The sequence below is a fragment of the Temnothorax nylanderi genome, unplaced genomic scaffold (assembly GCF_030848795.1).
Source record: "Temnothorax nylanderi isolate EJ_2023f unplaced genomic scaffold, tnyl_v1.0 TNYL_tig0445_pilon, whole genome shotgun sequence".
NCBI classification, from domain to species: Eukaryota; Metazoa; Arthropoda; class Insecta; order Hymenoptera; family Formicidae; genus Temnothorax; species Temnothorax nylanderi.
Window position 1 is genome coordinate 40,909 of NW_027249507.1, and position 72,089 is coordinate 112,997.

Below are 72,089 nucleotides of genomic sequence, written 5' to 3' on the forward strand. Positions count from 1 at the left end.
AATAAGTTGTGAATGACGTAAATATTATAAATAATTTATTTAAAAAATGGAAGTATTAATTACGAAAAACCATCGATACGTGTTGCGAAATTAATATATTTCAAAAGTGTACTCTGACGAAACGTGAAGCTTTTATAATATATATGTATATAAATGAGTTCATGATCGCCATTGGTGGACCTTATCATTATTAAAGCTACAACTCATCTATCGTAACGCTTTGATCGTGGTCGTAAGCAATGAAGCCGTCGTATATAAACCGTATATCTATGTATAATATATCTATAAACACATTTTTTTTCACACGTCGAGAAAGCTGACAAGTTACGTAAAGAGTTCAAGCTGAATCAACTCATACGATGAGCTTACGATAGCGATTACGATGAGCGTTACGATCGCTTACGGTGAACATTACGATAGATGTAGTTGTAGCTTAAGACTTAATTGTTACACATTACTTTTCCAGTACAGTGGAACAACTAATACAACAATGATCATATCTAGTACAATATTTTATATATACAATATAATAAAAAAAATGGTACAAATTAGAAATTAGCATATTGCTTAATCAACATTTAAAGACACACACAAAGTTCCTCTTATTGTATTTTATTTAATGCAATTACTATTTATTATTTTAGATTCCTCATAGAGGAAGCTTATGTGTGTGCGTCTTTAAATGTTGATTAAGCAATGTGCTAATTTCTAATTTCCTCTCTTTGAAATGATGAGGAAGCAACATGCAAATTTCTAATTTGCACCATTTTTTTTAATTAAAAATTTATCTGTCGGAAAATAGAAAAGAACGTTCTTTGAACATTTACTAATGAAAGATTATCGTATAGTATCAATACACTGTAATTTTCTAATTATATTTAATTTAGTCTTTTCTACCCCTATTTCAAATATAATTCATTAAGAGAGATTTGGTTTATTACTTCATGAGATACAGATTTTTAAATATCAGGGAATGCGTACAAACATAAAAAATTTACAAAATTAGATCTAATCAACCAAATCTTAATGAGTTATATATAAAATAGGGGTAGAAAAGACTGAAAATTTTAATGGAATTTGAAACAGACCAATATCTCAAAATTTGCGGAAGTTACAGCGAAAATAAACATTTCTCAAAAAATTCAAAAAAAATTTTTAAATACATGATATTCTATTATTAAAAAAAAAAATTTTTCTCGATATTTTAAAATTTGCGGAAGTTACAGCAACCATCGTTTAAACCTATCGTTTAAAAAAAATTCATCATATATTATTATGCTGATGAGGACCTAATTTACTTATATAATTAAAGACGTAAAAACCCATACTTCATACATTTATTGATTTTTATATATAAAATCTGCTAAAAACGAATCATTCAAAAGCAATTATTAAAAATAAAATTTACCCAAATTTCTTTTACTAATTGTACAGTTTAAATAATAGTGAATATATTATTGATAATATTAGATCATTTTACATGTTTGTAACGCCCTAAAACTATTTAATTAAATAAAACTATTTAATTAAATTTTTCTTTTTTTTTATTTTTCCCATAATGCAGTTTGATATTTAAATATAAAATTGAGACGCAACGTAAACTGGCATTCTTATTGATAAAACAGATTATAAGGTAGTAAAAATCAAATCGAATAGAATAAAAAACACAGCATAAGAAGATCTTGCTGCGAAATTATGAGATAAATTTACTGGCATGCTGTCGGCATACTGCCAACATTTTGCTATGTGGGGTAAAGCAATTGTCAAGACACACACAGTAACAGACTACGAAGGTAGAAAATGAAAGGTTTCGAGTTTAAATCCTGATCGGCTCTGTTAATTTTTCCGTTTACCCCTCTCGCTATCCAAAATTTCCTTCCGTATCTTTCCTCCACCCTCACTACACTCCTTGTTTTCTCGTATATTTCCATGATCCTCTTTCCCAACCTCTCACTCACCCATGGTTTTTTCAGACATCTTCCCAAAACCCTCCTGTCCACTGAATCAAATGCTGCCCTTAGATCGACAAAAGCAGCCACTACCTTCTTTTTCCTCTTTAATCGCTTCCCTATCGCATAATTCAGTGTGTAAAGGTTGTCCACCACTCCTCTCCTCTTCCTAAACCCTGCTTGGCTTTCTGGAATCATCCCCTTCTCCACCATCTCTTCCCTCAACCTATTTGCTAATATCGACGCGTACACTTTGTACGCCGTCGGGGTCAGCGTAATCCCTTTATGCTCACTCACCTCTTTTGCCCCTCTTTTTCGCTATCGGAACGACTACTCCGTCCTTCCACGCCTCTGGAAAACCCTCTCCTTTCCATACTCTCCTGCATACTTCCCATAACGCCTTTCTTAAACCACTTCCCCCATAACTCCACACTTCATTTCCTATCTCGTCCTCTCCCGCCGCTTTACCTTTTTTCAGCCCTTTCAGCACTCTCTCTACTTCCTCCCATCCTATCTCCTTCTCTTTCTCCACTTCCCCCTCCGCCCCTTACTCTCCCTCCTCTCCTTCTCCAAGCCTTCGCTTATATTCCGTTCCTTCTAACATCACCCTAAAGTATTTATCCCACTCCTCTATTGCTATCTCCTTATTAATTTCTACCCTTCTTCTCCTTTCCTTGTTTATTACTTCCCACACCTGCTTCTCTGTTCTCGCCTCTCTTGCCTCTTTCAGCAGATTTCCCTTTTTTCTTCCTTTTTCCTCACACATTTCCTTATACTCCTTCTTTCTTCTCTTATGATCTTCTTTGTGTTTTCTTCCTCTTTTCCAGTCTCTTAATAACTTTTCTACCTCCTCCCTCTTCTTCCTACAGTCCCCATCCCACCATACTCCCTTTCCTTCTGCCCCTCTTTTTACTCTTCTCACCCTTACTTCCATCTTAATTCTTTTTGTCAACTTTTCGACCTCTTTATCTATTGCCCCCCTACCTATTTCTACCTCCTCCGTCCTTCTTCTAAACTCTTCTCTTGCCTCTTTCGACCAGTCCGTCTTTTAAACCCACCTCTCTCCCTCCGCTATTGTCCCTCTCCTCTCACCAACCCCCCCCCTTTGTCCACCCGTACTGCTACTGATTGGTGATCCGAATCTACCTCACACCCAATCTCCAATCTTGTCACTCTTTCCCAAGCTTTTCTAACTCCTATTGCGTAATTGATCACTGTTTCCTCCCCTTCCTCCTGTAAAAGTCACCTCCCCCTCCTCATCTCCCTCCTTTGCTCCGTTCATAATTTCCCATCCTTCCTCTTCCATCCATCTAATCAGCCCTTCCCCCTACCTATTTATCATTTTATCTTTTGATTTTCTTTCAACAACTCCCTCTTCTCCATCCTCTAGCGCTCCTTTCTCCCCTGTTCTCGCATTGAAATCGCCCCCCAATATCCATCTCTCCTCTCTCCCTTCCCCCTCTTTTACCGATTTTATCTTACCCATCATCTTATCCAAGTTGCCGCTTACGTAAACTGTTGCCAATCTCCATTTCTCCTTCTTCCATCTTACTTCTCTAATCATTGAACTCTCCTTCTCCACCCATTCTTCTTCCTCTTCTAACCCTTTTCTGACTCCCATCATTATTCCACCTATTGCTCTTCCTTTTCTTCCAACTCTTTCTTTCCTTGCACCCTGTATACTCCAGTTGAACTCCTTTGGCACCCTATTCTTCATTTTCTCCCATTCCTCCTGTTCCAGCCACGTCTCCACCAACCTCACGATATTCCCACTCTTTTATCCTTTCCCAAAACCCTTCTTGTTTTTCCTTCACTCCCGCTACATTCCAAAAGCCTATCTTTAGGCTTCCTTCCTGTTCTTTCCCCTCCTCCTCCATTCTCCTGCATTCCTTTCTTCCCCCTTTCCCCATTCTCCCCTACTTTACCTCTTTTTCACTTCTTTTTCCTCATCCCAACTCCACCACTTCCCCTCTATCCAAATCTTTCCGTACTTTACCCAAGCTCTTCTCCTATTCCTTCTCTCCTTCTCAGCTATCCTCTACAGGCTCCATTACATTTTTCTTTCCTTCAAGGTCATGTCATCCTCTATTCTTTCCATCCTTCCTTTCAAACACATTCTTCCTCTGCATTACCTCTCTTTTTCTTTCTCTATCTTTAACCTAATTAAAACCATTTTCTTCTCTTTCTTCGTCTTACTTCCTATCTCTTTTACCTCCTCTATTTCTCCCTCCACCCCCATATCTAGCCATATCTTCTCTACCGCTTCTTTTAGCATTCCCTCTTCCACCTCCACCCCTTTTACTACTATATTGTTTCTCCTTCTGTCTCTCTCTTCTAACTCTCCCCACCTTTCTAGCTCTCTTACTTTCACTTCCATTGCTTTATCTCTTTTTCCTATCTCTTACTTTCCTTCCTCTTTCACTTCTCCCTGCCCTTCCTTCCTTCCATCTTTTTCCTTCTCTATACTCTCCAGTCTTTCTTTCAACTCTTCTATCTCCTTCTTCAATTCCTCCCTTTCCTTCTGCCATTTCACCTTTCTTTCTTCCACATCCGCCCTCATCTTCTTAATCTCATTTTTTATCATTTCTTTCTCTTTCTTGCTTTCTACCTTCTACCCTCTCTTTCTGTTCTTTCTTTAATTTCCGTATTTCCTCCATCATTTTACTCATTATCCTTATCATCTGTTCTTTACCCTCTGGCGATCTCACCATTTTCCTACTCCTTTTAAACGCCTTTTCCTTTTCTCCTCTTCCCCCTTCCTCTCCTTTTCTTTTAAAATAATTATCCATATCCGCTTATCCTTTCCCTCAATTTCCTTTTTCATCCCCTCTACTCTCCTTTTTATCCCCTGCCTTCCTCTCACCTTCTTTATTCTATCGTCTCCTTTTCTCGCTATCTCGCTTCAAATCTACCGCCGCCCTACTCCTTCCCTTCTCTCTCCGAGATGTCACTACCTGTTCTCTCAGCCTTTCTTACTCTTCACCCGCGATGTCACCACCTCTCAACCGCCTGCCAAACTTCACTTTTTCTCTAAGGTGTCCCTAACCTCTTTCTGACCACACACCGTTACTAACTAACATCTCCTCTTCTACCCTTCCTTGCTTCTCGCCACCACTTCCACCGCCTTCGCCACCTCTCCCTTCCCTCCACCACTACTCTCCTCTCTGCTACTACTCCTAATCTCACTCTATGCTTTATTTTTCGCTCTCTATCGCGCTTGCTAACCACCCGCTTCCACCGCCTCCTACACCAAAAGTCCCTCTCCCTCTCTTATTAATTAATCACATATTATTTTATTTTTCAGACTCCCTTGTACTTTTTCAATCTTTTTCATTCTTACTCATTCTCTCTCATTTTATCTCATTTTGTTTTATTTAATTTGTTTGATTCACTCTCAATTACGTTCTTTTCCATCACTATCTTTATGTAGTCTCCTTCCACTGTCTTTGTATAGTTTCCTTCTTTCTCATCTATTCTGCATCATTTTTCTAATTTTATTGCATTTTACTGCTTTACCTTCTCTCATTCTTTTTTATTCTTATTTGTTCTCACTCATAATGCTTTATTTTCGCTCATTGTCTTCTCTTTATTTCTCCCATTCTTTTTTATCTTCTCTGATTCTCTCTGATTTTTGTTCATGTCCTATTATTCAATTTATTCTCATCTATTCTCTTAAATTCATATCCTGTCGTCCTAATTCTGTCTCTTTCGCATTTTTGCAGCCATTTTTTCTTATTCTCACTAATTCTCTCTCTCTCTCTCTCGCTCTCCCTCTCTCCCTTCTCTCTCCCTCTCCCCCTCTACCCTTCCTCCCTTTCTTCCTCCCTCTCTTTCTTGCTATCCCCCCCTCTCTCTCTCTCTTTCCCCCTCTCCTCTTCCTCTCTCTCCTTTTTTCTGCCTCTTGGCTCTCCTCTTTCCTTTTTTTTATTTTTTCTTCCTTCTATTTTTTTTAACTTTATGATATCTTAATCATAAAGAATAAAAGAATCATATATTACATAAAACACGCTGTAGCTATCTTCATCGTTGATGTGATCATGATTTATAGCATCAGTTATATCAATTATTGTTTAAAAATTTAAAGAAAAAAAATTTGCTTTTTCTTGTCACGCAATGACTCAACGTAAATTTTTTTTTTAAATAGGACGGACTTTAAAAAAAGCTCTAAAAAGAATAAAAAATGAAAAAAATTAACAAATAAAGAAGCTTTCAAAAGTATGAAATAATACTTTTAAGAATTTCTTTCAATTTTTTGAAGTCGGCGCCAAATTAATGATAATTTTAATAGCGTTTTTCATTGGCAGAATTAGTGCGCACTTACAAGTACGCTCCAGTTCTGCCAAAGAAAAACGCTATAAGTATTCTTTTCAATTTTTTGAAGTCGACGTCAAATTGATTTAGTAATTATTAATTTGGCGCCGACTTCAAAAAATTGAAAAAAAAAAAACTTAAGAATATTATTAATTTGGCGCCGACTTTAAAACATTGAAAGAAATTCTTAAAAGTATTATTTCATACCTTTTAAATCTTCTTTATTTTTAATTTTTTTATTCTTTTTAGAGTTTTTTTGAAAAATCGGTTTTATTAAAAAAATTTTTTATTTTAAATTTATACTTCTTTAGTGCGTTATTCAATTGATACGAATCAAAAATAATAATTTATTATTTGCTTGTAATTATTAAGTAGCATATTTCCTTACTGCTCCGTACCCTGATGTTCTAACGCGATATTTTATGTACTAAAACTTTCCGGAGCAAGGATTGCTCTATAGTGAAAACCGCATCCGTCCAGTAGTTTCAGAAAAAATCGTGGACATATCTACATACATCATACTCGCCGAATTGAGAACCTCCTTTTTGAAGTCGGTTAAAAATAAATTATATTTAATTTTTATCATGAAATTAAATTTTACACGTGACTGTTATGTCACATAGAAATTGATATATAAATCTATTTTAAAAAATAGAAGAAACAATTAAAATTTTTAAAATTGCTCAAAAATTTAAAAAAGATAGAACCGACTTCAAAAAACTGTAAAAAATAAGAAAAAATTTTAAAAAATAAAAAAGCTTTACATTTTTTCTTACTTTTTAGAGCTTTTTTGAAGTCGGTTTTATTAAAAAAAATTTTTTATTTTATACTTTTTAGTGCTTTATTCATTTAACATGATTAAAAAATAATATGTAATCTCTTTCAAATATTATATATCTTTCTACTTCTTTCTGCACTTTTTCAATCAGTATCTCCAATATTTTTGCAATATTTTAACCATACAGGATAACTCCATCTGTTTTGTTACATATAAAATTTTATTGCATTGTCTCGTATACTCTCCTTTGGTTTTAGTCTGTGTAATTCCTTACTTGTTGTAATTGGATATCATTTAAGGATAACATTTTCTTGTAATTTTTATTTGAGAAAAGTCGCTATTTTATAATTTAAATAAATCTTCGGGTAATTATGAAGAAAAGTGGCTTCCTCACCGATTTGTCTAAAACTTAATAAATATTGTGTAGGTCCACCTAGCTTACTGGCTGAAAAAGTGCAAAAAAGGGAGTCTTAAAAAATCTTTATTAAAACTTCCTATACACATAAAATCCCGAAAAGACGTAAAATGTAAGTGTAAGAAAATCGACCAATCCTAATCAAGTATTGTGCTGTCCGTAATCCCAGTAAAAGAAAATATTAGATTAAAATTAATCGATTTTCTTATGCTTATTACCTTTTATGTCTTTATGGGATTTTATGTGTGAAGCGGGGAGCACACACTTCTGCACAACGCATAATGCGTAAGCATAAGAAAATTGATTGGTCTATTTCCTTATGCACATGTGTATGGACCAATCAATTTTCTTATGCTTACGCATTATGCGTTGTGCAGAAGTGTGTGCTTCCCACTTGAAGGTCTTTAAGCCCCGGACACACACTTTTTCGTAACAGTAACAGTAAAGTTTCGACCAATCGCTTTGTTCGATTCGGGAACATACGGTCGTACATACGTTCCCGATTCAAGCAACGCGATTGGTCGAAACTTTCTGTTACTGTTACGAAAAACTGTGTGTCCGGGCCCTTAAAGGCTGTTGCACATAACAAAGTTTAAGGTCAATCCAGACAAACTTGCATAGCGCATAAACATAAGCATAAGAGAATTGATTGGTCCGTATGCATGTGCATAAGGAAATAGACCAATCCGTTTCTTTATGCATATGGTTATGCACCTATGCAAGTTTGTCTGGATAGACTTTTATGGCTTCTGCCCACAGAACACGGAAACGCTTGCCGCGCGGCAAGAAGCGACACGGTAGCTAATAAACTTTTGGTTCTTACAGAAAAGTGACACGTTGCTTGGTTACCGCGTCGCTCCTTGCTGCGCAGCAAGCGTTTCCGCGTCCTGTGGGCAGAAGCCATTAGTCATAATTGTAAGGCCATAAGAAAATAGACCAATCACACTCGATTATTCTTCAAACGCAAGGAGAATAATCGATTATGATTGGTTTATTTTTTTACGACCTTACGATTATGGCTGAATCTTTGTTACGTGCAATGGCCTTAAGTTTGATCAAAATAAGCTCATAATCGTATTCATATATCGCATCGTTTATATTAAAGGAAATTCAAGGTTTATTGTACTAATTGCCAGTTTACGTACAGAAATGATTTATTTTTAAATTTTGATCAAATTACAATCAATACAAATATATCGGAAACAAGCAAGTTAGAGAATATCTCAGTTTTTTGGCTACCATAAGAATATTCAGATAAAATGACAGCTATTTTGTTAGGTGTCGATATATTGCATCAACCGCCATGTGTTTTTGCAAAATTCATGAGATACGTCCTATTAGTTATTATCATATCCGGAAGAAGAAACAACTGTTTTAAATTGATAACTGATTTTTAATAAATGTTGATAATCAATTTAAAACAATTGATCATATCTATTTATAGCTTAGTATAGTAAAGCTAGTTTATTTGTTCAGACATCCACATTTCCACTAAGTATTATTATAGTAATAAAGGTATGCGCTAAGTCTGTACTTTAGCTAGATATCATAAAACATGTATCATTCTTTCTCTCTGGTACATCATACATTAGTATTACTAAGTATACGTTTACTTTCTTTTTAAATCATACGAAACAATGCAGAAAAAAACTCGATATCGAATTCTAAAGTTTGATATAGTGTATGCTTAGACTGTAGTAAAAGTAAAAAAATATATATATAATAATTAAAAGAAAAGGAAAAAAAGAGAAAAAAAAGAAAGAAAAGACGCTTAATTACGTGAAAAGTGTATTCAGAAATAAAAATCGATTCCTTGTGCACATCTGACCGTGTTAAATTCAAACAAGTCATTTTCGTCATCATCATAATGTTATTAATCAACACAGCTTTGAAACGTAAAAATCTAGTGTTGTTAAATAACTCTACTAATAATCGTAAATCAAAAACTCAATTTTCTCAAGTAAATAGAAAGGAACATCATTGGGAACACCTTTGAACCAGAATTTCTTGAAGCTGCCGCCTACCATTGTTACGATTAAATAATAACAGAAATCCATTTTCCTTGTACCGCATCGAGTTACATCTTAGTTATGTCACATTCATTTTTCGGTTTTCATAATCACCTCCGATAGCGCGTATCAAAGTAATCGACGAGATTATTGGGTCGAGTAATAAAGTGATAAAGTATCAAAGCAACAATACATATTTACCTCAATACGGAACATTCGTGAAAAGTATGTTGAATAATTTGCCCATCGGATTAAGACACTATCAAGCTAAATTAAATAAACTCGATACCAGAACATCACACTACGAATACCAAATTGTATATATTGTGTAAGTACTGAGCGACATATCTAGATGAAAAATCTATCCAGAGCGATATTGACGTACAAACCGCGCGTTATCCAACCTAATATTGGATCGTTAAACGTTAACAAGTGACCAAGGTGTACCATACGATACATCCACATAAGTTAGGAGAGCTTAGTATAAAAATGAGGCACAGTTTCACAACAGGAAATCCTTCTTACCAAATGCTACTCCTCTATCTCCCAATAAATATATCCGTATATCAAACATGACAGTGTAATTACCATCATTAAACTAAACCATGCATGGATATTAATATTATGTGTCCTTAAATGTGTTTAAGGAGAATGACGATTTCTTAAATAACTGTCGTATTCTTATGTCGGTAACAAACAGTCTTAACAACGAGTGTAGACTAATCATGACGCGTTCTATAATCGTGTAATCCTTGCGTCGGTATGCGTCATGTTACGTGCTGGGAGTTAATAATTCTCATCAGGTGTAACGTAGCAACGTTAGTAGCGATTGGCAATTGGTGACGACGCAACGTAATTGCTTAATCACTGGTACCATTAATCAGAGTTTCTTTAGGCTTATTGCTCTGCTGCATATGAGGAGGACGAGACCGATGTTCTCTTTGGCCTTTAGGTCCCTGAGAACTGTTGTTAGATATGGATACGTCGTTCGCGGGTGTTCCTTCCTTGCTATTCATGGTCGATTGGTCGCACGGGCCGGCATTACTGCCTAAACAAATGTATATAGATTAACTCTAAATGTATTCATATACATATACAAATATGCGCGTCAGCCTACCGATCAAGCACGTCTTTCACACGCGTACACACGCACACGTGTACACGCGCACGTGTACACGCGCACGCACGCACACACACACGCGCGTGATCAATAAGTATTATTATTATTACCTTTATCAATGCTTGAAACATCTTGGCTGTCTAAAACAGTGTCTTCGTCATCGGTAGTACGACGATATTCATCTCTGCGATCTCTACGCTAGGTTGGAAGATGACTTTGTCTGCCACTCATATATCCTAAATTACTTCTCTGATAACCACCTCTTGACAGTAAAGCCCCGAACGCAATCTTCACTGCTGTCCAAAATATCTCTACGTAATCTTAATAAACTTTTATAAAACAATTTCGAAATAATACAAGCGATAATAATTTTTATTATTACCTCTCTATATATCTAAATATGCATGAATTTTCTTCCAACTATATTTGTAATGTCATCAACTTTTCACGCTTGTTGAATATTTGCACCATGAGCACTAATAGCTAATCCCATCAGATCTTCTCGAACATTAAATTCATCGGTATATCTAAAATAAGGCAAATTTTACATAATGCAAAAACAGTAATTATTACATCTGCTTATATATATAAAATATATGATTACAAAGATAAATATAATTTACTGTCTGTATCAAAAATCTATAATTACTGTAACGTATACCTTAGATTAGATTTGTACGAACAAGCAATAAATATTGAAACATTATAGATGACGTTAAAAGATAATAGTTACTTTCCATTTACATCAAAACTCAGATAATTCTCACTTGTGATGTCATTCTGTCTTTATTATTCATTAATTGCCAAAAAGGCTAGAACGACGTCACAAGTGAGAACTTATCTGAGTTTTGATGTAAAAATGTAAAGCACCTATTAATATGTAAAATATAATTTATATATATTTATTTATTTACTAATAATATCATGTATATTTATATAAAATTCTAACCTCGCGAGACACCACGCGAGCACACGTCATTGCGTTTAAAAGATATTAATGTATAATATAATTTATATATATTTATTTACCAATATTTTATCAATAAATATTTATATATAATAGTGAATTATATTTATTATATAATAAAAAATCCTACTAACCTCGCAAAACACCACGCGAACACACGCCACACACGTCACATCGCACGATTTACACACGCGAAACTCGCCAAACTCGCCGCAATCTCGATCGCGCCGTCAATCTCGACCGCGCGCCAGCCAATCACGCACGCGGAAAAGCGGCAACACTACGTGCGAGATATTCGACTCCAAACAACAACTTCTCGCGTCTCCATGACTTTTTTTATTATAGACTAGCACGCAGCGCGCGCTACGCGCGCGCTTTCACGTCCAAACTTTTTCCGTTCCATTCACCTTAAAACACTCGTCCCACATCACCATTTCTCTCCGTTAAAATGTATTCCCTTTCTCATCCACTGTGCCAATGTCCATTCGCCACCACTTGTTTCTTTTTTTCTCTCCGCTCACTTCACACATCTGTCTCTCCCATATTTTGTTTTCTTCTTTCTTTTTACTTCTCGCATAAGACTTATCACACTTCGCTTCCTCGGCTCTTATTTTTCTTTTTTTTTTCTTACACTTCACATTTGTTATCCCCTGTGCTTTTACTTCTCCCATTCTTCCTTTTTTTTCACTAATTATCTCTTCTTCCATTTTTTCAATATTTCCACCACTACCTCTAATTTTCTTTATTTTTTTATTTTATTTATTGAAAGATAATCTATCACATACTCGTTCTTTGTTATTAATTTTCTTATTTTTTTTCTTTATTTATCGAAAGATAATCTATTACATATTCGTCTTTCTTTCCCATATTTCTTTTTTCCACCTTACTCTTCACATTCTTTATCCCACTATACCTCCTTTGCTTTTCCTTCTCCCGCTCTCCCTTTTTCTTCACTATCTCTTCTTCCATTCTTTATTTAATCTTTTCTACCGCCATCCTTTTTTTTATTTTTACTATCTCTAATATTTTGTTTTTATTTATATTTATCTATTTATTTATTTATTTACTTATTCTTCTTTATTTCTTTGTTTTTCTTTATTTCTTTATTTATCGAACTCGCCGACATCTTAATGAACCAACCACTCTCGCGCGGGAAAAGTGATAGTATAATAATACATATCGACAGCGCGATACATATCGACTCAAGACACATCTACTTCTCGATCAAAATTAATTTTTTTAAGTTTTATTTCTTTTCTTCTTCTTTTCTTTATTTTATAAAACCTTGATTGTAAAAAAAATGTAACAATTGTACACAACAAATAAATTTCTTTATAATTTTATTATAGTTATAATTATATTATTATTGAAATAATTATAAATTATAGCATTAATTATACATATTATTACTTAAAAATTAAATTTCATGATCCCTTTTAGCACATTAAATTAAGAAAACTTAGAAAAAATACAGTTAATATCAATTTTTTTAAAGTTACATTAATTCTTTCTACATTTTTCATTTATATTATAAATAAAGTTGTGAATGACGTAAATATTATAAATAATTTATTTAAAAAATGGAAGTATTAATTACGAAAAACCATCGATACGTGTTGCGAAATTAATATATTTCAAAAGTGTACTCTGACGAAACGTGAAGCTTTTATAATATATATGTATATAAATGAGTTCATGATCGCCATTGGTGGACCTTATCATTATTAAAGCTACAACTCATCTATCGTAACGCTTTGATCGTGGTCGTAAGCAATGAAGCCGTCGTATATAAACCGTATATCTATGTATAATATATCTATAAACACATTTTTTTTCACACGTCGAGAAAGCTGACAAGTTACGTAAAGAGTTCAAGCTGAATCAACTCATACGATGAGCTTACGATAGCGATTACGATGAGCGTTACGATCGCTTACGGTGAACATTACGATAGATGTAGTTGTAGCTTAAGACTTAATTGTTACACATTACTTTTCCAGTACAGTGGAACAACTAATACAACAATGATCATATCTAGTACAATATTTTATATATACAATATAATAAAAAAAAATGGTACAAATTAGAAATTAGCATATTGCTTAATCAACATTTAAAGACACACACAAAGTTCCTCTTATTGTATTTTATTTAATGCAATTACTATTATTATTTTAGATTCCTCATAGAGGAAGCTTATGTGTGTGCGTCTTTAAATGTTGATTAAGCAATGTGCTAATTTCTAATTTCCTCTCTTTGAAATGATGAGGAAGCAACGTGCAAATTTCTAATTTGCACCATTTTTTTTAATTAAAAATTTATCTGTCGGAAAATAGAAAAGAACGTTCTTTGAACATTTACTAATGAAAGATTATCGTATAGTATCAATACACTGTAATTTTCTAATTATATTTAATTTAGTCTTTTCTACCCCTATTTCAAATATAATTCATTAAGAGAGATTTGGTTTATTACTTCATGAGATACAGATGTTTAAATATCAGAGAATGCGTACAAACATAAAAACTTTACAAAATTAGATCTAATCAACCAAATCTTAATGAGTTATATATGAAATAGGGGTAGAAAAGACTGAAAATTTTAATGGAATTTGAAACAGACCAATATCTCAAAATTTGCGGAAGTTACAGCGAAAATAAACATTTCTCAAAAAATTCAAAAAAAATTTTTAAATACATGATATTCTATTATTAAAAAAAAAATTTATCTCGATATTTTAAAATTTGCGGAAGTTACAGCAACCATCGTTTAAACCTATCGTTAAAAAAAATTCATCATATCATATTATTATGCTGATGAGGACCTAATTTACTTATATAATTAAAGACGTAAAAACCCATACTTCATAAATTTATTGATTTTTATATATAAAATCTGCTAAAAACGAATCATTCAAAAGCAATTATTAAAAATAAAATTTACCCTTTCTTTTACTAATTGTACAGTTTAAATAATAGTGAATATATTATTGATAATATTAGATCATTTTACATGTTTGTAACGTCCTAAAACTATTTAATTAAATTTTTCTTTGTTTTTATTTTTCTCATAATGCAGTTTTATATTTAAATATAAAATTGAGATGCAACGTAAACTGGCATTCTTATTGATAAAACAGATTATAAGGTAGTAAAAATCAAATCGAATAGAATAAAAAACACAGCATAAGATCTTGCTGCGAAATTATGAGATAAATACTGGCATGCTGTCGGCATACTGCCAACATTTTGCTATGTGGGGTAAAGCAATTGTCAAGACACACACAGTAACAGACTACGAAGGTAGAAAATGAAAGGTTTCGAGTTTAAATCCTGATCGGCTCTGTTAATTTTTCCGTTTACCCCTCTCGCTATCCAAAATTTCCTTCCGTATCTTTCCTCCACCCTCACTACACTCTTGTTTTCTCGTATATTTCCATGATCCTCTTTCCCAACCTTTCACTCACCCATGGTTTTTTCAGACATCTTCCCAAAACCCTCCTGTCCACTGAATCAAATGCTGCCCTTAGATCGACAAAAGCAGCCACTACCTTCTTTTTCCTCTTTAATCGCTTCCCTATCGCATAATTCAGTGTGTAAAGGTTGTCCACCACTCCTCTCCTCTTCCTAAACCCTGCTTGGCTTTCTGGAATCATCCCCTTCTCCACCATCTCTTCCCTCAACCTATTTGCTAATATCGACGCGTACACTTTGTACGCCGTCGGCATCAGCGTAATCCCTCTATGCTCACTCACCTCTTTTGCCCCTCTTTTTCGCTATCGGAACGACTACTCCGTCCTTCCACGCCTCTGGAAAACCCTCTCCTTTCCATACTCTCCTGCATACTTCCCATAACGCCTTTCTTAAACCACTTCCCCCATAACTCCACACTTCATTTCCTATCTCGTCCTCTCCCGCCGCTTTACCTTTTTTCAGCCCTTTCAGCACTCTCTCTACTTCCTCCCATCCTATCTCCTTCTCTTTCTCCACTTCCCCCTCCGCCCCTTACTCTCCCTCCTCTCCTTCTCCAAGCCTTCGCTTGTATTCCGTTCCTTCTAACATCACCCTAAAGTATTTATCCCACTCCTCTATTGTTATCTCCTTATTAATTTCTACCCTTCTTCTCCTTTCCTTGTTTATTACTTCCCACACCTGCTTCTCTGTTCTCGCCTCTCTTGCCTCTTTCAGCAGATTTCCCTTTTTTCTTCCTTTTTCCTCACACATTTCCTTATACTCCTTCTTTCTTCTCTTATGATCTTCTTTGTGTTTTCTCCCTCTTTTCCAGTCTCTTAATAACTTTTCTACCTCCTCCCTCTTCTTCCTACAGTCCCCATCCCACCATACTCCCTTTCCTTCTGCCCCTCTTTTTACTCTTCTCACCCTTACTTCCATCTTAATTCTTTTTGTCAACTTTTCGACCTCTTTATCTATTGCCCCCCTACTTATTTCTACCTCCTCCGTCCTTCTTCTAAACTCCTCTCTTGCCTCTTTCGACCAGTCCGTCTTTTAAACCCACCTCTCTCCCTCCGCTATTGTCCCTCTCCTCTCACCAACCCCCCCCCCTTTGTCCACCCGTACTGCTACTGATTGGTGATCCGAATCTACCTCACACCCCATCTCCAATCTTGTCACTCTTTCCCAAGCTTTTCTAACTCCTATTGCGTAATTGATCACTGTTTCCCCCCCTTCCTCCTGTAAAAGTCACCTCCCCCTCCTCATCTCCCTCCTTTGCTCCGTTCATAATTTCCCATCCTTCCTCTTCCATCCATCTAATCAGCCCTTCCCCCTACCTATTTATCATTTTATCTTTGATTTTCTTTCAACAACTCCCTCTTCTCCATCCTCTAGCGCTCCTTTCTCCCCTGTTCTCGCATTGAAATCGCCCCCCAATATCCATCTCTCCTCTCTCCCTTCCCCCTCTTTTACCGATTTTATCTTACCCATCATCTTATCCAAGTTGCCGCTTACGTAAACTGTTGCCAATCTCCATTTCTCCTTCTTCCATCTTACTTCTCTAATCATTGAACTCTCCTTCTCCACCCATTCTTCTTCCTCTTCTAACCCTTTTCTGACTTCCCATCATTATTCCACCTATTGCTCTTCCTTTTCTTCCAACTCTTTCTTTCCTTGCACCCTGTATACTCCAGTTGAACTCCTTTGGCACCCTATTCTTCATTTTCTCCCATTCCTCCTGTTCCAGCCACGTCTCCACCAACCTCACGATATTCCACTCTTTTATCCTTTCCCAAAACCCTTCTTGTTTTTCCTTCACTCCCGCTACATTCCAAAAGCCTATCTTTAGGCTTCCTTCCTGTTCTTTCCCCTCCTCCTCCTTTCTCCTGCATTCCTTTCTTCCCCCTTTCCCCATTCTCCCCTACTTTACCTCTTTTTCACTTCTTTTTCCTCATCCCAACTCCACCACTTCCCCTCTATCCAAATCTTTCCGTACTTTACCCAAGCTCTTCTCCTATTCCTTCTCTCCTTCTCAGCTATCCTCTACAGGCTCCATTACATTTTTCTTTCCTTCAAGGTCATGTCATCCTCTATTCTTTCCATCCTTCCTTTCAACACATTCTTCCTCTGCATTACCTCTCTTTTTCTTTCTCTATCTTTTAACCTAATTAAAACCATTTTCTTCTCTTTCTTCGTCTTACTTCCTATCTCTTTTACCTCCTCTATTTCTCCCTCCACCCCCATATCTAGCCATATCTTCTCTACCGCTTCTTTTAGCATTCCCTCTTCCACCTCCACCCCTTTTACTACTATATTGTTTCTCCTTCTGTCTCTCTCTTCTAACTCTCCCCACCTTTCTAGCTCTCTTACTTTCACTTCCATTGCTTTATCTCTTTTTCCTATCTCTTACTTTCCTTCCTCTTTCACTTCTCCCTGCCCTTCCTTCCTTCCATCTTTTTCCTTCTCTATACTCTCCAGTCTTTCTTTCAACTCTTCTATCTCCTTCTTCAATTCCTCCCTTTCCTTCTGCCATTTCACCTTTCTTTCTTCCACATCCGCCCTCATCTTCTTAATCTCATTTTTTATCATTTCTTTCTCTTTCTTGCTTTCTACCTTCTACCCTCTCTTTCTGTTCTTTCTTTAATTTCCGTATTTCCTCCATCATTTTACTCATTATCCTTATCATCTGTTCTTTACCCTCTGGCGATCTCACCATTTTCCTACTCCTTTTAAACGCCTTTTCCTTTTCTCCTCTTCCCCCTTCCTCTCCTTTTCTTTTAAAATAATCATCCATATCCGCTTTATCCTTTCCCTCAATTTCCTTTCTCATCCCCTCTACTCTCCTTTTTATCCCCTGCCTTCCTCTCACCTTCTTTATTCTATCGTCTCCTTTTCTCGCTATCTCGCTTCAAATCTACCGCCGCCCTACTCCTTCCCTTCTCTCTCCGAGATGTCACTACCTGTTCTCTCAGCCTTTCTTACTCTTCACCCGCGATGTCACCACCTCTCAACCGCCTGCCAAACTTCACTTTTTCTCTAAGGTGTCCCTAACCTCTTTCTGACCACACACCGTTACTAACTAACATCTCCTCTTCTACCCTTCCTTGCTTCTCGCCACCACTTCCACCGCCTTCGCCACCTCTCCCTTCCCTCCACCACTACTCTCCTCTCTGCTACTACTCCTAATCTCACTCTATGCTTTATTTTTCGCTCTCTATCGCGCTTGCTAACCACCCGCTTCCACCGCCTCCTACACCAAAAGTCCCTCTCCCTCTCTTATTAATTAATCACATATTATTTTATTTTTCAGACTCCCTTGTACTTTTTCAATCTTTTTCATTCTTACTCATTCTCTCTCATTTTATCTCATTTTGTTTTATTTAATTTGTTTGATTCACTCTCAATTACGTTCTTTCCATCACTATCTTTATGTAGTCTCCTTCCACTGTCTTTGTATAGTTTCCTTCTTTCTCATCTATTCTGCATCATTTTTCTAATTTTATTGCATTTTACTGCTTTACCTTCTCTCATTCTTTTTTATTCTTATTTGTTCTCACTCATAATGCTTTATTTTCGCTCATTGTCTTCTCTTTATTTCTCCCATTCTTTTTATCTTCTCTGATTCTCTCTGATTTTTGTTCATGTCCTATTATTCAATTTTATTCTCATCTATTCTCTTAAATTCATATCCTGTCGTCCTAATTCTGTCTCTTTTCGCATTTTGCAGCCATTTTTTCTTATTCTCACTAATTCTCTCTCTCTCTCTCTCTCGCTCTCCCTCTCTCCCTTCTCTCTCCCTCTCCCCCTCTACCCTCCCTCCCTTTCTTCCTCCCTCTCTTTCTTGCTATCCCCCCCTCTCTCTCTCTCTTTCCCCCTCTTCCTCTTCCTCTCTCTCCTTTTTTCTGCCTCTTGGCTCTCCTCTTTCCTTTTTTTTATTTTTTCTTCCTTCTATTTTTTTTAACTTTATGATATCTTAATCATAAAGAATAAAAGAATCATATATTACATAAAACACGCTGTAGCTATCTTCATCGTTGATGTGATCATGATTTATAGCATCAGTTATATCAATTATTGTTTAAAAATTTAAAGAAAAAAAATTTGCTTTTTCTTGTCACGCAATGACTCAACGTAAATTTTTTTTTAAATAGGACGGACTTTAAAAAAAGCTCTAAAAAGAATAAAAAATGAAAAAAATTAACAAATAAAGAAGCTTTCAAAAGTATGAAATAATACTTTTAAGAATTTCTTTCAATTTTTTGAAGTCGACGCCAAATTAATGATAATTTTAATAGCGTTTTTCATTGGCAGAATTAGTGCGCACTTACAAGTACGCTCCAGTTCTGCCAAAGAAAAACGCTATAAGTATTCTTTTCAATTTTTTGAAGTCGACGTCAAATTGATTTAGTAATTATTAATTTGGCGCCGACTTCAAAAAATTGAAAAAAAAAAAAACTTAAGAATATTATTAATTTGGCGCCGACTTTAAAACATTGAAAGAAATTCTTAAAAGTATTATTTCATACCTTTTAAATCTTCTTTATTTTTTAATTTTTTTATTCTTTTTAGAGTTTTTTTGAAAAATCGGTTTTATTAAAAAAATTTTTTATTTTAAATTTATACTTCTTTAGTGCGTTATTCAATTGATACGAATCAAAAATAATAATTTATTATTTGCTTGTAATTATTAAGTAGCATATTTCCTTACTGCTCCGTACCCTGATGTTCTAACGCGATATTTTATGTACTAAAACTTTCCGGAGCAAGGATTGCTCTATAGTGAAAACCGCATCCGTCCAGTAGTTTCAGAAAAAATCGTGGACATATCTACATACATCATACTCGCCGAATTGAGAACCTCCTTTTTGAAGTCGGTTAAAAATAAATTATATTTAATTTTTTATCATGAAATTAAATTTTACACGTGACTGTTATGTCACATAGAAATTGATATATAAATCTATTTTAAAAAATAGAAGAAACAATTAAAATTTTTAAAATTGCTCAAAAATTTAAAAAAAGATAGAACCGACTTCAAAAAACTGTAAAAAATAAGAAAAAATTTTAAAAAATAAAAAAGCTTTACATTTTTTCTTACTTTTTAGAGCTTTTTTGAAGTCGGTTTTATTAAAAAAATTTTTTATTTTATACTTTTTTAGTGCTTTATTCATTTAACATGATTAAAAAATAATATGTAATCTCTTTCAAATATTATATATCTTTCTACTTCTTTCTGCACTTTTTCAATCAGTATCTCCAATATTTTTGCAATATTTTAACCATACAGGATAACTCCATCTGTTTTTGTTACATATAAAATTTTATTGCATTGTCTCGTATACTCTCCTTTGGTTTTAGTCTGTGTAATTCCTTACTTGTTGTAATTGGATATCATTTAAGGATAACATTTTCTTGTAATTTTTATTTGAGAAAAGTCGCTATTTTATAATTTAAATAAATCTTCGGGTAATTATGAAGAAAAGTGGCTTCCTCACCGATTTGTCTAAAACTTAATAAATATTGTGTAGGTCCACCTAGCTTACTGGCTGAAAAAGTGCAAAAAAGGGAGTCTTAAAAAATCTTTATTAAAACTTCCTATACACATAAAATCCCGAAAAGACGTAAAATGTAAGTGTAAGAAAATCGACCAATCCTAATCAAGTATTGTGCTGTCCGTAATCCCAGTAAAAGAAAATATTAGATTAAAATTAATCGATTTTCTTATGCTTATTACCTTTTATGTCTTTATGGGATTTTATGTGTGAAGCGGGGAGCACACACTTCTGCACAACGCATAATGCGTAAGCATAAGAAAATTGATTGGTCTATTTCCTTATGCACATGTGTATGGACCAATCAATTTTCTTATGCTTACGCATTATGCGTTGTGCAGAAGTGTGTGCTTCCCACTTGAAGGTCTTTAAGCCCCGGACACACACTTTTTCGTAACAGTAACAGTAAAGTTTCGACCAATCGCTTTGTTCGATTCGGGAACATACGGTCGTACATACGTTCCCGATTCAAGCAACGCGATTGGTCGAAACTTTCTGTTACTGTTACGAAAAACTGTGTGTCCGGGCCCTTAAAGGCTGTTGCACATAACAAAGTTTAAAGGTCAATCCAGACAAACTTGCATAGCGCATAAACATAAGCATAAGAGAATTGATTGGTCCGTATGCATGTGCATAAGGAAATAGACCAATCCGTTTCTTTATGCATATGGTTATGCACCTATGCAAGTTTGTCTGGATAGACTTTTATGGCTTCTGCCCACAGAACACGGAAACGCTTGCCGCGCGGCAAGAAGCGACACGGTAGCTAATAAACTTTTGGTTCTTACAGAAAAGTGACACGTTGCTTGGTTACCGCGTCGCTCCTTGCTGCGCAGCAAGCGTTTCCGCGTCCTGTGGGCAGAAGCCATTAGTCATAATTGTAAGGCCATAAGAAAATAGACCAATCACACTCGATTATTCTTCAAACGCAAGGAGAATAATCGATTATGATTGGTTTATTTTTTTACGACCTTACGATTATGGCTGAATCTTTGTTACGTGCAATGGCCTTAAGTTTGATCAAAATAAGCTCATAATCGTATTCATATATCGCATCGTTTATATTAAAGGAAATTCAAGGTTTATTGTACTAATTGCCAGTTTACGTACAGAAATGATTTATTTTTAAATTTTGATCAAATTACAATCAATACAAATATATCGGAAACAAGCAAGTTAGAGAATATCTCAGTTTTTTGGCTACCATAAGAATATTCAGATAAAATGACAGCTATTTTGTTAGGTGTCGATATATTGCATCAACCGCCATGTGTTTTTGCAAAATTCATGAGATACGTCCTATTAGTTATTATCATATCCGGAAGAAGAAACAACTGTTTTAAATTGATAACTGATTTTTAATAAATGTTGATAATCAATTTAAAACAATTGATCATATCTATTTTATAGCTTAGTATAGTAAAGCTAGTTTATTTGTTCAGACATCCACATTTCCACTAAGTATTATTATAGTAATAAAGGTATGCGCTAAGTCTGTACTTTAGCTAGATATCATAAAACATGTATCATTCTTTCTCTCTGGTACATCATACATTAGTATTACTAAGTATACGTTTACTTTCTTTTTAAATCATACGAAACAATGCAGAAAAAAACTCGATATCGAATTCTAAAGTTTGATATAGTGTATGCTTAGACTGTAGTAAAAGTAAAAAAATATATATATAATAATTAAAAGAAAAGGAAAAAAAGAGAAAAAAAAGAAAGAAAAGACGCTTAATTACGTGAAAAGTGTATTCAGAAATAAAAATCGATTCCTTGTGCACATCTGACCGTGTTAAATTCAAACAAGTCATTTTCGTCATCATCATAATGTTATTAATCAACACAGCTTTGAAACGTAAAAATCTAGTGTTGTTAAATAACTCTACTAATAATCGTAAATCAAAAACTCAATTTTCTCAAGTAAATAGAAAGGAACATCATTGGGAACACCTTTGAACCAGAATTTCTTGAAGCTGCCGCCTACCATTGTTACGATTAAATAATAACAGAAATCCATTTTCCTTGTACCGCATCGAGTTACATCTTAGTTATGTCACATTCATTTTTCGGTTTTCATAATCACCTCCGATAGCGCGTATCAAAGTAATCGACGAGATTATTGGGTCGAGTAATAAAGTGATAAAGTATCAAAGCAACAATACATATTTTACCTCAATACGGAACATTCGTGAAAAGTATGTTGAATAATTTGCCCATCGGATTAAGACACTATCAAGCTAAATTAAATAAACTCGATACCAGAACATCACACTACGAATACCAAATTGTATATATTGTGTAAGTACTGAGCGACATATCTAGATGAAAAATCTATCCAGAGCGATAATTGACGTACAAACCGCGCGTTATCCAACCTAATATTGGATCGTTAAACGTTAACAAGTGACCAAGGTGTACCATACGATACATCCACATAAGTTAGGAGAGCTTAGTATAAAAATGAGGCACAGTTTCACAAACAGGAAATCCTTCTTACCAAATGCTACTCCTCTATCTCCCAATAAATATATCCGTATATCAAACATGACAGTGTAATTACCATCATTAAACTAAACCATGCATGGATATTAATATTATGTGTCCTTAAATGTGTTTAAGGAGAATGACGATTTCTTAAATAACTGTCGTATTCTTATGTCGGTAACAAACAGTCTTAACAACGAGTGTAGACTAATCATGACGCGTTCTATAATCGTGTAATCCTTGCGTCGGTATGCGTCATGTTACGTGCTGGGAGTTAATAATTCTCATCAGGTGTAACGTAGCAACGTTAGTAGCGATTGGCAATTGGTGACGACGCAACGTAATTGCTTAATCACTGGTACCATTAATCAGAGTTTCTTTAGGCTTATTGCTCTGCTGCATATGAGGAGGACGAGACCGATGTTCTCTTTGGCCTTTAGGTCCCTGAGAACTGTTGTTAGATATGGATACGTCGTTCGCGGGTGTTCCTTCCTTGCTATTCATGGTCGATTGGTCGCACGGGCCGGCATTACTGCCTAAACAAATGTATATAGATTAACTCTAAATGTATTCATATACATATACAAATATGCGCGTCAGCCTACCGATCAAGCACGTCTTTCACACGCGTACACACGCACACGTGTACACGCGCACGTGTACACGCGCACGCACGCACACACACACGCGCGTGATCAATAAGTATTATTATTATTACCTTTATCAATGCTTGAAACATCTTGGCTGTCTAAAACAGTGTCTTCGTCATCGGTAGTACGACGATATTCATCTCTGCGATCTCTACGCTAGGTTGGAAGATGACTTTGTCTGCCACTCATATATCCTAAATTACTTCTCTGATAACCACCTCTTGACAGTAAAGCCCCGAACGCAATCTTCACTGCTGTCCAAAATATCTCTACGTAATCTTAATAAACTTTTATAAAACAATTTCGAAATAATACAAGCGATAATAATTTTTATTATTACCTCTCTATATATCTTAAATATGCATGAATTTTCTTCCAACTATATTTGTAATGTCATCAACTTTTCACGCTTGTTGAATATTTGCACCATGAGCACTAATAGCTAATCCCATCAGATCTTCTCGAACATTAAATTCATCGGTATATCTAAAATAAGGCAAATTTTACATAATGCAAAAACAGTAATTATTACATCTGCTTATATATATAAAATATATGATTACAAAGATAAATATAATTTACTGTCTGTATCAAAAATCTATAATTACTGTAACGTATACCTTAGATTAGATTTGTACGAACAAGCAATAAATATTGAAACATTATAGATGACGTTAAAAGATAATAGTTACTTTCCATTTACATCAAAACTCAGATAATTCTCACTTGTGATGTCATTCTGTCTTTATTATTCATTAATTGCCAAAAAGGCTAGAACGACGTCACAAGTGAGAACTTATCTGAGTTTTGATGTAAAAATGTAAAGCACCTATTAATATGTAAAATATAATTTATATATATTTATTTATTTACTAATAATATCATGTATATTTATATAAAATTCTAACCTCGCGAGACACCACGCGAGCACACGTCATTGCGTTAAAAGATATTAATGTATAATATAATTTATATATATTTATTTACCAATATTTTATCAATAAATATTTATATATAATAGTGAATTATATTTATTATATAATAAAAAATCCTACTAACCTCGCAAAACACCACGCGAACACACGCCACACACGTCACATCGCACGATTTACACACGCGAAACTCGCCAAACTCGCCGCAATCTCGATCGCGCCGTCAATCTCGACCGCGCGCCAGCCAATCACGCACGCGGAAAAGCGGCAACACTACGTGCGAGATATTCGACTCCAAACAACAACTTCTCGCGTCTCCATGACTTTTTTTATATAGGACTAGCACGCAGCGCGCGCTAACGCGCGCGCTTTCACGTCCAAACTTTTTCCGTTCCATTCACCTTAAAACACTCGTCCCACATCACCATTTCTCTCCGTTAAAATGTATTCCCATTCTCATCCACTGTGCCAATGTCCATTCGCCACCACTTGTTTCTTTTTTTCTCTCCGCTCACTTCACACATCTGTCTCTCCCATATTTTGTTTTCTTCTTTCTTTTTACTTCTCGCATAAGACTTATCACACTTCGCTTCCTCGGCTCTTATTTTTCTTTTTTTTTTCTTACACTTCACATTTGTTATCCCCTCTGCTTTTACTTCTCCCATTCTTCCTTTTTCTTCACTAATTATCTCTTCTTCCATTTTTTCAATATTTCCACCACTACCTCTAATTTTCTTTATTTTTTAATTTTATTTATTGAAAGATAATCTATCAGATACTCGTTCTTTGTTATTAATTTTCTTTTTTTTTTCTTTATTTATCGAAAGATAATCTATTACATATTCGTCTTTCTTTCCCATATTTCTTTTTTCCACCTTACTCTTCACATTCTTTATCCCACTATACCTCCTTTGCTTTTCCTTCTCCCGCTCTCCCTTTTTCTTCACTATCTCTTCTTCCATTCTTTATTTAATCTTTTCTACCGCCATCCTTTTTTTTATTTTTACTATCTCTAATATTTTGTTTTTATTTATATTTATCTATTTATTTATTTATTTACTTATTCTTCTTTATTTCTTTGTTTTTCTTTATTATTTCTTTATTTATCGAACTCGCCGACATCTTAATGAACCAACCACTCTCGCGCGAAAAAGTGATAGTAATATATATCGACAGCGCGATACATATCGACTTAAGACACATCAACTTCTCGATCAAAATTAATTTTTTTAAGTTTTATTTCTTTTCTTCTTCTCTTCTCTTTATTTTATAAAAACCTTGATTATAAAAAAATGTAAGAATTGTACACAGCACATAAATTTCTTTATAATTTTATTATAATTATAATTATTATTGAAATAATTATAAATTATAGCATTAATTATATATGTTATTACTTAAAAAATAAATTCCATGATCCCTTTTAGCATATTATAAAGTAGGAAAACTTAGAAAAAATACAGTTAATATCAATTTTTTTTAAGTTACATTAATTCTTTCTACATTTTTCATTTATATCATAAATATCGTTGTGAATGACGTAAATATTACAAATAGTTTGCAAAAAAATGGAGGTATTAATTACGAAAAACCATCGATACGTGTTGCAAAATTAATATATTTCAAAAGTGTACTCTGATGAAACGTGAAATTTTTATAATATATGTATATAAATGAGTTCATGATCGCCATTGGCGGACCTTATCATTATTAAAGCTACAACTCATCTATCGTAACGCTTTGATCGTGGTTGTAAGCAATGAAGCCGTCGTAAACCGTATATCTATGTATATATAATATATTTATAAACACATTTTTTTTCATATGTCGAGAAAACTGACAAGTTAAGTTATGTTGTAACGCCAGACAAGCGTCGTAATCGTAAAGAATTCAAGCTGAATCAACTCATACGATGAGTTTACGATAGCGATTACGACAAGCGCGTTACTGTCGTTTACGATGAACATTACAATAGATGTAGTTGTAGCTTAAGACATAATTGTTACACATTACTTTTCCAGTACAGTGGAACAACTATACAACAATGATCATATCTAATACAATATTTTATATATACAATATAATAAAAAAAAATGGTACAAATTAGAAATTGCACATTGCTTTCTCATCATTTCAAAGAGAGGAAATTAGCATATTGCTTAATCAACATTTAAAGACGCACATAAAGCTCCTCTTATGAGGAAGCTTGTATTTTATTTGATGCAATTACTATTTATTATTTTGGCTGCCTTATAGAGGAAGTTTATTTGTGTGCGTCTTTAAATGTTGATTAAGCAATGTACTAATTTCTAATTTCCTCTCTTTGAAATGATGAGGAAGCAACGTGCAAATTTCTAATTTGCGCCATTTTTTTTTTAATAAAAATTTATCTATCGGAAAATAGAAAAGAACGTTCTTTGAACATTTACTAATGAAAGATTATCGTATAGTATCAATACACTGTAATTAATTATATTTAATTTAGTCTCTTCTACCCCTATTTCATATATAATTCATTAAGAGAGATTTGGTTCATTATACTTCATAAGATACAAATTTTTAAATATCAGAGAATGCGTACAAACATAAAAACTTTACAAAATTAGATCTAATCAACCAAATCTTAATGAGTTATATATGGAATTTGAAACAGACCAATATCTCAAAATTTGCGGAAGTTACAGCGAAAATAAACATTTCTCAAAAAATTCAAAATAATTTTTTAAATAACCCCTTTACCGATCTTCACTAAATTCAACCCTAATCTCCTTTACATGATACTCTATTATTTAAAAAAAATTCATCTCAATATCTCAAAATTTTCGGAAGTTACAACGAAAATAGACATTTCTCCAAAAATTTAAAAATTAAAAAAAAAAGAAACCCTTTACCAATTATCATCAAATACAATCTCATCCTTCCTTAAATGATGCTCTATCGTTGAAAAAAACTGCATCATTTTACATTTTATTACAGAAGTTAGAGCAACCACGGACATCAAATCTGTACATACACGCACATACACACACACACACACACACACACACACACAGACACTTTTTAAAAATGCAATTTTTTGACGTTTTAAAACATTTTGAACACATTAGCAGCGGCAACTCCAAAAATTTTTTTTCATGAAAACAGTTTCTTCTATAAGAAAACAAAAAAAAACATTATCGAGAACTACTCGAGCTGGATCTTGTGTAACGACGGTGTACGTCAATATCGAGGATTTCCTGATAAGTTCTCTCTCTCTCCGCGACCGAGTTTTTATTCTGCGCTGTGGTGATCGAGAGCTTCTACGACGATTCATGAACGACAAACATCTACATCTGCGATAACGTGGCGGGGTGTTCTTATCACTAACCACCCCATCGTAGTGGCGCGCGTTTCCCATATCCGGTGACATGCGTCGCATTGGCAATAGTCGGGGCTTTGGTAATAATACTGGAGCAACCGTTATTTCCTGTGGCCATCTATATATATATATATATATATATATATATTTGTCCTGTGAATAGACGAGATGCGTTAACATGATCATAAAATAGTCTATTAAGTACAAAATCGATATGAATCGCATTTTACCTCCGTCCATATGTTTCATAGTATTTTCGGCTTCATCCGGAGTTTCAAATTCGATATAACTGATTGGGATGAAACTTATCTAAAACAAAGTCAACTATCTTAATTTGATTATATGCCGGAAATATTTGTACGACATGGTCTTTGGTGACGTTCCGTATTAGATGACCGATGTGTATTTTTGTTAGTCTAGGAATCGGTGAACGCTCTCTGCGCTTTCTATGTAGGGAAGGAGATCTGTAAAATTAAAAAACAACTATTAACTCGATAATTAAATATAAACCAAAAAAATTAAAAAAGAGTCAATTTTATAACAGATACGATACCTGGATCGTTGATTTTTGTTTAGCTTTTTCGGAAATAGCATTGTTTTCTTTCTTTCTTTCTTTATTACGATTTTTATCCTTGTTCCTATCCCTTTTTCTCTCTCTTTCTTTGTCCCTTTCCTTCTCCTTATTATCATATCTCCGTGAGGCACGGCACTTTTGCTACGACTTCTCTTCCTCCCGAAATTTCTGGAACTGGCTGAAGAGCTGACAGAACTACTGTATGAACTACTGGAAGAGGAGCTTGATCTAGAACTACAGCCACTGCTGGAGCTTGAAGATCCTGAGCTGTTGTCTGATGAATTATCGAATACATTTTCATATAAATGCATGAATAAAATACAATTCAAAATATTGTATAGCTTAACGATAAAACAATCGGTCATCGAACAACTATTAACTTAATAATTAAATATAAACAAAATATAAACAAAAAAAATTAAGAGTTAATTTTATAACAGATACAATACCTGGATCGTCCTTTTTGTTTAATTTTTTCGGAAATAGCATTGTTTCCTTTCCTCCTTTCTTTTTCAACGATCTCTGTCCTTTCCCTCTCTCTTTCTTTATCCCTATTCTTCTCTTTATTGTCATGTCTCGATGAGACATCAGCATTTTTGCTATAACTTCTCTTTCTCTCTCGATCTCTGGAACTGGCTGAAGAGCTGACAGAACTATAGAATAAACTTCTTGAAAAGGAGTTTAATCTGGAACTATAGCCACTACTGGAGCTTGAAGATCCTGAGTTGTTATCTGATAAATTATCGAATACATTTTCATATAAATGCATCAATAAAATATAATTTAAAACAAAATTCTATATGGTTTTATAGATTTACACATGCTTTTATTGAAAAAATTTCTGAAGGAAAAAAATGATTTATACATATATAATCATGTTTAATTGAACATAATTTGATATAATAATAAATAAGCTTTTGTCCCTTTAAAAATTCTTTGTACGTAAGTATAAATCTATAAAATTATATAAAATGAACAATGTTTTTACCATAAGTATATGTATGTAGACTATATGTATATGGAGGGGTTAAAGCCATAGTGGTGTAAGTCACTTTTTTTAACCTATCGAGTTTAGTTCATAGATGCAGTCTACACATGCAGATATGTTGAAAAAAGAAGAAAAAAAAAGTGGTCAAAAAAATTGACTTACACCACTATGGCTTTAACCCCTCCATATATACATATACATATACATATAGATATACATATACATATATGTATTTACATATACATATTTACATATACATATACGTATATCTATATGTATATGTAAATATGTATAAAAAAATAGTTTAAACTTACCTCGTCGGAACTCATTTGGCTGGTATTTATTTACTTTTCTGCTTTAATTTTTAATCATCCCAAAAGAAATGTGCATAAATAATGACAGTTCTGTTAAATTTTTTTGAAGATGTATCAGTAAACAGTAATGTCCTGCAACAAATAAATCAAGAAGGTACAACATAGTATCAATTTTTATTAATTAATAGGTAAAGTTAAATTTGTAAAAAAAAAACTAATTCTCTTCTCTCCAAATAATTTGTTAAAAGGAAATTTATAAGAAATGATTATTATATATATAAATTTAATGTCATTAAAAGATTTTACCTCTTTTTGATGTCTTTTTTTTCTTTTCTTCTTGCTCTCTCTCTCTCCCTCTCTCTTCCTCTTTGCTTTCTTTTTTTTGACTCTCTTCTTTATTTGATTTTGCCCATTTCTCTCTTTTTTTCCCCCCTCCCCCCTCCCTCCTTTCTTCTTTCCCTGTTTTTCTCTACTTCACCTTGCTCTCTTTTTCTTTCTGTCTTTTTCTGTTTTTTTCTCTCCCTCCTTCCTCTCTTCCTCTCTCTCTCTCTCTCTCTCTCTCTCTCTCTCTCTCTCTCTCTCTCTCTCTCTCTCTCTCCTTTATCCCTCTTTCTCTTCTCTGTTCCTTTTCTCCCTTTCTTTCTTCCTCTCTTTTTTTTCTTAATACTTTGTTACAAATATATAAAATGAGATTTTTAATTTAACTTTTTTTATAATTATTGTTCGTTGTTTAAATTTTTCCCTTTTTCTCTTTCAATTTTTTAAAATTAATTTTTACTTCTATTTTTCCATAACATATAGTTTATTATTATATTATTAATTATATATATAATTTCCTTTTAAATTTTTCTTGTATAATATTATTCAAATTTTTTTATTTCATCTTATTTGGATTATTTGGATTATTCTTAACTAATTTTTTCTTTTTTTTTCTGACTTTAAATTTTTATAAATTTTTTTTTTAAATTTATTTTCGTCTAACTTATCTTTAGCTTTTGTATTCATTTAAATTAAATTTTTATCCAATAATCCTAATGAAAGTTAACTTCTACCCAAGTTAAAGTTAATTTCAATCCAAATTAAACAAAGAATAATTCAAGTCAAAGCCGATTTCAGTTCAGGTTAAGATTAGCTTTAATCCAAGTCAAAATTAATTTTAATTCGAATAAAAGCCAATTTTAATCAAAGTCAAAATCAATTTTAGTCAAAATTAATTTTAATTTAAGTCAAAATAAAATCCAAGTAAATTTCAATTTAAATTAGAACCAATTTCAATCAAAGTCAAAACTAATTTCAATCAAAAAATCGAAGTTAATTTCAATTCCAGTCAGAATTACCCTAAGAGCAAAAAGTCGTCTTTAAGTCGACTTGAAGTCGACTTGCACCAAAACTGACTTAGCAGAGAAGTCAACTTTTTTAAAGACAAAAGCCAACTTTGTCATGACGAAAAGTCGACTTTTAGTCGACTTATGAAAGTCAACTTTCTGTTGACTTTTTGTTAATTATGCTCTTAGGACCACTTCGACTAAGCTCTGATTAACTTAATCGTTGATTAATCCATTGGAAATAACTAATCGCATTTGCCTAAAAGTTGAAGAGTTATATTTCATAAGATATCAAGAGTTATTATTCATTCCATAATTATTATTTGGATTTTTATTTACTCTGCCATTTTTTTGCATTAATTTGTCATATATTATTACTTATTTGTTATTCATTACGTTTTATTAATCAAGTATTTCTTTATAAACATAATTTTTTACTTCGTTAGATAAATTATCATTATTTAAATAAACTTTTAACGAATCCCAAGAACGAACTCGCGAAAATGCAACATACAATTGTCCATGATTAAAAACATCTTTTCGAAGATCTATTGCAATTTTGTCAAAGGTCTGACCTTGCGATTTATTTATAGTCATAGCAAATGCTAATTTCACCGGAAATTGTCTTCTTTTGAAAGTGAATGGATATACATTTTCGCAATACAAAGTGATACGATTAAGAAAGATAATTTCTCCAGTCTTGTTACCTGTCAAAATTTCGCAACGCAATAAGTTATTATCTAAATCTAGAACTAATAATCTGGTACCATTGCATAAACCTTCATTGATACTAAGATTTCTAATAAGTATGACAACAGTGTATTTTCTCAAACGTAATTCATGCGGTGGGAGACACGTTGGGTTTAAAGAGTTAAGATATTCTGTCAAAATTATTTCATGTATATCTTCATTATCTCCAGTCGTTTCAGGAGTATCTACACTTGTATAAACTCTCTCTGTTGTTTCATCCAACAAACTTACTACTTTTTCGTTTATTTCATCAACATCGACATTTCTTGCAGATAATATAACATGATTAGCCATAGTTTTATATCGCTTATGTGTTATAATGTCTCCATACATATCTTTTATCATATCAGAGTTAACGTTTGCTACACATTTTTCTGGAATATGAATATTATCTGAGTGATCATTTAAAGATCCGTTACCTAAATTTAATAAAAATTGTGCAAATTCTTTTTCTTGAGGTAAAATTCTCATATTTTGTGTTAATGAAAATATTTTAAATTGTTTCCATAGAGTACTAAATTTTATTGATAAATTTATAATTTCACAACGCGTAGCTCTTTCTTTTATAGGTAATAATTGTCTAAAATCTCCACCAAGAAGAACGATTTTACCACCAAAATACAAATCATTTTGCATTATATCGCGTAAGGTTCGATCCATTATTTCTAATACATAACGCGGTGCCATAGGAGCTTCATCTATAACAAAAACATCCACAAGTTTTAAATTTTCAGCTTCTTTAGACTGAACTTTAATGTTCGATGTAGAATCGGCGAAAAGAGGTACAGGTAATCCGAAAACTTTGTGTATTGTTTTTCCATTTGGAAGTAATGTCGCAGCAATACCAGTAAATGCCATGGTACTTACTACTTTTCCTCTACTTTTAAGTAAATAATACAATGTCGTATAAATAAAAGTTTTACCAGTACCACCTGGACCATCAATATAAAAACAAGTATTATTGTAAGTATTATTGTTATTTATTGTTGCTTCTAAAATAACATCAACAATTTGTTTTTGTTCTACACTTAATTGTTCATATTGTCGTACACCTATCAATGTATCCTCCTCAATCTGTTCTTCATTGTCTGTTACTTGTTCCTCTGTTGCTTGTTCCATTTCAGGAAAATTAGTAATATTAGATCCTTCTATTTGAAGCAAATTGACAATATAATTGTAAGCTTTCTTTATTCCCATTATAGGTCCAAATCGTCTTATATAATCTTCTGACATATCTTTTTTAAACTCGTCCCATAATTTTTTCGGATAAACTGGTTGACAATGAATCGAAATTCGTACAAACAAATTACGAAGACGTCTTGGCATCATCCAAACTTTGGCTTCGTTCATTGCACGATACCATTCTTCATCATCTTCTATGAGTCCTAATGCTAAACATGCAGCGGTGAAAGTTTCATGTATTTCGTTATTAACTGTTCTTAATTTTTGAAAACTCGTAGCTCCTCTAACATGTAATAAAAGTATACGTAAATGAAACAATTCTATCTGAGACGGACTAATGGAATACATACGACCAATACAATTAAAGTATCTTTGACGTTTCTCCCAACGATTAATAGTTCTGCCATTAATTGTAACTTTTTTAAATACATAATGAGATGGAATATCACTATATAAATATTGTTTTGCTTCCTCATCTCGAGAATTTAACTCAAAATAATCTAACAACATTGTTACTCGTTCTACAGCAGATCTTATCGCATCATTATTAATGTTATCATCGATTATTACACTATGTTCGTTTGGTAAATGAACCGGTAAACGAAATATAGCGTGACTTTTTTCTTGCAAAGATTTGCTTAAAATGCGCCAACATGCTTCCACGGGCCCGACATAACGAGCTTCGATAAAATCTTGAATTTCGTCATGAATTATTGTTTTATCTATATTCTCTCCAATGATTACGGATGCAGCGTCATGACCTTTATAAATATATTTATACAAATATTTTACAGATCGTATACTTGTAACTATTTCAACATTAATATGGCTATTAAATAAAAGTAAGAGCATTGGATTAAATGGAACAACGTATCGATTATCAACAACGTACCGCCCAGGTCTTTCATATAGCAATCCATTATTTCTTCGACGATATTGCGGATAACCATCTTCGTCCATAGTCGTCTCAGGTTGAAATGGTTTTGGAAAGTGTTTCGAACATTTATCATTTATCAGACACCAATCTCCACATGGCCCATGAATCATATGTTTCATAACAACATTGTGTAAACTTTCATTTTCATTAGGATCAGGAATTTCCGCAGAGATAAATCTATCAACTGTTTCAGGATTTAATATTTTACAGTTTTGTTTTAATGTAATTAACAAATGTATGTGTGGTAATCCACGTTTTTGAAATTCTATTACGTAAACATATGCCAGAACTTCACCAAAAAATTTTTGTCTAACGATAACGTCAATCAAATAATCCTTCTTTATATTAAATACACGAGCACATATATCTGGCCTATCTGCAGGTTGTTGACCCGGAAGTAAATTTTCTCTAATTTCGCGCCAATTTGGATTACATGTCATAGTTATAAAGATATCTGGTTTTCCATACTTTCGAACAATAGCCATCGCATCTTGATAATGTTGCAACATATTACGAGGTGAACCTACAAATGTTGATGGAAGTATAATCATTTTTCCAATGTGAGCGTCGCTATTATTGGCAGCGTTTGCTAAATAATCAATTAATCCTTGATATGTCTCAGCTCGTAATTGTTTTTGATTCTGTTTACAATAATTAATTCGGTCCTTCTCAATTTTAACATAACTATCTACAAGCCACTGCTGAAATAATCGTCTTCCCATGACAAAAATATTAAAATTATCACGTATAGCTATTCGATATTTTACGTATGCAGCTCTACTTATTCGTTTATTACTATCTCTGCGTTGTAAATTACCATGCCAACCTTGATTACCGTACGGATAGTATAATGGGTAAATCCATGGTTCTACATTTGGATTTATTGTACTGACTTGTTGTAATGTCTTGTTACATTTATTATAAATTGTCACGTAAGTTTCCGGAATTTCACCATCTGCCGTAGTAGAAAAGACAGCTGCAACTTCATTTACCTTTTGAACGTTGTATCGACCACGATCAATGCCTCTTTTTGTTAAAAATCCTAATTGTAAATCAGGTATACTGTTATTTTCAGTCGTTTGCACTTGAATTTCTTCGTGCATCATTCGATAAGATTTTGCAAAAATGTTATTCGTACGCATTACATTATCTATTGAACGTAAAATTTCTTCATCGAGATTCGAATTTCGATGTAATCGACACTCTGTCGCTTCATTGTTATCAATGATGAAAAGTTGACCATAACTTGGTATTTCATTTGGTGCGGGATATAACGCGGTATTGATTTGATAATAAATTTGTCCTTGAATTTTAAAACAATACGGTCCACGTCTTTGTGCGCTCAAGTCTGACAAATTTGCATTAAAAGATGCGAATGAAAAAATGTTATTATATCCTCGAATACGATTGTAAAAATGTTTTGATTTTGGATGATTTCCAATAAACAATTCATACAATTCATGTGGAGGTTGGGGCAAAGGATTTAACTCAACAGATCCATGACTACAGCAATCATTAAACGAATTACCTTTATTAGCTACTTTTTCAGAATTAAAATGTTTTGCACCGCAATGTTGACAACATAAATTCATTTCTCCTATGTAATGTTCTATAATATTTTTTAATTGATTAACGTGAGAAATATTAATGTCTATGTATCCTTTTTTTAAAGCTCGAGTTTTTTCATGCCATTTTACATTCCTATTTCTATCAATTACATTAGAAAGAATTGATTTTGATTTTACTGCTTTATCATCTGTTACAATACTTTGTGATGGTACTTTATTTAAAATAATTAAATCGTCAAATCTGTTATCATTCAAATTTATCAATCTATTTGACGTGCTAGGTATGGAAGAAATAATATTGCTATTTAAAGTTTCCAAAGTTGAGTTATGAACGTTTTGAATTATTTCAATATCGTTGTTAACATTAACTAATTTTATACCATTATTTATTTCATTAACTTTATTACTATTTTTTACCATAGAAACATTTGATGTATCAAACGCTTGCGATGTAGTGGTAACTGTTTCAGTTGTTGGATGTACTACTTTCATAGATGAAATGGTTGAAGTATGATAATCTACTACTATATTTTCCGAAAAGCTTGTAGAAGGTTGTGTTATATTTGAATAAATCTCATTAGTATTTGATAAAGATTGACAGTTTTTATTAGTCATCATTCGCTTCGCTTCTCGTCTTTCAGCCTGGGATTTTGCTTTTCTTTCTCGTTTATTACGTTGAAATTCTTCTTCTTCTTCAACTGTTCGAACTACTTTTCTGCGAGGCATAGTTAATTATTATTTAAGTAATTTTAATTTAGTTATGTAAAAACAGTTTTAAAATATATTTAAATGTTCAAAAATAATTTTAATTTTGTTATAAAATAAATTTAATTTAGACTCAAAATTAATTTTTCAAGTGTAAATATCAATTTCAATTTAGCCTTCTAATATTTTCTGTATGAATATAGAATAAATTATAATAATTTTTTTAAAATTATATATTAATATATTTTTATTTTAGTTTCACATTAATTTAAAAAATTGAAAGTAATTTTAATTTAATAATTTAAATAAAAATCAATTTTAATCAAATAAATAAAATTAAAACAAATTTAAATACAAGTCAAAACCAACTTCAATCCAATAATTCCAATAAAATTAAATTTGAATCCAACAATTCAAATTAAAGTAAATTTTAATCCAATAATCCAAGTTAGAGACGATTTTAAATTAGTAATTCAAATTAAAGCTAATTTTAATCTAATAATTTAAATAAAAATCAATTTTAATCCATCAATTTAAATTTAGGTAAAAAAATTTTTATTTAACAGTTTAAATCAAAATCAATTTCAATCTAATAAATCCAAATCAAAGACAATTTTAATCAAATAATCCAAAACAAAGTCAATTTCAATCTAACAATTTAAATAAAATTCAATTTTAATTCAATAAGTTAAATAAAGTTAATTGTTATTGGATAGTCTAAATCAAAATCAATTTCAATTCAATAATTCAAGTCAAAATCAATTTAAATCTAATAAATTTAATTTAATTTTAATTAAACAATCCACGTCAAAACTAATTTCCATGCAATAATCTAAGTAAAAAAATCAATTTTTAACCTAATAATTTAAATGGAAGATAATTTTAATCCAATAATTTTAATTAAAGTAAATTCTAATCTAAATTAAGAACAATTTTAATTCGATAATCTAAGTTATAAAGTTAATTTTAATATAATTTAAATTTAAGCCAATTTTAATTTAACAATCTTAGTTAAAATCAATTTTACTTCAATTATTTAAGTCAATTTCAATCTAACAAATTAAAAACAATTTTAATTTGATAATTCAAGTCAAAGTCAATTTTAATTTTAATATAAAAATTTAAGTAAAACTCAATTTCTATCTAATAATTTAAATTTAAGTTAATTTCAATTCAACAATATAAATCAAAGTCAATTCAAAAATATTCCAAGTCAAAACCAATTTCAATTAAATGGTCCAAGTTAAAGCTAATTTTTTAATTAAAAAGTCCAAGTCAAAATCAATTTCTATCTAAGTTAAAATCAATTTTAATCCAAGTCAAAGTCAATTTTAATCCAAGTCAAAGCCAATTTCAATCCAAGTCAAAGTCAATTTCAATCCAAATCAAAGTCAATTTTAATTCAAGTCAAAGCCAATTTTAATCCAAATCAAAGTCAATTTGAAATAAAGTCAAATCCAATGTTATTTCTATTTCAATCAAAATGAAAGTTAATTTCAATTAAGTCAAAGTTAATTTCAATCCAAGTCAAAATCAATTTCAATCCAAATCAAAATTAATTTCAATTAAAGTCAAAGCCAATTTTAATCAAAGTCAAAGCCAATTTCAATTAAAGTTAAAGTTAATTTCAATTCAAATTAAAGCCAATTTCAATCCAAGTCAAAGTCAATTTTAATCCAAATCAAAGCCAATTTTAATTCAAGTCAAAGCCAATTTTAATCCAAGTCACAGCCAATTTCAATTCAAGTCAATGCCAATTTCAATCCAAATCAAAGCCAATTTTACTCCAAGTCAAAGCCAATTTCAATCCAAGTCAAAGCCAATTTCAATCCAAGTCAAAGCCAATTTCAATCCAAGTCAAAGCCAATTGCAATCCAAGTCAATGCCAATTTCAATCCAAGTCAAAGCCAATTTCAATTCAAGTCAAAGCTAATTTTAATCCAAGTCAAAACCAATTTCAATCCAAGTCAAAGCCAATTTCAATAAAAGTCTAAGTCAATTTCAATCCAAATCAAAGCCAATTTTAATTCAAATCAAAGCCAATTTTAATCCAAGTCAAAGCCAATTTTAAATCAAGTCAAAACCAATGTTATTTTTATTTTATTTTTATTTTTATTATACAAATTAAGGTAATACAATATATATAAATAATTTGAGAATATATCCCCCTTCAAATTGGGAGATATTTTTTAAGAGGAGAACAGTTGCACCTTCACCAAAAATACCAGCGGATGGAACTGAAAAATAAAAAAAAGAACAAATATATTAACAAACTTTCTATAAAACAGACAAAACTTTCTATAAAATATATTGCATTTTTACTTTAACCCTTTTATTAAAAAGATAAAATTAAGATTATAAAAATCTGCGACTTATAAAGAGATATCACTATTAACTCTGTATTGATTTTAATCTCTTTTTGCTTCTTTATTGAAGAAGCTTTGTTTTCGTAAACCTCATATATGAACCTTTGATCACATATAAAGCTGAGTCTAATTTACCAATTCTTAAAGAATTATATATAAAATAAGGGTAGAAAAGACCAAAAAAAAAGTTTTTTTAGTTTTCGATGTCAATGTGTTCAGAATATTCTAAAACGTCAAAAAATCGCATTTTTTATGTGTGATGTACGTGTATGTGTGTGTGTGTGTGTGTGTATGTGTATATGTATGTGTGTGTGTGTAGATTCCCTTTAATCGTATATATTATAAAGCTGAGTTTAATTAATCAAATTTTAAAGAATTATATATGAAATAGAAGTAGAAAAAACTGAAAAATATAATAGAATTATAAATAGCTCGATATCTCAAAAGCGGAAATTAGAGCTACTACAGATATTTCCAAAAAAATTCAAAATATTATTTAAAAAATGAATCCCTTTACCGATTCTCGCTCAATTAAATACCAACTTTCCTTTAATGATAGGAGAGACCGGGGTAAACTCAACACAATTTTTTCAGAGGCAATTTTCAACAATTAATTAAAATTTTCATACAAATTCAATGGTACACATTTAAAGAGTGTTCCTTCAGGTACAAAATTGCTTAAAGAAGTTTTGCTGTATGTCGCTTAGTTTTGCTCCCAGGAAAGAAAAAGTGATACAAAGACAAATTTTCAAATTGAAAATTTTTGGGACAAACACAACACTTTGACTGATCGACACAATTTGATCTAAAACTTATTTTTTTTGTCTGAAACTAAAAATATATTGTTTATCGTGTATTTGGAAAGTACAAAAATTCTGAATTAAGTAAAACAATTATTGGAAATAATGAAAACAAAATTTGTTGAACTTTCAATTATTTTCATCTGAACTCATGTTTAAAAAACTAATTTATGCAAGTAAATTCGCGATCGGACATGCACATACATTTATCATGAGTCATATAGCTGTATAACAAGTATCGTTTGTTATTAGGAGCTAATGAAATGGCGTGGTGTCAATTTTGCCTCAAACCTCATTTTTCACTTTTTTTTCACTACAAAAACATAAAAATTTTGAAAATATACAAAAACTATTATCGGATTCGTATAGAGCATCAAATTTCCCGTCAAACTCACTTACATATAGGTTTGCAAGAGTAAAACTCAATGAAAGAAATTTTCGAGAAATTAAAAAAATTACTTTTCACCATTAAAAACGCTTATGTCGTACTAAAAATTACATCATAACTCATAATGTCACCAAATTCCATTGATAATACTGCACATAAAAACGCATTTACAGTAGAAAAGGCAAGTTTCTACAATAGATTTAAATTGGCAAAAAACCTAGTGTCAAGTTTGCTCCAATGTCAAGTTTGCCCCGATCTCTCTTACTCTACATTTTAAAAAAAATTAAGCCCGATATCTCAAAAATTACGAAAGTTAGTGCTATCACAACATTTCTAACATTATACACGCACGCACGTAATGCGCACACGTGCACACGCACATACTTTTAAAACATTGAAACCTCTATTTTTCATTGCATATTTTTACAGCTTACTTCGAGAGCTTTTCAAAGCACTATAAAAAAGTATTTTTTAATAAAGTACTTTTAAAATTATGAGTGTATATATACATACATATATACATACACACATACCTACATACATACATACATACATATGCACACAGATATTTTGTTAAAATATGTTTTTTTTTTAGATGTTTTAGAATATTCTGAACACGTTGCTCGTGAAAACTCGGAACTAAATTTTTGATCCTACAACAAAGCTTCTTCTATGAAGAACCAAATAAATATTTTTTAATATTCAAATGACTCCGCGAATTTAAAATTCAGTATGAAGAATCCTGGCTGAGGTAATATTTTTCGTAATAATTTCTTTACAGTTTTTAGATACTTAGCATCATAAAATAAATCGTAACAATTTAATTGGGGAAAGGGGGATTTTACTACTTCAACCAGAATTGTGTTCAAGTCTGACAATTTGTCGGCGCGCAGTTTACTATGGTTGAAATAATATTTTTCTATTAAAAATAATAAAACACAAAGATCCTATGGCTTTCCTTACTCTATTCTTTATACTGAATTATAAATATTTTTTATTTGGAACATTTTTAAAATTAAATGTAAATTTTTCAAGATAATAGGTATTAAGACAAAACTGATTATATATATATATATATATATATATATATATATATATATATATGTATATATATTGTTATTTTCATAAATTGTTATTTGTACATATATATATATATATATATTTATTTGTATATATATATATATATATCAATTATAACTTAAAAATGATATTGGAGATACTTTAGTAGATATAATTATCTATTTTGTAATATATTTTTTGTTGTAACATACTATAAATATATTTGTATTGTGAGGGAATAAAATTTTTGTCAATGGCTTGCATTTTAGCAGATACAAATGAATGTGTTACTTGAAGCTGACTATATCTGTAAAATTGACCATTTTTCACATGTATGTGATAAATTTTCAACTAATACAACAGCCATGCAACGTACGTAAATACATACACTTAGAAATAAGTTGAAATATTTTAAAAATAATTTCTCATGTTACAATCAAAACAGTTTAATTAATTAAAATATTATATATAATGTTAATTTATACATTACATGCAATCATTAATTTAAGTATGCGGTACTTGTAGTAGTATCACAAGTTTTGTGTGTATGTACACATACATACATACACACGCATTCTCCCCCACATATCCATATCTACAATCACATGTATATGTATACACCCCCATCCACACCCACACACCCATCCATTTACACGCGTATTCTAACGTTTATTTTATAAGAAGATAAAATAACAAAAAATTCTGGAATTACATTTTATTTATAATACAATAATAATCACGTCATCATATCATAACACAGTAAAAAGAAAAAATAATTAGCAAGATTTATCTTCTTTCTTTATTTAGATACTAACTTTATGAATTCTGTTACATTGAAACTTAAAGTCATCATATCATAACACAGTAAAAAGAAAAAATAATTATCAAGATTTATCTTCTTAAAAATGAGAGAAAGAAGGGGAAGAGCGAAAAAAGAAAGAGGAAGCTACTGCATAATATTAGCGATCGGATAATACACGCGCACGCACGCACGCGCACACACACACACACACACACACACACACACACACACACACACACACACACACACACACACACACACACACACACACACACACACACACACACACACACCCGCACGTATGCACGCACGCGCACGACCAATAAGTATTATTATTATTACCTCTATCAATACTTGAAACGTCTTGGCTGTTTAAAACAGTGTCTTTGTCATCGGTAGTACAACAACGTTCGTCTCTACGATCTCTATGCTAGGTTGGAGGACGACCTTGTCTGCCACTTATATACCCTGAATTACCGACTCTCCCTGATGACCACCTCTTGGCGGTAAATCCCAAACGCGATCTTCACTGCCGTCCAAAGTATCTCTAAATTCTAAAGGACGTATGGTCAATCATTAGATTCTTGATACATGTAGGCAGTTATAATATTTTTACTTGCATCTTGTATTACTCATTGACTCATTTATCAGATATGCCTAAAAACAAGTTGATCAGAATCGAGACAAACGGTGTATCAATTCATTCAAAACGTAAATATTATATTACATGATAAATGATGCCTCGAATTGCGACAGCACGCGGCTCATGCAAATGTTTACACGCGGCAACCACGCGCCAGAAACGCCTCGTGTGAACAGCTCCTTGATCTCTGTCGTCAATATATATTTCACTATCTATCACGCAGCGATGATTACGATCGTCACTATTTCTAGGTTATAACTGACTTTACAGCTTACAGCTGCTTACAGCCTGAGCGCAGTACACTACACACACGTACATACATATATCGATATATCGACTCGAATTGATTTACTCGCTGGGTTGATAATGGCCGCGTTCAGCAGACCAAGCCGCTCAATAGCAGTCGAACGTGATTGGTTCTTACTTTTAGAACCAACCAATCAAAGCAGTGTGTTGATAAGACGAACTCAACAGTTGTGTCTGCTGAACGTGCCTAATGAGCCCTATTCTTGAATCGTTTTCATGAAACTCGCATGCAAAATTCAATGCTTTTCAAATAGAAAGTCGCATACGAAAATTATTAAGACAGGGCCCCTATTCTTGAAAAATATCGCATACGATATGTCATGAATATCACACTCTGCAACCAATAGCACACTTGCAAAGTGTGATTTTTCTAGTGACATTCTTATAAAATATCGTATGCGATATTTTTCGAGAATAGGGCACCAAGCTCGAGAATATAATCCCTGATTTACCTGATATATATACCTGATATATACGGGCGAAGTTCGCATAATATAGGTATCAACATTGCCCAGGTTATGTACAATATACATATATAGGGCCGATATCACAGTCTCTGATTAACGTGATCCTCCGATTAAACTCACTCTGCATTTCTTTCTAACTGTTCCCCTTAGAAAGAGACGAAGAGTGAGTTTAATCATGAGGCTCACATTAATCGGAGACTCTGATATCGGTCCATATTCTCAACTCTTTTTTATCGATAAAAGCGCGCATTTATTTCTGAAATGTTATAGTTCATGTTACATATATTATAGCATCTTAGAAATAAAAGCGCACTTTTTTATCGCTAAAAGAAAATTGAGAATATGAGCCAGTATATATAAATACGTGATTTAATGCTAATATTGTCCGAACTATATTAATATTGCATACCATGCAAACTTCGCCCATAACATATATACATCATTATTAAGAGTACATTAATAAATGCTTTCCATTTACATCAAAACTCAGATAATTCTCACTTGTGACGTCATTCTGTCTTTACTATTCATTAATTGTCAAAAAGGATAGGACAACGTCACAAGTGACAATTATTTAAGTTTTGATATAAGCACCTAATATTACACACAATATAATATACGTACATTACTTTTATTTGTAACGCTATTTATTTTTTCTTCTTTATCTTCTTCTCTCTTTCTTCTTTAATTTTAACTTCAACTTGCAAAAATGAAATTGTTAAAATTTTTACTGACAATTTGACTGTGACACACACGAAGCAAGTTGTGCATAGAATCCTAGATAATCAGAAAGGTGACATTAACGGTAAATATATCGATTTATCGCGATTATTCGCCATTTTGCTTTTATTATGATCGCGGTCTGATTCAGGCTGGATCCTTATATTCCTTATAAAAAAAGAAAAAGTGGAACGGAATAATAACGGAATCATTTTGATTGGTTAGCCTTGTAATACTTGTTTTAGTTCTACAGGGCTAAATCAAAATAATTCTACTATTATTTCATTCTGCTATTTCTTTCCTTGAAAATCCAGCCTCATGTTCACAGAGCTATTTGGCCGGGTTTACAATGGATGTCGTAAGTCGTAATATATATATATATATATATATACCTATATATACCTACATATATATATATATATATATATATATATATATATATATATATATATATTAGAGTAGTCCTTATTTACTGGACAAAATATATATATATACATGCAAAAATAATCGCGTTCAATGTTTTTCCTGAATAAAGAAAGATCATTACAATTTGTGTCGTACAAATGTTTTCTTTAATTAATATAACACTCTTTTACTAACATGCAAGTTTTATTTATTAAATTAATTAGATTTAATCAAATAGAATGTAAAATTAAACAAGTTTAATTGAAAAAATTCAATCTAACTACTTGAGTATACCCCCGCGTGTATAATTATTAAGTGAGCAAGGGAGGCAGAGGGAAGAGATACTATTTCTACAATTTTACAAAAAAATAAAATGTGTCACATTATTTATATTAAGAGAAAGGTTTATCGTACCAATTGCGTTTATGTACAGAAATGTTTTATTCTTAAATTATGCACAAATTACAATCAATACAAATGTATCTGAAACAAGCAGGTTGAGGGATATCTCAATTTTTTGGCTGCTATACGAATATTCAGATAAAATGACAGCTGTTTTGTTAGGTGTCGATATATTGCATCAACCGCCATGTGTTTTTGCAAAATTCATAAAACACGTCTGATTATAGTTGTTGTCATATCCGAAGAAACAACTGTTTTAAATTGATAACTGATTTTTAATAAATGTTGATAATCAATTTAAAACAATTGGTCATATCTATTTTATAACTTAGTATAGTAAAGCTAGTTTATTTGTTCAGATATCCACATTTCGACTGAGTAGTATTATAGTAATAAAGGTATGCGCTAAGTCTGCACTTTAGCTAGATATCATAAAACATGTATCATTCTTTCTCTCTAGCACATCATACATTGGTATTACTAAGTATACGTTTACTTTCTTTTTAAATCACGCGAAACAATGCAGAAAAAAACTCGATATCGAATCCTAAAGTTTAGAAGAATGTTAGAATTGAACAAGTCATTTTCGCCATCATCATGATGCTATTAATTAACACAGCTTTGAAACGTAAAAATCTAGTGTTGTTAAATAACTCTAATAATCATAAATCAAAAACTCAATTTTCTCATGTAAATAGAAAGGAACATTATTGAGAATACCTTTGAACCAGAATTTCTTGGAGATTGCAGCTACCATTGTTACGATTAAATAACAACGAAAATCCATTTTCCTTGTACCGCATCGAGTTGCATCTTAGTTATATCGCATTCGTTTTTCGATTTTTATAATCATCTCCGATAGCGCATATCAAAGTAATCCACGAGATTATCGGATCGAGTAATAAAGTGATAAAGTATCAAAGCAACAATATACATATTTTACCTCAATACGGAACATTCGTGAAAAGTATGTTGAATAATTTGCCTATCGGATTAAAACTCTATTAAGCTAAATTAAATAAACTCGATATCAGAACGATATCAGAACATCACACTGCAAATACCAAATTATATATATTGTGTAAGTACTGAGCGACATATCTAGATAAAAAACCTATCCAGAGCGATAATTGTATGAGCCGCGCGTTATCTAGCCTAATATTAGATCGTTAAACGTTAATGAGTAACCAAGGTATACCATACGGTACATCCAAGCACTGCCACGTAAGTTAGGAGCTTGGTACAAAAATGAGGCACAGTTTCACAATCGGGGAATTCTCTACCAAATGCTACTCCTCTATCTCCCAATGAATGTATCCGTATATCAAACATGACATTGTAATTACCATCATTAAACTAAACCATGCATAAATATTAATATTGTGCCCTTAAATTTGTTTAAGGAGAATGACGATTACTTAAACAATTGCCGTATTCTTATGTCGGTAGCAAACAGTCTTAACAACGAGCGTAGACTAATCATGCCGCGTTCCATAATCGTGTAGTCCTTGCGTCGGTATGCATCATGTTACATGCTGGGAGTTAACAACTCTCATCAGGTATAACATAGCAACGTTATTAGCAATTGACGATTAGCGACAACGCAACGTAGTTGCTCAGCCACTGTACCATTAACCAGAGCTTCTTTAGGCTTATTGCTCTGCTGCATACGAGGAGGATGAGACCGATGTTCTCTTTGGCCTTTCCCTGCAAATTATTGTTAAACATGAATTCCTTACAATAATAATGTAGATATTTACATTATTTTGTCGTAATTATTTAAGATACGTTTGGTTTCTCCCACTGGAACCGAAGATGTATAATGTATGTAGCGTAAACTATAAAGCGTCAATAATGAAAATCTATAGTGTACATCACGTTAACAATAGATTCCCACTTTCCAGCGGGAGAAATCGAACGCAAGATTAGTAATTACGATATGCATTTTTTTATACATAAGATAGCAAAATAGAACATGTATAAACAAAATTATAAAATTATCTTATTATTTTTGAAAGAATACATAATAAAATCGAAAATTAACTCGTAGAAATTAAATCGATAAAGATACAACAGTAAAATCGCATAATCAGGTCGCATTTCTAATCAGTATTAACACAAAGTATAGACACATTTTAAATTATACTTTATCAACCAATGTGTACTAAATTAAGTGCACATAATACAATTGAACAAAACATTGAAAAATTGAATATTTTCTTATTAACTTGTTTAAACTTTTAAAATATGTATAACCCTTTACCATTTTATAATCTTTATAATAACTGAATATTAATTAATCAAAAAGAAGACGTAAATGAGTGTAGACTTTGTTTAATTTTATCGTAAGTTTGTAACATGATACATACCGACAGAAAGTTTTTTCAATACCGCACCAATATTAATTTCTGCGTCCTTGGCAAACATCTTCAGTTTCTCGAAGGGAATAGCCACGCCGCCTTTATCGGTTTCCCACTTTCCTTTGCCATCATCTTCGTCACGTTTCTTTTCTCGTTCTTTTTCTTTGCGTTCTTTACGTTGCTCCTTCCTCTTCACTTTATCATCGTCCTCCTCCTAGGCTAAAGCCCTATGTAAAAAAAATTATGGTGTCATATAATATATTATGCTTCATGTTATCGGCGTTTTAAATATACAATATTTCGCGTCTTACCTGTTATCAGAGCGGCGAGACCTTTAGCGTAAAATCGACAATGCATCGCCCCCAAGCATCCATACATGGAATGTATTGCTTGCCATAATAGACAATAGTGACGAAAATGCTGGCCAATTTAATGCGTTTTTCAGATTGTGTAAAGTCAATCTTCAATATCCTCAAATACTGTATATGCTTATATGTATAACGTATGCATTATTCTTTCTGCAGCGTTCAAAGCATCTGGATTTTCTAAGAAAAGGACAAAACTTCCCTCTTTCTCTGTTTTTAAAATTATGTAATTACTGCAATGAGAAAAGGTTAATTGAGTTAAAAATTACTTCATAGAATTTACTGCATTTCAGTATCCATTGCTCGTATTAAAATCTAAAGTGTATGTAAGAATAATTATATATTTTCAGTACAAAAAATGAATATCAAACACAGTCATACTTAACCTTATAATCTAATGTCATATGTAAATTGATGTAAATAATAATATGTATACTGCTTTACCTCAACCTTTCGAGAGAAATGAAACTTCTACCCACTCTCTTTTTCTTCTTATTACTGAACTTACTCAATATTACATCTGTACTATGTAAGAATTGTCTCGTTAGCTAAACGTGATACAATATACTGCAAAATAACATAAAAATTATTATTTACACCTACTTACATATGAAATATAAGATTGCAAGATTAAATGTGGCTATGTTTCAATAATTATTATCCATATTAAAATCTATAATTACTATTACGTGTACTTTAGATATTTAATAAAAGCAATAAATATTGAAACATAGCATATATGAAGCAAATATACCTTTCGTTACCAACTTACCTAATAAACGAAGTTTTCGATGCAACGTTAAAGGCACTTTACTCTTCAAAGAAAAAACCAAACTCTCTCTCTCTCTCTCTCTCTCTCTCTCTCTCTCTCTCTCTCTCTCTCTCTCTCTCTCTCTCTCTCTCTCTCTCTCTCTCTCTCTCAAATTCTCAAGCAACGCGATACCTAGCATCGCAATGCTAAGACAATAAAAGTTTAATAGGACCTCTCTCTCTCTCTCTCTCTCTCTCTCTCTCTCTCCCTCTCCCGCTGGTTAAACGGAACATATTACACACTGCAACATATATATATAATATAAAAAGACAAATAGACAATAGACAATTTAGAACCACATTAACCTCACTCGACACGAACCGTGACAGTTCGCACTATCGCATCGCACTAAATCGCAATATTAGCGTCATTCGTACTAACTGATGATATCGATACACGTTTTACCTTCTTACACCGATCTCACGCATTATCTTTCACACCACATTAATAATAAACAATAAATTTGAAAACTATCACTACTAATCTCACATGACACGAACTATCATTCCGTCACAACATATTATTCAATCTCGCCGCAATCTCGATCGCCCGGCTTCGACCGGCCAATCACCGGCACGGAAAAGCGGCAACACTACGTGCGAGATATTCGACTCCAAACAACAACTTCTCGCGTCTCCATGACTTTTTTATTATAGACTAGCACGCAGCGCGCGCTAACGCGCGCGCTTTCACGTCCAAACTTTTTCCGTTCCATTCACCTTAAAACACTCGTCCCACATCACCATTTCTCTCCGTTAAAATGTATTCCCTTTCTCATCCACTGTGCCAATGTCCATTCGCCACCACTTGTTTCTTTTTTTCTCTCCGCTCACTTCACACATCTGTCTCTCCCATATTTTGTTTTCTTCTTTCTTTTTACTTCTCGCATAAGACTTATCACACTTCGCTTCCTCGGCTCTTATTTTTCTTTTTTTTTCTTACACTTCACATTTGTTATCCCCTCTGCTTTTACTTCTCCCATTCTTCCTTTTTCTTCACTAATTATCTCTTCTTCCATTTTTTCAATATTTCCACCACTACCTCTAATTTTCTTTATTTTTTATTTTATTTATTGAAAGATAATCTATCACATACTCGTTCTTTGTTATTAATTTTCTTATTTTTTTCTTTATTTATCGAAAGATAATCTATTACATATTCGTCTTTCTTTCCCATATTTCTTTTTTCCACCTTACTCTTCACATTCTTTATCCCACTATACCTCCTTTGCTTTTCCTTCTCCCGCTCTCCCTTTTTCTTCACTATCTCTTCTTCCATTCTTTATTTAATCTTTTCTACCGCCATCCTTTTTTTTATTTTTACTATCTCTAATATTTTGTTTTTATTTATATTTATCTATTTATTTATTTATTTACTTATTCTTCTTTATTTCTTTGTTTTTCTTTATTTCTTTATTTATCGAACTCGCCGACATCTTAATGAACCAACCACTCTCGCGCGGAAAAGTGATAGTATAATAATACATATCGACAGCGCGATACATATCGACTCAAGACACATCTACTTCTCGATCAAAATTAATTTTTTTAAGTTTTATTTCTTTTCTTCTTCTTTTCTTTATTTTATAAAACCTTGATTGTAAAAAAAATGTAACAATTGTACACAACAAATAAATTTCTTTATAATTTTATTATAGTTATAATTATATTATTATTGAAATAATTATAAATTATAGCATTAATTATACATATTATTACTTAAAAATTAAATTTCATGATCCCTTTTAGCACATTAAATTAAGAAAACTTAGAAAAAATACAGTTAATATCAATTTTTTTAAAGTTACATTAATTCTTTCTACATTTTTCATTTATATTATAAATAAAGTTGTGAATGACGTAAATATTATAAATAATTTATTTAAAAAATGGAAGTATTAATTACGAAAAACCATCGATACGTGTTGCGAAATTAATATATTTCAAAAGTGTACTCTGACGAAACGTGAAGCTTTTATAATATATATGTATATAAATGAGTTCATGATCGCCATTGGTGGACCTTATCATTATTAAAGCTACAACTCATCTATCGTAACGCTTTGATCGTGGTCGTAAGCAATGAAGCCGTCGTATATAAACCGTATATCTATGTATAATATATCTATAAACACATTTTTTTTCACACGTCGAGAAAGCTGACAAGTTACGTAAAGAGTTCAAGCTGAATCAACTCATACGATGAGCTTACGATAGCGATTACGATGAGCGTTACGATCGCTTACGGTGAACATTACGATAGATGTAGTTGTAGCTTAAGACTTAATTGTTACACATTACTTTTCCAGTACAGTGGAACAACTAATACAACAATGATCATATCTAGTACAATATTTTATATATACAATATAATAAAAAAAAATGGTACAAATTAGAAATTAGCATATTGCTTAATCAACATTTAAAGACACACACAAAGTTCCTCTTATTGTATTTTATTTAATGCAATTACTATTTATTATTTTAGATTCCTCATAGAGGAAGCTTATGTGTGTGCGTCTTTAAATGTTGATTAAGCAATGTGCTAATTTCTAATTTCCTCTCTTTGAAATGATGAGGAAGCAACGTGCAAATTTCTAATTTGCACCATTTTTTTTAATTAAAAATTTATCTGTCGGAAAATAGAAAAGAACGTTCTTTGAACATTTACTAATGAAAGATTATCGTATAGTATCAATACACTGTAATTTTCTAATTATATTTAATTTAGTCTTTTCTACCCCTATTTCAAATATAATTCATTAAGAGAGATTTGGTTTATTACTTCATGAGATACAGATGTTTAAATATCAGAGAATGCGTACAAACATAAAAACTTTACAAAATTAGATCTAATCAACCAAATCTTAATGAGTTATATATGAAATAGGGGTAGAAAAGACTGAAAATTTTAATGGAATTTGAAACAGACCAATATCTCAAAATTTGCGGAAGTTACAGCGAAAATAAACATTTCTCAAAAAATTCAAAAAAAATTTTTAAATACATGATATTCTATTATTAAAAAAAAAATTTATCTCGATATTTTAAAATTTGCGGAAGTTACAGCAACCATCGTTTAAACCTATCGTTAAAAAAAATTCATCATATCATATTATTATGCTGATGAGGACCTAATTTACTTATATAATTAAAGACGTAAAAACCCATACTTCATAAATTTATTGATTTTTATATATAAAATCTGCTAAAAACGAATCATTCAAAAGCAATTATTAAAAATAAAATTTACCCAATTTCTTTTACTAATTGTACAGTTTAAATAATAGTGAATATATTATTGATAATATTAGATCATTTTACATGTTTGTAACGTCCTAAAACTATTTAATTAAATTTTTCTTTGTTTTTATTTTTCTCATAATGCAGTTTTATATTTAAATATAAAATTGAGATGCAACGTAAACTGGCATTCTTATTGATAAAACAGATTATAAGGTAGTAAAAATCAAATCGAATAGAATAAAAAACACAGCATAAGATCTTGCTGCGAAATTATGAGATAAATACTGGCATGCTGTCGGCATACTGCCAACATTTTGCTATGTGGGGTAAAGCAATTGTCAAGACACACACAGTAACAGACTACGAAGGTAGAAAATGAAAGGTTTCGAGTTTAAATCCTGATCGGCTCTGTTAATTTTTCCGTTTACCCCTCTCGCTATCCAAAATTTCCTTCCGTATCTTTCCTCCACCCTCACTACACTCTTTGTTTTCTCGTATATTTCCATGATCCTCTTTCCCAACCTTTCACTCACCCATGGTTTTTTCAGACATCTTCCCAAAACCCTCCTGTCCACTGAATCAAATGCTGCCCTTAGATCGACAAAAGCAGCCACTACCTTCTTTTTCCTCTTTAATCGCTTCCCTATCGCATAATTCAGTGTGTAAAGGTTGTCCACCACTCCTCTCCTCTTCCTAAACCCTGCTTGGCTTTCTGGAATCATCCCCTTCTCCACCATCTCTTCCCTCAACCTATTTGCTAATATCGACGCGTACACTTTGTACGCCGTCGGCATCAGCGTAATCCCTCTATGCTCACTCACCTCTTTTGCCCCTCTTTTTCGCTATCGGAACGACTACTCCGTCCTTCCACGCCTCTGGAAAACCCTCTCCTTTCCATACTCTCCTGCATACTTCCCATAACGCCTTTCTTAAACCACTTCCCCCATAACTCCACACTTCATTTCCTATCTCGTCCTCTCCCGCCGCTTTACCTTTTTTCAGCCCTTTCAGCACTCTCTCTACTTCCTCCCATCCTATCTCCTTCTCTTTCTCCACTTCCCCCTCCGCCCCTTACTCTCCCTCCTCTCCTTCTCCAAGCCTTCGCTTGTATTCCGTTCCTTCTAACATCACCCTAAAGTATTTATCCCACTCCTCTATTGTTATCTCCTTATTAATTTCTACCCTTCTTCTCCTTTCCTTGTTTATTACTTCCCACACCTGCTTCTCTGTTCTCGCCTCTCTTGCCTCTTTCAGCAGATTTCCCTTTTTTCTTCCTTTTTCCTCACACATTTCCTTATACTCCTTCTTTCTTCTCTTATGATCTTCTTTGTGTTTTCTCCCTCTTTTCCAGTCTCTTAATAACTTTTCTACCTCCTCCCTCTTCTTCCTACAGTCCCCATCCCACCATACTCCCTTTCCTTCTGCCCCTCTTTTTACTCTTCTCACCCTTACTTCCATCTTAATTCTTTTTGTCAACTTTTCGACCTCTTTATCTATTGCCCCCCTACTTATTTCTACCTCCTCCGTCCTTCTTCTAAACTCCTCTCTTGCCTCTTTCGACCAGTCCGTCTTTTAAACCCACCTCTCTCCCTCCGCTATTGTCCCTCTCCTCTCACCAACCCCCCCCCTTTGTCCACCCGTACTGCTACTGATTGGTGATCCGAATCTACCTCACACCCCATCTCCAATCTTGTCACTCTTTCCCAAGCTTTTCTAACTCCTATTGCGTAATTGATCACTGTTTCCCCCCTTCCTCCTGTAAAAGTCACCTCCCCCTCCTCATCTCCCTCCTTTGCTCCGTTCATAATTTCCCATCCTTCCTCTTCCATCCATCTAATCAGCCCTTCCCCCTACCTATTTATCATTTTATCTTTTGATTTTCTTTCAACAACTCCCTCTTCTCCATCCTCTAGCGCTCCTTTCTCCCCTGTTCTCGCATTGAAATCGCCCCCCAATATCCATCTCTCCTCTCTCCCTTCCCCCTCTTTTACCGATTTTATCTTACCCATCATCTTATCCAAGTTGCCGCTTACGTAAACTGTTGCCAATCTCCATTTCTCCTTCTTCCATCTTACTTCTCTAATCATTGAACTCTCCTTCTCCACCCATTCTTCTTCCTCTTCTAACCCTTTTCTGACTTCCATCATTATTCCACCTATTGCTCTTCCTTTTCTTCCAACTCTTTCTTTCCTTGCACCCTGTATACTCCAGTTGAACTCCTTTGGCACCCTATTCTTCATTTTCTCCCATTCCTCCTGTTCCAGCCACGTCTCCACCAACCTCACGATATTCCACTCTTTTATCCTTTCCCAAAACCCTTCTTGTTTTTCCTTCACTCCCGCTACATTCCAAAAGCCTATCTTTAGGCTTCCTTCCTGTTCTTTCCCCTCCTCCTCCTTTCTCCTGCATTCCTTTCTTCCCCCTTTCCCCATTCTCCCCTACTTTACCTCTTTTTCACTTCTTTTTCCTCATCCCAACTCCACCACTTCCCCTCTATCCAAATCTTTCCGTACTTTACCCAAGCTCTTCTCCTATTCCTTCTCTCCTTCTCAGCTATCCTCTACAGGCTCCATTACATTTTTCTTTCCTTCAAGGTCATGTCATCCTCTATTCTTTCCATCCTTCCTTTCAACACATTCTTCCTCTGCATTACCTCTCTTTTTCTTTCTCTATCTTTTAACCTAATTAAAACCATTTTCTTCTCTTTCTTCGTCTTACTTCCTATCTCTTTTACCTCCTCTATTTCTCCCTCCACCCCCATATCTAGCCATATCTTCTCTACCGCTTCTTTTAGCATTCCCTCTTCCACCTCCACCCCTTTTACTACTATATTGTTTCTCCTTCTGTCTCTCTCTTCTAACTCTCCCCACCTTTCTAGCTCTCTTACTTTCACTTCCATTGCTTTATCTCTTTTTCCTATCTCTTACTTTCCTTCCTCTTTCACTTCTCCCTGCCCTTCCTTCCTTCCATCTTTTTCCTTCTCTATACTCTCCAGTCTTTCTTTCAACTCTTCTATCTCCTTCTTCAATTCCTCCCTTTCCTTCTGCCATTTCACCTTTCTTTCTTCCACATCCGCCCTCATCTTCTTAATCTCATTTTTTATCATTTCTTTCTCTTTCTTGCTTTCTACCTTCTACCCTCTCTTTCTGTTCTTTCTTTAATTTCCGTATTTCCTCCATCATTTTACTCATTATCCTTATCATCTGTTCTTTACCCTCTGGCGATCTCACCATTTTCCTACTCCTTTTAAACGCCTTTTCCTTTTCTCCTCTTCCCCCTTCCTCTCCTTTTCTTTTAAAATAATTATCCATATCCGCTTTATCCTTTCCCTCAATTTCCTTTTTCATCCCCTCTACTCTCCTTTTTATCCCCTGCCTTCCTCTCACCTTCTTTATTCTATCGTCTCCTTTTCTCGCTATCTCGCTTCAAATCTACCGCCGCCCTACTCCTTCCCTTCTCTCTCCGAGATGTCACTACCTGTTCTCTCAGCCTTTCTTACTCTTCACCCGCGATGTCACCACCTCTCAACCGCCTGCCAAACTTCACTTTTTCTCTAAGGTGTCCCTAACCTCTTTCTGACCACACACCGTTACTAACTAACATCTCCTCTTCTACCCTTCCTTGCTTCTCGCCACCACTTCCACCGCCTTCGCCACCTCTCCCTTCCCTCCACCACTACTCTCCTCTCTGCTACTACTCCTAATCTCACTCTATGCTTTATTTTTCGCTCTCTATCGCGCTTGCTAACCACCCGCTTCCACCGCCTCCTACACCAAAAGTCCCTCTCCCTCTCTTATTAATTAATCACATATTATTTTATTTTTCAGACTCCCTTGTACTTTTTCAATCTTTTTCATTCTTACTCATTCTCTCTCATTTTATCTCATTTTGTTTTATTTAATTTGTTTGATTCACTCTCAATTACGTTCTTTCCATCACTATCTTTATGTAGTCTCCTTCCACTGTCTTTGTATAGTTTCCTTCTTTCTCATCTATTCTGCATCATTTTTCTAATTTTATTGCATTTTACTGCTTTACCTTCTCTCATTCTTTTTTATTCTTATTTGTTCTCACTCATAATGCTTTATTTTCGCTCATTGTCTTCTCTTTATTTCTCCCATTCTTTTTTATCTTCTCTGATTCTCTCTGATTTTTGTTCATGTCCTATTATTCAATTTTATTCTCATCTATTCTCTTAAATTCATATCCTGTCGTCCTAATTCTGTCTCTTTTCGCATTTTGCAGCCATTTTTTCTTATTCTCACTAATTCTCTCTCTCTCTCTCTCGCTCTCCCTCTCTCCCTTCTCTCTCCCTCTCCCCCTCTACCCTTCCTCCCTTTCTTCCTCCCTCTCTTTCTTGCTATCCCCCCCCTCTCTCTCTCTCTTTCCCCCTCTTCCTCTTCCTCTCTCTCCTTTTTTCTGCCTCTTGGCTCTCCTCTTTCCTTTTTTTTATTTTTTCTTCCTTCTATTTTTTTTAACTTTATGATATCTTAATCATAAAGAATAAAAGAATCATATATTACATAAAACACGCTGTAGCTATCTTCATCGTTGATGTGATCATGATTTATAGCATCAGTTATATCAATTATTGTTTAAAAATTTAAAGAAAAAAAAATTTGCTTTTTCTTGTCACGCAATGACTCAACGTAAATTTTTTTTTAAATAGGACGGACTTTAAAAAAAGCTCTAAAAAGAATAAAAAATGAAAAAAATTAACAAATAAAGAAGCTTTCAAAAGTATGAAATAATACTTTTAAGAATTTCTTTTAATTTTTTGAAGTCGGCGCCAAATTAATGATAATTTTAATAGCGTTTTTCATTGGCAGAATTAGTGCGCACTTACAAGTACGCTCCAGTTCTGCCAAAGAAAAACGCTATAAGTATTCTTTTCAATTTTTTGAAGTCGACGTCAAATTGATTTAGTAATTATTAATTTGGCGCCGACTTCAAAAAATTGAAAAAAAAAAAACTTAAGAATATTATTAATTTGGCGCCGACTTTAAAACATTGAAAGAAATTCTTAAAAGTATTATTTCATACCTTTTAAATCTTCTTTATTTTTTAATTTTTTTATTCTTTTTAGAGTTTTTTTGAAAAATCGGTTTTATTAAAAAAATTTTTTATTTTAAATTTATACTTCTTTAGTGCGTTATTCAATTGATACGAATCAAAAATAATAATTTATTATTTGCTTGTAATTATTAAGTAGCATATTTCCTTACTGCTCCGTACCCTGATGTTCTAACGCGATATTTTATGTACTAAAACTTTCCGGAGCAAGGATTGCTCTATAGTGAAAACCGCATCCGTCCAGTAGTTTCAGAAAAAATCGTGGACATATCTACATACATCATACTCGCCGAATTGAGAACCTCCTTTTTGAAGTCGGTTAAAAATAAATTATATTTAATTTTTTATCATGAAATTAAATTTTACACGTGACTGTTATGTCACATAGAAATTGATATATAAATCTATTTTAAAAAATAGAAAAAACAATTAAAATTTTTAAAATTGCTCAAAAATTTAAAAAAAGATAGAACCGACTTCAAAAAACTGTAAAAAATAAGAAAAAATTTTAAAAAATAAAAAAGCTTTACATTTTTTCTTACTTTTTAGAGCTTTTTTGAAGTCGGTTTTATTAAAAAAATTTTTTATTTTATACTTTTTTAGTGCTTTATTCATTTAACATGATTAAAAAATAATATGTAATCTCTTTCAAATATTATATATCTTTCTACTTCTTTCTGCACTTTTTCAATCAGTATCTCCAATATTTTTGCAATATTTTAACCATACAGGATAACTCCATCTGTTTTTGTTACATATAAAATTTTATTGCATTGTCTCGTATACTCTCCTTTGGTTTTAGTCTGTGTAATTCCTTACTTGTTGTAATTGGATATCATTTAAGGATAACATTTTCTTGTAATTTTTATTTGAGAAAAGTCGCTATTTTATAATTTAAATAAATCTTCGGGTAATTATGAAGAAAAGTGGCTTCCTCACCGATTTGTCTAAAACTTAATAAATATTGTGTAGGTCCACCTAGCTTACTGGCTGAAAAAGTGCAAAAAAGGGAGTCTTAAAAAATCTTTATTAAAACTTCCTATACACATAAAATCCCGAAAAGACGTAAAATGTAAGTGTAAGAAAATCGACCAATCCTAATCAAGTATTGTGCTGTCCGTAATCCCAGTAAAAGAAAATATTAGATTAAAATTAATCGATTTTCTTATGCTTATTACCTTTTATGTCTTTATGGGATTTTATGTGTGAAGCGGGGAGCACACACTTCTGCACAACGCATAATGCGTAAGCATAAGAAAATTGATTGGTCTATTTCCTTATGCACATGTGTATGGACCAATCAATTTTCTTATGCTTACGCATTATGCGTTGTGCAGAAGTGTGTGCTTCCCACTTGAAGGTCTTTAAGCCCCGGACACACACTTTTTCGTAACAGTAACAGTAAAGTTTCGACCAATCGCTTTGTTCGATTCGGGAACATACGGTCGTACATACGTTCCCGATTCAAGCAACGCGATTGGTCGAAACTTTCTGTTACTGTTACGAAAAACTGTGTGTCCGGGCCCTTAAAGGCTGTTGCACATAACAAAGTTTAAAGGTCAATCCAGACAAACTTGCATAGCGCATAAACATAAGCATAAGAGAATTGATTGGTCCGTATGCATGTGCATAAGGAAATAGACCAATCCGTTTCTTTATGCATATGGTTATGCACCTATGCAAGTTTGTCTGGATAGACTTTTATGGCTTCTGCCCACAGAACACGGAAACGCTTGCCGCGCGGCAAGAAGCGACACGGTAGCTAATAAACTTTTGGTTCTTACAGAAAAGTGACACGTTGCTTGGTTACCGCGTCGCTCCTTGCTGCGCAGCAAGCGTTTCCGCGTCCTGTGGGCAGAAGCCATTAGTCATAATTGTAAGGCCATAAGAAAATAGACCAATCACACTCGATTATTCTTCAAACGCAAGGAGAATAATCGATTATGATTGGTTTATTTTTTTACGACCTTACGATTATGGCTGAATCTTTGTTACGTGCAATGGCCTTAAGTTTGATCAAAATAAGCTCATAATCGTATTCATATATCGCATCGTTTATATTAAAGGAAATTCAAGGTTTATTGTACTAATTGCCAGTTTACGTACAGAAATGATTTATTTTTAAATTTTGATCAAATTACAATCAATACAAATATATCGGAAACAAGCAAGTTAGAGAATATCTCAGTTTTTTGGCTACCATAAGAATATTCAGATAAAATGACAGCTATTTTGTTAGGTGTCGATATATTGCATCAACCGCCATGTGTTTTTGCAAAATTCATGAGATACGTCCTATTAGTTATTATCATATCCGGAAGAAGAAACAACTGTTTTAAATTGATAACTGATTTTTAATAAATGTTGATAATCAATTTAAAACAATTGATCATATCTATTTTATAGCTTAGTATAGTAAAGCTAGTTTATTTGTTCAGACATCCACATTTCCACTAAGTATTATTATAGTAATAAAGGTATGCGCTAAGTCTGTACTTTAGCTAGATATCATAAAACATGTATCATTCTTTCTCTCTGGTACATCATACATTAGTATTACTAAGTATACGTTTACTTTCTTTTTAAATCATACGAAACAATGCAGAAAAAAACTCGATATCGAATTCTAAAGTTTGATATAGTGTATGCTTAGACTGTAGTAAAAGTAAAAAAATATATATATAATAATTAAAAGAAAAGGAAAAAAAGAGAAAAAAAAGAAAGAAAAGACGCTTAATTACGTGAAAAGTGTATTCAGAAATAAAAATCGATTCCTTGTGCACATCTGACCGTGTTAAATTCAAACAAGTCATTTTCGTCATCATCATAATGTTATTAATCAACACAGCTTTGAAACGTAAAAATCTAGTGTTGTTAAATAACTCTACTAATAATCGTAAATCAAAAACTCAATTTTCTCAAGTAAATAGAAAGGAACATCATTGGGAACACCTTTGAACCAGAATTTCTTGAAGCTGCCGCCTACCATTGTTACGATTAAATAATAACAGAAATCCATTTTCCTTGTACCGCATCGAGTTACATCTTAGTTATGTCACATTCATTTTTCGGTTTTCATAATCACCTCCGATAGCGCGTATCAAAGTAATCGACGAGATTATTGGGTCGAGTAATAAAGTGATAAAGTATCAAAGCAACAATACATATTTTACCTCAATACGGAACATTCGTGAAAAGTATGTTGAATAATTTGCCCATCGGATTAAGACACTATCAAGCTAAATTAAATAAACTCGATACCAGAACATCACACTACGAATACCAAATTGTATATATTGTGTAAGTACTGAGCGACATATCTAGATGAAAAATCTATCCAGAGCGATAATTGACGTACAAACCGCGCGTTATCCAACCTAATATTGGATCGTTAAACGTTAACAAGTGACCAAGGTGTACCATACGATACATCCACATAAGTTAGGAGAGCTTAGTATAAAAATGAGGCACAGTTTCACAAACAGGAAATCCTTCTTACCAAATGCTACTCCTCTATCTCCCAATAAATATATCCGTATATCAAACATGACAGTGTAATTACCATCATTAAACTAAACCATGCATGGATATTAATATTATGTGTCCTTAAATGTGTTTAAGGAGAATGACGATTTCTTAAATAACTGTCGTATTCTTATGTCGGTAACAAACAGTCTTAACAACGAGTGTAGACTAATCATGACGCGTTCTATAATCGTGTAATCCTTGCGTCGGTATGCGTCATGTTACGTGCTGGGAGTTAATAATTCTCATCAGGTGTAACGTAGCAACGTTAGTAGCGATTGGCAATTGGTGACGACGCAACGTAATTGCTTAATCACTGGTACCATTAATCAGAGTTTCTTTAGGCTTATTGCTCTGCTGCATATGAGGAGGACGAGACCGATGTTCTCTTTGGCCTTTAGGTCCCTGAGAACTGTTGTTAGATATGGATACGTCGTTCGCGGGTGTTCCTTCCTTGCTATTCATGGTCGATTGGTCGCACGGGCCGGCATTACTGCCTAAACAAATGTATATAGATTAACTCTAAATGTATTCATATACATATACAAATATGCGCGTCAGCCTACCGATCAAGCACGTCTTTCACACGCGTACACACGCACACGTGTACACGCGCACGTGTACACGCGCACGCACGCACACACACACGCGCGTGATCAATAAGTATTATTATTATTACCTTTATCAATGCTTGAAACATCTTGGCTGTCTAAAACAGTGTCTTCGTCATCGGTAGTACGACGATATTCATCTCTGCGATCTCTACGCTAGGTTGGAAGATGACTTTGTCTGCCACTCATATATCCTAAATTACTTCTCTGATAACCACCTCTTGACAGTAAAGCCCCGAACGCAATCTTCACTGCTGTCCAAAATATCTCTACGTAATCTTAATAAACTTTTATAAAACAATTTCGAAATAATACAAGCGATAATAATTTTTATTATTACCTCTCTATATATCTTAAATATGCATGAATTTTCTTCCAACTATATTTGTAATGTCATCAACTTTTCACGCTTGTTGAATATTTGCACCATGAGCACTAATAGCTAATCCCATCAGATCTTCTCGAACATTAAATTCATCGGTATATCTAAAATAAGGCAAATTTACATAATGCAAAAACAGTAATTATTACATCTGCTTATATATATAAAATATATGATTACAAAGATAAATATAATTTACTGTCTGTATCAAAAATCTATAATTACTGTAACGTATACCTTAGATTAGATTTGTACGAACAAGCAATAAATATTGAAACATTATAGATGACGTTAAAAGATAATAGTTACTTTCCATTTACATCAAAACTCAGATAATTCTCACTTGTGATGTCATTCTGTCTTTATTATTCATTAATTGCCAAAAAGGCTAGAACGACGTCACAAGTGAGAACTTATCTGAGTTTTGATGTAAAAATGTAAAGCACCTATTAATATGTAAAATATAATTTATATATATTTATTTATTTACTAATAATATCATGTATATTTATATAAAATTCTAACCTCGCGAGACACCACGCGAGCACACGTCATTGCGTTAAAAGATATTAATGTATAATATAATTTATATATATTTATTTACCAATATTTTATCAATAAATATTTATATATAATAGTGAATTATATTTATTATATAATAAAAAATCCTACTAACCTCGCAAAACACCACGCGAACACACGCCACACACGTCACATCGCACGATTTACACACGCGAAACTCGCCAAACTCGCCGCAATCTCGATCGCGCCGTCAATCTCGACCGCGCGCCAGCCAATCACGCACGCGGAAAAGCGGCAACACTACGTGCGAGATATTCGACTCCAAACAACAACTTCTCGCGTCTCCATGACTTTTTTTATTATAGACTAGCACGCAGCGCGCGCTACGCGCGCGCTTTCACGTCCAAACTTTTTCCGTTCCATTCACCTTAAAACACTCGTCCCACATCACCATTTCTCTCCGTTAAAATGTATTCCCTTTCTCATCCACTGTGCCAATGTCCATTCGCCACCACTTGTTTCTTTTTTTTCTCTCCGCTCACTTCACACATCTGTCTCTCCATATTTTGTTTTCTTCTTTCTTTTTACTTCTCGCATAAGACTTATCACACTTCGCTTCCTCGGCTCTTATTTTTCTTTTTTTTTCTTACACTTCACATTTGTTATCCCCTCTGCTTTTACTTCTCCCATTCTTCCTTTTTCTTCACTAATTATCTCTTCTTCCATTTTTTCAATATTTCCACCACTACCTCTAATTTTCTTTATTTTTTTATTTTATTTATTGAAAGATAATCTATCACATACTCGTTCTTTGTTATTAATTTTCTTATTTTTTTTCTTTATTTATCGAAAGATAATCTATTACATATTCGTCTTTCTTTCCCATATTTCTTTTTTCCACCTTACTCTTCACATTCTTTATCCCACTATACCTCCTTTGCTTTTCCTTCTCCCGCTCTCCCTTTTTCTTCACTATCTCTTCTTCCATTCTTTATTTAATCTTTTCTACCGCCATCCTTTTTTTTATTTTTACTATCTCTAATATTTTGTTTTTATTTATATTTATCTATTTATTTATTTATTTACTTATTCTTCTTTATTTCTTTGTTTTTCTTTATTTCTTTATTTATCGAACTCGCCGACATCTTAATGAACCAACCACTCTCGCGCGGAAAAGTGATAGTAATAATACATATCGACAGCGCGATACATATCGACTCAAGACACATCTACTTCTCGATCAAAATTAATTTTTTTAAGTTTTATTTCTTTTCTGCTTCTTCTCTTTATTTTATAAAACCTTGATTGTAAAAAAAATGTAACAATTGTACACAACAAATAAATTTCTTTATAATTTATTATAGTTATAATTATATTATTATTGAAATAATTATAAATTATAGCATTAATTATACATATTATTACTTAAAAATTAAATTTCATGATCCCTTTTAGCACATTAAATTAAGAAAACTTAGAAAAAATACAGTTAATATCAATTTTTTTAAAGTTACATTAATTCATTCTACATTTTTCATTTATATTATAAATAAAGTTGTGAATGACGTAAATATTATAAATAATTTATTTAAAAAATGGAAGTATTAATTACGAAAAACCATCGATACAGTGTTGCGAAATTAATATATTTCAAAAGTGTACTCTGACGAAACGTGAAGCTTTTATAATATATATGTATATAAATGAGTTCATGATCGCCATTGGTGGACCTTATCATTATTAAAGCTACAACTCATCTATCGTAACGCTTTGATCGTGGTCGTAAGCAATGAAGCCGTCGTATATAAACCGTATATCTATGTATAATATATCTATAACACATTTTTTTTCACACGTCGAGAAAGCTGACAAGTTACGTAAAGAGTTCAAGCTGAATCAACTCATACGATGAGCTTACGATAGCGATTACGATGAGCGTTACGATCGCTTACGGTGAACATTACGATAGATGTAGTTGTAGCTTAAGACTTAATTGTACACATTACTTTTCCAGTACAGTGGAACAACTAATACAACAATGATCATATCTAGTACAATATTTTATATATACAATATAATAAAAAAAATGGTACAAATTAGAAATTAGCATATTGCTTAATCAACATTTAAAGACACACACAAAGTTCCTCTTATTGTATTTTATTTAATGCAATTACTATTTATTATTTTAGATTCCTCATAGAGGAAGCTTATGTGTGTGCGTCTTTAAATGTTGATTAAGCAATGTGCTAATTTCTAATTTCCTCTCTTTGAAATGATGAGGAAGCAACGTGCAAATTTCTAATTTGCACCATTTTTTTTAATTAAAAATTTATCTGTCGGAAAATAGAAAAGAACGTTCTTTGAACATTTACTAATGAAAGATTATCGTATAGTATCAATACACTGTAATTTTCTAATTATATTTAATTTAGTCTTTCTACCCCTATTTCAAATATAATTCATTAAGAGAGATTTGGTTTATTACTTCATGAGATACAGATTTTTAAATATCAGAGAATGCGTACAAACATAAAAACTTTACAAAATTAGATCTAATCAACCAAATCTTAATGAGTTATATATGAAATAGGGGTAGAAAAGACTGAAAATTTTAATGAAATTTGAAACAGACCAATATCTCAAAATTTGCGGAAGTTACAGCGAAAATAAACATTTCTCAAAAAATTCAAAAAAAATTTTTAAATACATGATATTCTATTATTAAAAAAAAATTTATCTCGATATTTTAAAATTTGCGGAAGTTACAGCAACCATCGTTTAAACCTATCGTTTAAGAAAAATTCATCATATCATATTATTATGCTGATGAGGACCTAATTTACTTATATAATTAAAGACGTAAAAACCCATACTTCATACATTTATTGATTTTTATATATAAAATCTGCTAAAAACGAATCATTCAAAAGCAATTATTAAAAATAAAATTTACCCAACTTCTTTTACTAATTGTACAGTTTAAATAATAGTGAATATATTATTGATAATATTAGATCATTTTACATGTTTGTAACGTCCTAAAACTATTATTAAATAAAACTATTTAATTAAATTTTCTTTTTTTTTATTTTTCTCATAATGCAGTTTTATATTTAAATATAAAATTGAGATGCAACGTAAACTGGCATTCTTATTGATAAAACAGATTATAAGGTAGTAAAAATCAAATCGAATAGAATAAAAAACACAGCATAAGAAGATCTTGCTGCGAAATTATGAGATAAATTTACTGGCATGCTGTCGGCATACTGCCAACATTTTGCTATGTGGGGTAAAGCAATTGTCAAGACACACACAGTAACAGACTACGAAGGTAGAAAATGAAAGGTTTCGAGTTTAAATCCTGATCGGCTCTGTTAATTTTTCCGTTTACCCCTCTCGCTATCCAAAATTTCCTTCCGTATCTTTCCTCCACCCTCACTACACTCCTTGTTTTCTCGTATATTTCCATGATCCTCTTTCCCAACCTCTCACTCACCCATGGTTTTTTCAGACATCTTCCCAAAACCCTCCTGTCCACTGAATCAAATGCTGCCCTTAGATCGACAAAAGCAGCCACTACCTTCTTTTTCCTCTTTAATCGCTTCCCTATCGCATAATTCAGTGTGTAAAGGTTGTCCACCACTCCTCTCCTCTTCCTAAACCCTGCTTGGCTTTCTGGAATCATCCCCTTCTCCACCATCTCTTCCCTCAACCTATTTGCTAATATCGACGCGTACACTTTGTACGCCGTCGGCATCAGCGTAATCCCTCTATGCTCACTCACCTCTTTTGCCCCTCTTTTTCGCTATCGGAACGACTACTCCGTCCTTCCACGCCGCTCTGGAAAACCCTCTCCTTTCCATACTCTCCTGCATACTTCCCATAACGCCTTTCTTAAACCACTTCCCCCATAACTCCACACTTCATTTCCTATCTCGTCCTCTCCCGCCGCTTTACCTTTTTCAGCCCTTTCAGCACTCTCTCTACTTCCTCCCATCCTATCTCCTTCTCTTTCTCCACTTCCCCCTCCGCCCCTTACTCTCCCTCCTCTCCTTCTCCAAGCCTTCGCTTGTATTCCGTTCCTTCTAACATCACCCTAAAGTATTTATCCCACTCCTCTATTGTTATCTCCTTATTAATTTCTACCCTTCTTCTCCTTTCCTTGTTTATTACTTCCCACACCTGCTTCTCTGTTCTCGCCTCTCTTGCCTCTTTCAGCAGATTTCCCTTTTTTCTTCCTTTTTCCTCACACATTTCCTTATACTCCTTCTTTCTTCTCTTATGATCTTCTTTGTGTTTTCTTCCCTCTTTTCCAGTCTCTTAATAACTTTTCTACCTCCTCCCTCTTCTTCCTACAGTCCCCATCCCACCATACTCCCTTTCCTTCTGCCCCTCTTTTTACTCTTCTCACCCTTACTTCCATCTTAATTCTTTTTGTCAACTTTTCGACCTCTTTATCTATTGCCCCCCTACCTATTTCTACCTCCTCCGTCCTTCTTCTAAACTCCTCTCTTGCCTCTTTCGACCAGTCCGTCTTTTAAACCCACCTCTCTCCCTCCGCTATTGTCCCTCTCCTCTCACCAACCCCCCCCCCTTTGTCCACCCGTACTGCTACTGATTGGTGATCCGAATCTACCTCACACCCCATCTCCAATCTTGTCACTCTTTCCCAAGCTTTTCTAACTCCTATTGCGTAATTGATCACGGTTTCCCCCCTTCCTCCTGTAAAAGTCACCTCCCCCTCCTCATCTCCCTCCTTTGCTCCGTTCATAATTTCCCATCCTTCCTCTTCCATCCATCTAATCAGCCCTTCCCCCTACCTATTTATCATTTTATCTTTTGATTTTCTTTCAACAACTCCCTCTTCTCCATCCTCTAGCGCTCCTTTCTCCCCTGTTCTCGCATTGAAATCGCCCCCCAATATCCATCTCTCCTCTCTCCCTTCCCCCTCTTTTACCGATTTTATCTTACCCATCATCTTATCCAAGTTGCCGCTTACGTAAACTGTTGCCAATCTCCATTTCTCCTTCTTCCATCTTACTTCTCTAATCATTGAACTCTCCTTCTCCACCCATTCTTCTTCCTCTTCTAACCTTTTCTGACTCCCATCATTATTCCACCTATTGCTCTTCCTTTTCTTCCAACTCTTTCTTTCCTTGCACCCTGTATACTCCAGTTGAACTCCTTGGCACCCTATTCTTCATTTTCTCCCATTCTCCTGTTCCAGCCACGTCTCCACCAACCTCACGATATCCCACTCTTTTATCCTTTCCCAAACCCTTCTTGTTTTTCTTCACTCCCGCTACATTCCAAAAGCCTATCTTTAGGCTTCCTTCCTGTTCTTTCCCTCCTCCTTCCATTTCTCCTGCATTCCTTTCTTCCCCCTTTCCCCATTCTCCCCTACTTTACCTCTTTTCACTTCTTTTTCCTCATCCCAACTCCACCACTTCCCTCTATCCAATCTTTCCGTACTTTACCCAAGCTCTCTCCTATTCCTTCTCTCCTTCTCAGCTATCCTCTACAGGCTCCATTACATTTTTCTTTCCTTCAAGGTCATGTCATCCTCTATTCTTTCCATCCTTCCTTTCAACACATTCTTCCTCTGCATTACCTCTCTTTTTCTTTCTCTATCTTTTAACCTAATTAAAACCATTTTCTTCTCTTTCTTCGTCTTACTTCCTATCTCTTTTACCTCCTCTATTTCTCCCTCACCCCCATATCTAGCCATATCTTCTCTACCGCTTCTTTTAGCATTCCCTCTTCCACCTCCACCCTTTTACTACTATATTGTTTCTCCTTCTGTCTCGTCTCTTCTAACTCTCCCCAACCTTTCTAGCTCTCTTACTTTCACTTCCATTGCTTTATCTCTTTTCCTATCTCTTACTTTCCTTCCTCTTTCACTTCTCCCTGCCCTTCCTTCCTTCCATCTTTTTCCTTCTCTATACTCTCCAGTCTTTCTTTCAACTCTTCTATCTCCTTCTTCAATTCCTCCCTTCCTTCTGCCATTTCACCTTTCTTTCTCCCAATCCGCCCTCATCTTCTTAATCTCATTTTTATCATTTCTTTCTCTTTCTTGCTTTCTACCTTCTACCCTCTCTTTCTGTTCTTCTTTAATTTTCCGTATTTCCTCCAGCATTTTAACTCATTATCCTTATCATCTGTTCTTTACCCTCTGGCGATCTCACCATTTTCTACTCCTTTTAAACGCCTTTTCCTTTCTCCTCTTCCCCCTTCCTCTCCTTTTCTGTTAAAATAATTATCCATATCCGCTTTATCCTTTCCCTCAATTTCCTTTTTCATCCCTCTACTCTCCTTTTTATCCCCTGCCTTCCTCTCACCTTCTTTATTCTATCGTCTCCTTTTCTCGCTATCTCGCTTCAAATCTACCGCCGCCCTACTCCTTCCCTTCTCTCTCCGAGATGTCACTACCTGTTCTCTCAGCCTTTCTTACTCTTCACCCGCGATGTCACCCACCTCTCAACCGCCTGCCAAACTTCACTTTTTCTCTAAGGTGTCCCTAACCTCTTTCTGAACCACACACCGTTACTAACTAACATCTCCTCTTCTACCCTTCCTTGCTTCTCGCCACCACTTCCACCGCCTTCGCCACCTCTCCCTTCCCTCCACCACTACTCTCCTCTCTGCTACTACTCCTAATCTCACTCTATGCTTTATTTTTCGCTCTCTATCGCGCTTGCTAACCACCCCGCTTCCACCGCCTCCTACACCAAAAGTCCCTCTCCCTCTCTTATTAATTAATCACATATTATTTTATTTTTCAGACTCCCTTGTACTTTTTCAATCTTTTTCATTCTTACTCATTCTCTCTCATTTTATCTCATTTTGTTTTATTTAATTTGTTGATTCACTCTCAATTACGTTCTTTCCATCACTATCTTTATGTAGTCTCCTTCCACTGTCTTTGTATAGTTTCCTTCTTTCTCATCTATTCTGCATCATTTTTCTAATTTTATTGCATTTTACTGCTTTACCTTCTCTCATTCTTTTTTATTCTTATTTGTTCTCACTCATAATGCTTTATTTTCGCTCATTGTCTTCTCTTTATTTCTCCCATTCTTTTTATCTTCTCTGATTCTCTCTGATTTTTGTTCATGTCCTATTATTCAATTTTATTCTCATCTATTCTCTTAAATTTCATATCCTGTCGTCCTAATTCTGTCTCTTTTCGCATTTTGCAGCCATTTTTTCTTATTCTCACTAATTCTCTCCTCTCTCTCTCTCGCTCTCCCTCTCTCCCTTTCTCTCTCCCCTCTCCCCCTCTACCCTTCCTCCCTTTCTTCTCCCTCTCTTTCTTGCTATCCCCCCCCTCTCTCTCTCTCTCTTTCCCCCTCTTCCTCTTCCTCTCTCTCCTTTTTTCTGCCTCTTGGCTCTCCTCTTTCCTTTTTTTTATTTTTTTCTTCCTTCTATTTTTTTTAACTTTATGATATCTTAATCATAAAGAATAAAAGAATCATATATTACATAAAACACGCTGTAGCTATCTTCATCGTTGATGTGATCATGATTATAGCATCAGTTATATCAATTATTGTTTAAAAATTTAAAGAAAAAAAAATTTGCTTTTTCTTGTCACGCAATGACTCAACGTAAATTTTTTTTTAAATAGGACGGACTTTAAAAAAAGCTCTAAAAAGAATAAAAAATGAAAAAATTAACAAATAAAGAAGCTTTCAAAAGTATGAAATAATACTTTTAAGAATTTCTTTCAATTTTTTGAAGTCGGCGCCAAATTAATGATAATTTTAATAGCGTTTTTCATTGGCAGAATTAGTGCGCACTTACAAGTACGCTCCAGTTCTGCCAAAGAAAAACGCTATAAGTATTCTTTTCAATTTTTGAAGTCGACGTCAAATTGATTTAGTAATTATTAATTTGGCGCCGACTTCAAAAAATTGAAAAAAAAAAAAACTTAAGAATATTATTAATTTGGCGCCGACTTTAAACATTGAAAGAAATTCTTAAAAGTATTATTTCATACCTTTTAAATCTTCTTTATTTTTTAATTTTTTATTCTTTTAGAGTTTTTTTGAAAAATCGGTTTTATTAAAAAAATTTTTTATTTTAAATTTATACTTCTTTAGTGCGTTATTCAATTGATACGAATCAAAAATAATAATTTATTATTTGCTTGTAATTATTAAGTAGCATATTTCCTTACTGCTCCGTACCCTGATGTTCTAACGCGATATTTTATGTACTAAAACTTTCCGGAGCAAGGATTGCTCTATAGTGAAAACCGCATCCGTCCAGTAGTTTCAGAAAAAATCGTGGACATATCTACATACATCATACTCGCCGAATTGAGAACCTCCTTTTTGAAGTCGGTTAAAAATAAATTATATTTAATTTTTTATCATGAAATTAAATTTTACACGTGACTGTTATGTCACATAGAAATTGATATATAAATCTATTTTAAAAAATAGAAGAAACAATTAAAATTTTTAAAATTGCTCAAAAATTTAAAAAAAGATAGAACCGACTTCAAAAAACTGTAAAAAATAAGAAAAAATTTTAAAAAATAAAAAAGCTTTACATTTTTTCTTACTTTTTAGAGCTTTTTTGAAGTCGGTTTTATTAAAAAAAATTTTTTATTTTATACTTTTTTAGTGCTTTATTCATTTACATGATTAAAAATAATATGTAATCTCTTTCAAATATTATATATCTTTCTACTTCTTTCTGCACTTTTTCACTCAGTAATCTCCAATATTTTTGCAATATTTTAACCATACAGGATAACTCCATCTGTTTTGTTACATATAAATTTTATTGCATTGTCTCGTATACTCTCCCTTTGGTTTTAGTCTGTGTAATTCTTACTTGTTGTAATTGGAATCATTTAAGGATAACATTTTTCTTGTAATTTTATTTGAGAAAAGTCGCTATTTATAATTTAAATAAATCTTCGGGTAATTATGAAGAAAAGTGGCTTCCTCCACCGATTTGTCTAAAACTTAATAAATATTGTGTAGGTCCACCTAGCTTACTGGCTGAAAAGTGCAAAAAAGGGAGTCTTAAAAAATCTTTATTAAAACTTCCTATACACATAAATCCCGAAAAGACGTAAAATGTAAGTGTAAGAAAATCGACCAATCCTAATCAAGTATTGTGCTGTCCGTAATCCCAGTAAAAGAAAATATTAGATTAAAATTAATCGATTTTCTTATGCTTATTACCTTTTATGTCTTTATGGGATTTTATGTGTGAAGCGGGGAGCACACACTTCTGCACAACGCATAATGCGTAAGCATAAGAAAATTGATTGGTCTATTTCCTTATGCACATGTGTATGGACCCAATCAATTTTCTTATGCTTACGCATTATGCGTTGTGCAGAAGTGTGTGCTTCCCACTTGAAGGTCTTTAAGCCCGGACACACACTTTTTCGTAACAGTAACAGTAAAGTTTCGACCAATCGCTTTGTTCGATTCGGGAACATACGGCGTACATACGTTCCCGATTCAAGCAACGCGATTGGTCGAAACTTCTGTTACTGTTACGAAAAACTGTGTGTCCGGGCCCTTAAAGGCTGTTGCACATAACAAAGTTTAAAGGTCAATCCAGACAAACTTGCATAGCGCATAACATAAGCATAAGAGAATTGATTGGTCCGTATGCATGTGCATAAGGAAATAGACCAATCCGTTTCTTTATGCATATGGTTATGCACCTATGCAAGTTTGTCTGGATAGACTTTTATGGCTTCTGCCCACAGAACACGGAAACGCTTGCCGCGCGGCAGAAGCGACACGGTAGCTAATAAACTTTTGGTTCTTACAGAAAAGTGACACGTGCTTGGTTACCGCGTCGCTCCTTGCTGCGCAGCAAGCGTTTCCGCGTCCTGTGGGCAGAAGCCATTAGTCATAATTGTAAGGCATAAGAAAATAGACCAATCACACTCGATTATTCTTCAAACGCAAGGAGAATAATCGATTATGATTGGTTTATTTTTTACGACCTTACGATTATGGCTGAATCTTTGTTACGTGCAATGGCCTTAAGTTTGATCAAAATAAGCTCATAATCGTATTCATATATCGCATCGTTTATATTAAAGGAAATTCAAGGTTTATTGTACTAATTGGCCAGTTTACGTACAGAAATGATTTATTTTTAAATTTGATCAAATTACAATCAATACAATATATCGGAAACAAGCAAGTTAGAGAATATCTCAGTTTTTTGGCTACCATAAGAATATTCAGATAAAATGACAGCTATTTTGTTAGGTGTCGATATATTGCATCAACCGCCATGTGTTTTTGCAAAATTCATGAGATACGTCCTATTAGTTATTATCATATCCGGAAGAAGAAACAACTGTTTTAAATTGATAACTGATTTTTAATAAATGTTGATAATCAATTTAAAACAATTGATCATATCTATTTTATAGCTTAGTATAGTAAAGCTAGTTTATTTGTTCAGACATCCACATTTCCACTAAGTATTATTATAGTAATAAAGGTATGCGCTAAGTC

At 33.1% G+C, this 72,089-nt stretch overlaps 1 protein-coding gene, 5 long non-coding RNA genes and 1 pseudogene across 19 annotated transcripts; all 7 read right to left on the bottom strand.

The window, feature by feature from the left end:
* Window positions 1-10,026: 10,026 nt before the first annotated feature.
* LOC139782847 (uncharacterized) lies at window positions 10,027-10,978 on the bottom strand. Of its 2 annotated transcripts, XR_011721017.1 has the most exons (3): window positions 10,965-10,978; window positions 10,693-10,902; window positions 10,027-10,510 (listed from the first exon to the last, which is right to left on the bottom strand). It is a non-coding gene; the product is annotated as an uncharacterized lncRNA (long non-coding RNA). The 2 variants fall into 2 exon arrangements; XR_011721016.1 differs by lacking the exon at window positions 10,965-10,978 and having other exon boundaries at window positions 10,693-10,952.
* A 10,676-nt stretch (window positions 10,979-21,654) lies between these two features.
* Window positions 21,655-25,918, bottom strand: LOC139782842 (uncharacterized). 5 transcript variants are annotated; one of them, XR_011721010.1, is made up of 4 exons: window positions 24,753-25,918; window positions 24,034-24,179; window positions 23,762-23,944; window positions 21,655-23,579 (listed from the first exon to the last, which is right to left on the bottom strand). It is a non-coding gene; the product is annotated as an uncharacterized lncRNA (long non-coding RNA). The 5 variants fall into 5 exon arrangements; XR_011721007.1 differs by having other exon boundaries at window positions 23,762-23,947; XR_011721008.1 differs by having other exon boundaries at window positions 23,762-23,962.
* A 1,594-nt stretch (window positions 25,919-27,512) lies between these two features.
* LOC139782845 (uncharacterized) lies at window positions 27,513-31,356 on the bottom strand (annotated as a pseudogene).
* On the bottom strand, window positions 29,239-35,156 carry LOC139782846 (uncharacterized). The gene is made up of 5 exons (XM_071721930.1): window positions 34,871-35,156; window positions 34,349-34,576; window positions 34,009-34,237; window positions 32,607-33,399; window positions 29,239-29,289 (listed from the first exon to the last, which is right to left on the bottom strand). Exons 1-5 carry the CDS (start codon window positions 35,154-35,156, stop codon window positions 29,239-29,241), a joined length of 1,587 nt encoding a protein of 528 aa, XP_071578031.1.
* A 3,259-nt stretch (window positions 35,157-38,415) lies between these two features.
* Window positions 38,416-43,768, bottom strand: LOC139782857 (uncharacterized). 2 transcript variants are annotated; one of them, XR_011721034.1, is made up of 3 exons: window positions 42,469-43,759; window positions 42,084-42,295; window positions 38,416-38,563 (listed from the first exon to the last, which is right to left on the bottom strand). It is a non-coding gene; the product is annotated as an uncharacterized lncRNA (long non-coding RNA). The 2 variants fall into 2 exon arrangements; XR_011721033.1 differs by having other exon boundaries at window positions 42,084-43,768.
* Window positions 43,769-44,704: 936 nt separating this feature from the next.
* Window positions 44,705-51,391, bottom strand: LOC139782849 (uncharacterized). 4 transcript variants are annotated; one of them, XR_011721021.1, is made up of 5 exons: window positions 48,542-51,391; window positions 47,854-48,461; window positions 47,356-47,642; window positions 47,054-47,271; window positions 44,705-46,391 (listed from the first exon to the last, which is right to left on the bottom strand). It is a non-coding gene; the product is annotated as an uncharacterized lncRNA (long non-coding RNA). The 4 variants fall into 4 exon arrangements; XR_011721019.1 differs by having other exon boundaries at window positions 47,854-47,976; window positions 48,182-49,302; XR_011721020.1 differs by having other exon boundaries at window positions 48,182-49,302.
* Window positions 51,392-58,635: 7,244 nt separating this feature from the next.
* On the bottom strand, window positions 58,636-62,929 carry LOC139782844 (uncharacterized). Of its 5 annotated transcripts, none has more exons than XR_011721015.1 (4): window positions 61,733-62,929; window positions 61,015-61,160; window positions 60,743-60,925; window positions 58,636-60,560 (listed from the first exon to the last, which is right to left on the bottom strand). It is a non-coding gene; the product is annotated as an uncharacterized lncRNA (long non-coding RNA). The 5 variants fall into 5 exon arrangements; XR_011721012.1 differs by having other exon boundaries at window positions 60,743-60,928; XR_011721013.1 differs by having other exon boundaries at window positions 60,743-60,943.
* Window positions 62,930-72,089: the final 9,160 nt, after the last annotated feature.

Excerpts from the sequence above, each read along its gene's own strand:
- LOC139782846 (XM_071721930.1), bottom strand. The coding sequence starts at position 35,156 with ATGCACGAAGAAATTCAAGTGCAAACGACTGAAAATAACAGTATACCT. Across the intron at positions 34,238-34,348 it reads CGTTAGACAAAAATTTTTTG|TTGATAGATTTATCTCTGCG; the intron begins GTGAAGTTCTGG and ends ATCCTGAAACAG. Across the intron at positions 29,290-32,606 it reads CTCCTATGGCACCGCGTTAT|ATAACAACTCAGGATCTTCA; the intron begins GTATTAGAAATA and ends ATAATTTATCAG.